This window comes from Carassius auratus, chromosome 10 (assembly GCF_003368295.1).
Source record: "Carassius auratus strain Wakin chromosome 10, ASM336829v1, whole genome shotgun sequence".
Lineage (NCBI taxonomy): Eukaryota > Metazoa > Chordata > Actinopteri > Cypriniformes > Cyprinidae > Carassius > Carassius auratus.
The window spans coordinates 18,003,784-18,071,198 of NC_039252.1; the positions used below are offsets into that span (position 1 = coordinate 18,003,784).

Consider the following 67,415-nt stretch of genomic DNA (forward strand, 5'->3'; position numbering starts at 1 on the left):
CAACACTATATTATAAGCACATTCACATATATTGCATATGTGCAGCAAGCAGATGCTAAATGCATATTAAAGATGTGACTGCAAGCTGAGAACAAACCGATCAGCGCTGAATGATTCACAATCTGGTCGTTCCACTCTTACAGCAACAGATGGCAGTCTGTCAGGCGCAGTCCAAAATAGATCCACGTCTAATCTCATCATACAGATTATATAAAGTTTTCCCAAGATCAAATATCGCCCCGAGGAAACATCATTCAAACCTGGAATATGAAATGATGGACTACAGCTGTTAGATGGTAATGTTGTTTAGTGTTTTGAATAATCAAATGGCGTGATGTTTTTTTGCATTAACACCCGTCAGGTTTCTCTGCCGATGCCCAGACCGTGTTCTCATACGATGCCAAACACATTACTCCGTGTCCCATGATCCAGATGCCCATGTTTGAGGACAATCTGTGCTCCTCAGCTACGTCTCAGCCAGAGCTCGACCTCCAGCACAACTCAGAAAAACACAAATACTATAAATAAGCGTGATTGCATTGCAGAAACTCTCATGCTTCACATCTGTACGGTGGAGAGAAGCTCGAGCCAGATCTCAAGCGTCTTTACTGAAGGATGCATCTGCTGTTGTCTCTTACATCAGAATCCAGACACAGATTAGTTTAGATCTGTTTAAACGCTGCTTGATCTGTGCAGATTTCTCTCCTGATTCAGACCAGAACACTTTTTCACTGGAGAAAGTGTTATTCTGGATTATAGACTCTATGTGTTTGAGTTAAAATCATCTTAATGCTGGATGTGTTTCAGGTTTTGTCTTCTCCAGATGTTCACTGATGGACTGGAGTGCTGTGGATTATTGGGATGTTTTTATCAGACTCTCATTCTGATGGCACCCATTCACTGTAGAGCATCCGTTGATGAGACACTGATGCAATGCTACATTTCTACAAACCTGATGAAGAAACAAACTCATCCTGAGATGGCATGGCAGATTTTTGGATGAACTTTAAAGATAAAGTCCCTTTAAAAATATTTGTGCATCTACATTTTAAATAAAGAAATATTTTTGGGGCCACTATATTTAAATAATTCATAAGCCAATAAGCAAAAAATATTGCATTAATGACATATTAAATCCATATTGATGTAAATATTTATACACGAAGCATACATTTGTAAAGTTTTATCAACTAAAATATTGATGAACATGAATTGCTTTTGAGGTTTACATACCCTCAGCTCGTTTGTGAAAACCTTTTAATTGCTGATCAAATGACAGCAGTAGTGTATTTTGTGTATTTTTGGATAAAATGTTTGACCAACTACCAAAATATCACATTTATGCCATTTATTGCTTTTTCAATTGGGTTGTGGCTAGAAGCAACACAGCTAAAACCGGAAGCCATCAATAAATATTAGATTGTGTTTTATTAACGTCTAAACCTACCCCTTACACTAATGCAAAATAGTAATTATACAGTATTAATTCATTACACACAGACTGATATATTTCAAATGTTTATTTCTTTTAATTTTGATGATTATAACTGACAACTAAGGAAAATCCCAAATCAGTATCTCAGAAAATTTGAATATTACTTAAGACCAATACAAAGAAAGGATCAGTCTGTGGCACTGCTCAGGTGTTATGAGAGACCAGGTGTCTCTGATAGTGGCCTTCAGCTCTTCTGCATTCCTGGGTCTGGCACATCACATCTTCCTCTTCACAATACACCACAGATTGTCTCTGGGGTTAAGGTCAGGTGAGTTTGCTGGTCAATTAAGAACAGGGATACCATGGTCCTTAAACCAGGTACTGGTAGCTTTGACACTGTGTGCAGGTGCAGAGTCCTGTTGGAGAATGAAATCTGCATCTCCACAAAGTTGGTCAGCAGCAGGAAGCAGGAAGTGCTTTTAAACTTCCTGGTATACGGCTGTGTTGACCTTTGACCTCAGAAAACACAGTGGACCAACACCAGCAGATGACATGGCACCCCAAACCATCACTGACTGTGGAAACTTTACACAAGACCTCAAGCAACGTAGATCGTGTGCCTCTCCTCTCTTCCTCCAGACTCTGGGACCCTGATTGACTTTCATCAGAGAACATAACTGTGGACCACTCAGCAGCAGTCCAGTCCAGCAAGAGAGACGCTTCTAAAGCTGTCTTCTAATTTTCTGAGATACTGAATTTGGGCTTTTCCTTAGTTGTCAGTTATAATCATCAAAATTAAAGGAAATAAACATTTGAAATATATCAGTCTGTGTGTAATGAATGAATATAATATACAAGTTTCACTTTTTGAATGGAAATGGTTAAATCAACTTTTGATGATATTCTAATTATATGACCAGCACCTGTAGTTGGACAGTGTGACGTGCGCAACTGCGCATGCGCAAATTAGTCCTTTCATTCATCTCAACCACACTTGCTTCAGAAAGCCCCGCCCACACGGCGTCAAGCGCCTCCTATTGGTGTATTAGCATTCTGTGTGTGAGCAGCACACGGTTGCGCGCTGAGCTTTATAGCAACCGTTGCCCTGAGCTGCAGCGCCATAGTCACCGTAGTCCTGGCGACTGTAACCCACCAACAATAACAACATCCTAACCGTCACCTTCCTCATCCTCATCTTCACACCAGTCCAGGTGAACACTTCCACAGTACCCGCTCGCTCATCAGTAAGTTCCCGCTTTAATCGCTGCTGGATGCTCAGGTGTGTTATTTCTGATGATTGGAGTCGAATCTGAAGATCTTGTGACGGTTTCATCGCCGTCGATCTTCCTCATCCTTCTCTACAGATGTTTCTCATCTCAATCGCGTCTCTTTGTTAAACCCGAATATAAAAACGACATATGTCGCGGTTTGAATGCTGTTTACGAGTAAATACGACGACAACGACACGCGTTTGCGAGACTTTGACGCAGAAAACGCGATGAAATCGGTGTTTTGTTGAAGCGCAGCATCATCTTCTCCTCACGAAGCAGGTGTTGCTAAGCGGCTAACGTTAGCATCGCGAAGCGATTCTTCATCACAGTTTGCGTTCGTATTCGAAAACACACCGTTTGTGTGATAATTTCCACGTTTCTATTTGCTGAAAACGATTTGGTTGTAATAAATCTGTATATATGTGTCTCGTTTTTGTGAGGCGTTATCCCCAGCTTCATTCTGACGCTCATTTGTGATGAAACCGAGTGAGTTTTCTCTTCTCCGAGTTGTTTGAGCAGTTGGTTTCGGCTGATGAATGTTCCTGAATGGTTTTAAGATGCGTTTTGTGGGGTATAATGCGCATATGAAGATAATGTGTCTGTCTTCTATTGTTATAAAGCAGGAGTTACTCTTGCTAAGCTATTGGCCCTCAGCCTCTGTGGCCGCGTCTCAAAACCTAGTGAGCTCCCTACATAGGGCGCACATAGTTGGGCATCCATACACTAAAACTTGTGTGCTGGATATCTAGAGCTCATTAATAGCCAAATGTCAAAGAGTAGTGGACATCTCAGCCTAAGTTAGCTGTGTAGACTCCATTATAAGCTCATTAGTATCCATTATAAGGTCACATTAGTATTGACATCACTTGTCGAATTAAACATGGCATTTTGACATTATATTTTGTAGCTGGTTGGGTTGCATTAAAGGAAGAAATGCAGGGAAGGTCATGGGATTGAAGATGTGTCCTGCTGTTGAATGTTGTCAGAATTTTCTGTATTCATAATCCTTTATTTTTCTATGAAAGGCTCAAGTATAATAATGCATCATCATCATCAGTTTTCTAGTGCTGCCAAGCGATTAATCGCATCCAAAATAATCCCAATATTATTTACATATGTGTGTGTTGTGTTTATTTATGTATTTGTATATAAATACACACACACGCATGCATTTTTATTGCATTATATGCAGTTTGCGGGCGATCCTCGCATACTCCAGACCGCAGCAGGTTCGAGTCACATCGACTAAACAAACCGCCGAGGGTTTCCTGGAGTTGCATCAGGGTCCTCTGTGAGATGAAGAGCGTCTCGCTTCCCCTGTTGTCTTCATTATAGACCGAGGAACAGGTGTGTGTCATGAAGAAGACCTGACATGTGCTCAGTGGAGAGAGGCATCATGGGATATCACTACAGCCTGCTTCACTGATAGAAATGCAACTTTTGATATTCTGGAAATGAATAGTGAATTTAGTCAAAGGAAATGTGTTGTGCTTAATGGATTAAGTGTTTTCTCTGAAAGCAAACAAAAGCAATCCAGCTAGCTAAGGTGATCTTGTTATTCCAGGTGTTTCTCTCAGGTCCGGTGTTTTTAGGTTTATCTTCTGTCGTTGTCTTCCTCCTGTCAGTCTGTTAATGGTCAAACCGAGGGGACGGAGGGATGTCAGAAAGCGCTAGTTATCAGCGAAGCCGTGCCACCTGTCCGCAGTATCCCGTTCCCTTCCCAATCTCTTTAAGAGATACTGATTGAGTAAATAATTCATATCCATTTCAGTTCTAGCTAAACGCTTTGAGGTTCATAGCTCACGAGCGTGTGGGCGGATGCTGCTCGGGAAAAGAAAAATAGTTAAGATTAATCAAGTCTCTCTCTTTTTATTTGCTTTATTTTAGTGTTTTTTTTTTTATCTTAACCACCCCTGGCATTGCTAAATATACATCAGCAACTGTAATCACTTCAGAAGTCTTTGTTTTAATGATCGTTTCTGCGTTCTGAATATTTTCGCTTCAAGCTCAATTGGCGCAGTAGATACACTCTTAAAAATAAAGGTTTCTGAAAGAGGGGTTTGCAATAAAGAACCATTTTTGGTTGCCCTTTTAGATGAACCGTTTTTAAAACGACCACTTTCATAATCTTTAATAATCTCAAGAACCTTCTTCCACTTTTTGGTCAATGCATTGTTGCATGGCCCTCTGTTGTAACCTTTGTGCATGCATGAGACTCAAACTCAGATCCTGCCTGATATATATCTATGTATGGCATCCCAAAAGCAGGTTTGACCCCTCGCTCCGTGGGCCGTGGGGGTAGAGACCGCTAGTGTCGCCCTCCTCTTGGGCCTTTGTTACCCTTCAGCTTTTGAGTGTGCAGAGCTGTGTGTTTAAGTGTCCCACAGGGAGATGAAGGTGAAGCTGGGGGGTGGAGGAGGGAGCAGACAGGTGCATGATTATACACAGACGGGGAGCAGGTGGGGTCACTTCAGACAGAGCCCTGCTTCAACATCCACACTTTTACACTGGACATCAAGTGCCAGAATGATTCATCAACAAACAAAAGTAGATATAAGTTAGGGTTAGGATGAGGGAAACATCTGTGTCTGCATCTGTCAAGCGTACGAGTAACAGATGCATGTGCGCTGAAATAATGTAGAGTTTGACTGGGCAGAATTCAAAGCTGTAACTGAAATACTTTTATAGATGTGCTTCGTTAGTTTATTTCACTATGTGCACAAATGGATATTGCAATTTATCCTTTTGCATTTACCATATTTCTGTGAATCTGATGCTGTGTAGATCACTTAATGCCACCAGGAAGTAAAAAACAAGTAACTGAAAACTAGAAACTAGTCTTTTTAACCTTAAACTGCATAAACATATTACACCAAATACATAAAATAATGTTATTTTTAGCAACGTCATATAACCCCATATGGTAATCCAAACTGGCATCAAATGTGAGAAGTGCTATCTCTGAATAGTTTAAGCGTGTTCTAGTTGGCGTGTGCATTGGAAATGGCCGTGATTATGTGTGAGTCAGGAATGCTGGGTAATCAGACGTTTAGGGCTGGGGGGGAGGTGAAGTGAACACAACAGCACCTGCACCCTTCAGGTAAATGAGGAGCAGAGGAAGAGGAGGAGGAGGAGGGAGTCTCTGGGGAGAGAAGCTCGGCTGTAGGGTAATTAACCTGCAGAGACCTGATCATGGAAACTTTTACAGCTGAGAAGCCTTGGGCTGCGTGTACGGTTGAGCGCCGCTGCTCAAACACGGCTTGTTTACCTGCCGCATTAATGCTCGCATGCACGGGAGCAAGAACAACCAATGCAATTATACATAGTTTCTTACATTAATGATTTCAGCAATACTGCATTCAAGAGGAACGTCAGCTGTTGCTTTTGAAATCTCATCGGCTTAAAGCGTGAGTATAGAGAAACCTGTCGAGGTGGTTAAATATTAACTACATTTATTGCTTTGGGTACGGGCAGATGACCTGCCCAGAACACACAGATCCCGTCCAAATCAGCACTGTGTGTTTTTCCTCAGGGACCAACCATTGGACCGATCTCATTGCTCAGAATCTGAAATGCCGTTTTTGTTATTCTAAAATGCTTGAGCAAAGTCTCATAAAAGTGGTTCGTTAGAATTAACTCCCAGAACTTTGTTCACATTCACAAATAACAGACTCCGAAAATTAGATAACACGTGTTTCGTCTGCTGGCTCTGAAGCTCGTGATTTATTGTATACAATAATTATTGAATACAGTGCCTTCTGCTGCAACAACTTGTTTCTTCGTGATTTTTAGGGCAAGTTAACTCTTTCCTCATCAGCATTTTAGCTCATTTTCACTAAAATCTCATGGCCTCCAGAATATTTTGTTGTATGAATATCTGAACATGCAATACATCAAAATAAAAATATTATTCCAGCTTCAAGCATTGTTTTTTTTATTATTATTAACACTTGAATGTAGGCAGGTTTCATAAAAAAAGCAACATTTTGAGCAAAAAGCTGAGAAAAACAAATTTTTCTAAAAACTGTACATCAGGATCATCTTCAGTAATATAATCAGAGTAAAGCTGCAGTAGATGTCTCCCATCAGAACTCCTTTAACACTTTCTGGATCCACACTTCACTCGCTAGCATCAGACTGTTCTCATTATACACTGTTAGTGTTGAGGATCGTTTCTGCGTCTTCCTGGTCTGTGTTTTTGATCAGTGACTCATTCAGGAGATGTGTAACAGCGCCCCCTAGTGTATAACAGTGAGAACACGGACACTTCTGTGTTTGTTAGAGAAAGAGTTAATCAGGAATTATTATGTGAATGATGGTGATTCTGTGTGTCCAAGGCGCCATGCAGACCCCCGAGGCCGGCGCTGACTCCACGTCCAGCGTGCCGCTCCAGACCAGCGTGCCTGTGCCGTCTGCGGTCAGTGTCCAGCAGGTGGCGTCTCAGGTCCAGCAACAGGTGAGGCAGCCCACAGCAGTCTAACAAACTATTATAACTCAGCCGAAACTGCTGAGAATGTGCTCACCCCTCAGGCCTTCCAAGATTAGGACCAGTTTGTTTCTTCATCAGATTTGGAGAAATGTAGCATTGCATCAGTCTCTTTCTGTTTGCATCTTAATGAAAGAATTGTAACTGTAATATACTGCTGTTTGCTTCACTATCATCTGAAACCACGTGTTTATATATTCTCCGTGTTTATGGAGACGTGAGTGACTCTGGGAGTAAGTGTGTGGTGTGTTTCAGGCGCAGACTGTTCAACAGGTCCAGCATGTGTATCAAACACAGGTGCAGTACGTTCAGGAGGAAAACAACTCCGGTTACACCAACGGGACCATGTGAGTGTGTTCACGAGCAATACATACATGCATGATCTCTGCAATGGATGTCAGAGCCATGGCTTTGTCATTAGCACAAATGCTGAGAAGTGCATAAGTGCACCAGTAAAATGCAGAATTAGTCTCTCATACAAATAAAACGTGGGCGATATGGGGAAACTGATTCTCTGACTTCTGATTCTCGATTTAGCATCTTGTCAAAGTGTCTATGTCTAACATTTGGTAATAATTTGGGATCGTCTGCTTTTTACAGAAGAATCTGTCTGCTCTCTCTCTATCTCTCTCTGTCTATCTCTCTCTCTCTCTCTCTCTCTCTCTGTCTATCTATCTCTCTCTCTCTCTCTCTCTCTCTGTCTATCTCTCTCTGTCTATCTCTCTCTCTCTCTCTCTCTGTCTATCTCTCTCTGTCTCTCTCTCTCTCTCTGTCTATCTCTCTCTCTCTCTCTCTCTCTCTCTCTGTCTATCTCTCTCTCTCTCTCTCTCTCTGAGTAACATTCAGATCGCTCATATTTAGAAATGCACTCAGCAAGAGGCTAAGATCTTTTAAATTGGCTATTATAAATAAAATGTCATCAGCCGAATGGAGAGAGCACATATCAGAAAGGCAATCAGAAGCAATGTTCTCTATAAAATAGTTATGCTTTGGTGATTTGTGTATCCATGGAAACCGCACTCTCACCTGAAGCTGAAAGGATGCGAACGCATCGAGACGAGACTTATTATGTTTCTCGAGTCAATTAAAGAAACCGAACCTTGTCTGAATCGCTCTTGTTTCATCGGCAGACGGACGTATTCATACTCAGAACCGCAGCTGTACAACCAGAACAGCGGCGGGAACTACTTCGACACGCAGGGCAGCTCGGCTCAGGTGAGCTCTCACAGTTTGACCAACAACGGGAACGGTGCTCTGGCCATGGGGCTGTCAGGAGGACAGATCATCAGCAGCTCAGGAGCGTATCTGATTGGAGGAAACTCCATGGATGGCTCCGCCCCTCACAGCACTGCTCAGACCACTAGAGCCTCCCCCGCCACGGTGAGCTCCAATCACAGACGCACACGACTGACCTTACTCTGATACGTGACCCTGCAGCACAGAAGCAGTCATCAGTAATACACAACAACACACTGTATGAGTCACAATTATACATTTCTCTTTTATGCCAAAAATCATGAGGATATTAAGTAAAGATCATGTTCAATGAAGATATTTAGTAAATCTCCTACCGTAAATATATAAAAACTTAATGTTTGATCAGTAATATGCATTGCTAAGAATTCATCTGAACAACTTTAAAGATGATTTTCTCAATATTTAGATGTTTTTGTCTCCCTCAGATTCCAGATTTTCTAATAGTTGTATCTCAGACAAATATTGTCTTCTCCTCACACACCACACATCACTGGAGAGATGATTAGTGTAAATCTCAATTTCACCAAATTGACTCGACTGGTTCTGTGCTCCAGGGTCACGTATGTGCTTGGAACGATTAAAGACATATTTAATCATTTTTCTATTAAGCCCATGATTTACTCACCCTCAAGGCATCCTATGTGTATATGACTTTCTTCTTTCAGACGAATCCAATCAGAGTTATATAAAAATGGATTTGCTCCTCCAAGCCTTATAGTTTTAGTGAATGTTTAGTTTTTTTGTTCAACAGTCCAGAAGTAGTCAAATAAAGCGGATCCATCCATAATAAAACATGCCTCATGTTGCAAATCAGTGTGCTTTTGTAAAATAAAATCATAAAATTAAAACATTACAAATACTTTTCTCTCACAGTAGACAATTTTTAATATAACTGATTGAATTCATCTGGAAGAAGAAAGTCATGTACACTAGAGGGTGAGTATATCATGGGCTGATTAAAATTTTTGGGAGAACTAACCTTTTAAGTGCTAATCATTTTCAGACTGGTTTTTTTACGAGAGACGTCTATAATAGCTGAAAACACACTTCAGAATCAAATGAATAGCCAATCTCAACAATTGTGAGCCGTGCTGGAAGAGCTAATTTTAAACTACATGCAAACAAAAAATTAATTTGAGGTCTGTTCCAAACTGCTTCCTGCTACTGTTCTCTTTAAAATAAATGTTCCAAAATTGGGTTTCCACATAGGACCATTTTTTTTTTCCTTGATGTGAAGAACCTTTTCCCACTGTGAAGACCATTCGTCCAAATGAAAGTTTCCATGAATCTCAAAGTTTATTCATGGAACCAATAATCTCCGTTTTTTTTTAGAGCGTTCCATTGCACAAAAGTTTATTTTAGATTACACCCCTCACACTCAGTTAACGGGGTTCCTTCGAAGCCAATAAATAACGTTAAGCAACATCTTAAAAGCACTCCATGCACACAAATTACGTTTTTTAATTCGATTGGACTGTTTACTATTCGTTGACTTTTTTAGTATTGTGTATAAATAAACACACAGTGCATTTGCAAAACAAGACAACACCGCTACCTTTTTGAGAAGCCTTTAGATCAGGTCTCAAAATATCCCCTATCTAAGCAGCTCATTAGATTTTGGAACGGAGCCAATGTGTCTACATCTGATTGGCTTTAAAAATAAAAGGTTGAGCATCATTAAAGGGCATCTTTGACAATTTTCAGCCAGTTGTGTGTTGTTGCACTCACTGTCAGTGCTAGATGTAAATGCACAAAGACGTAAAAAGCATTCTTTTGTGAATGAAAGCTAACCGAAGCTGGATGATTATGATTATATGTGCGGTGCAGGGCTGAAGTGTGTTTGGTGGCTGGGATGCTTCAGTCGGGTCTGTTTCTGCTGCTCAGCTCTCTGTCGCTACAGCCTCCGTTTGATTTACTTTCCCCCCTTTTTTGTTTTTGTTTTCCTTTATTCTTTTGCTCTTTGGTCTATCAGATTGAAATGGCGATTGAGACGCTCCAAAAGTCTGAAGGTTTGTCCAGTCAGAGAAGTTCGCTGCTCAACAGTCATGTAAGTTGTGAACATGCACCGCTTCGCTTTCTTTGCACTTCGCTTTCTCTCGCTTTCTCTCTTTCCTACACTGTGCCATTCAAAAGAGTCGTATTATAAATTCAGAACATTGCATTCCATACATTTTAAACGAAGTAAATGTTTATTTCCAGATTTTCAGTGTAGACTTTTTAAATGGCAACGTTTACTTGTATCGTTCTTCTGTGTGTATCGTTTCAGTATTTGTAATATTAACTGTTTTACTCGTCCAGACCCATTTTCATTCCAAATCTGTGGCTTCCTTCCTTCCTTCCTTCCATAGAACACAAGATGCTAATTTATGTAAAGAAATGTGCACTTTATCTGATGAATTCTTCACAGCTGCAATGGCTCCTGGATAATTACGAGACGGCGGAGGGCGTGAGTCTGCCGCGCTCCACGCTCTACAGTCACTACCTGCGCCACTGTCAGGAGCAGAAGCTGGATCCCGTCAACGCTGCGTCCTTCGGGAAGCTCATCCGCTCCATCTTCATGGGGCTGCGCACACGCCGCTTGGGCACCCGGTAAAATCAGCTAACGGATATCACACACAAGTAACGCTCATCAAGGCTGCATTTATTTAATCAAAAATACAGTAAATGTTTTTACAATATAAAATAATGGTTTCTATTTTAATATCATTTAAAATATAATTTATTTCTGTGATGCAAAGCTGATTTTCCATCATCATGACTCCAGTATAAAGTGTCACATGATCTTCAGAAATCATTCTATATACTGATTTATTATTAGAATTATCAAATCAAATATTTTTCTTTGATGAATAAAAAATTAAAAAGAATCTTTTCTAACAATTTAAATCTTTGCTATCACTTCTTATCAATTTAACACATCCACGCTGAATAAAATTTTAACATTTCTTTCAAAAAATGAATGAAATTTTACTGACGACAAACTTTTGAACGCTAGTTTATATTGTTAGAAAAGATTTATATTTTAAATAAATGCTCTTAACTCTTTTAAGATCATCGTCTCTTGATACAAACCCAGCAAGAGGAGGTTATCGCACTGAAAACTTTATTTTTCACACACTTCAATCGCTTTTATTTTCCAAATGTAATCGAATCATTTGGTTGGTAATGTGCACTGAACAGAAAGCCTGCATTTATTCACAGCAGTCTCATTTCTGGCCTTGATTTCAGAGGGAACTCTAAGTATCACTATTACGGGATCCGTGTGAAGCCGGACTCTCCTCTGAACCGGTTGCAGGAGGACATGCAGTACATGGCATTGAGACAGCAGCCCGTCCAGCAGAAGCAGAGGTACTGTAGACTGTCAAACCACAGGAAAGAGATCTGTAGCGCTCTTCTCAAGAGTATCCCGTGTGCTAGTAGTATTCCCAACAGAAGAGCATGACGCTAGCAACACCAAGGTCAAGGTTCAGTTTACAGGAAATGCATGTACTGATCAAATGTATACCTTAAATGCATGCACAAATGTGGACTGAATCATGAGAACCAATCATAAAAATGCAATTTACTATAAAACGCGGAATGGCACAGAATTTGATTATGGGGTGTAAAAAAAAAAAAAGTATAACAAATTAAATAGTGATGCTTTTGATTTATTAGTAATTAAAGAAACCATTAAAAATGAATCCGGAAAATAAATGGAAAACACAAATTTGGTCAGAAAACAATTTGAGAAAATAAAACATTTCCTAGGGTCTTAATTTTGTCGTTTAATATTGTATGTTTCATTATTTCAGTTAGGATAGTTTTTTATTTAACCATTAATACAGAATCTAGAAAAATTTAAATGGGGGCAAAAACATAATCCACATTTTTTTTTTTTTTTTTATAAAATGGAATTTGGAAAAAAAGAATTAAATTGATTTCATAGGGCCCTATAAATGTACATGTAGCGCCTGTGTAAAGTTTGTTGCTATCTTTTTGAGTTCTAAAGGGAGCTGGTTTTGTTTTGGAACAGGGCTCATCTGTTGTTGTCTCTTCTCTAGATTCAAGCCAGTACCGAAGATTGACGGTGTTTCGGGGGAGAGCTTCTCCAGCGGGGGGCACACACCCAGCGCTGCAGAGCAGACCTTCATCGCTCAAAGCCAGCATCATCAGCAGTTCCTCGGTAAACATTACGCAAAAATCACAGGAGACGGTTAGCGCACATTCGTGTTGTAGAAGAGCTTTTCTGAATTTCCCCTTGTGCCCCATTAGACGGGTCCATAGCTCTGCCAGAGTTCACTGAACTTGACCTCGGAGAGCCTGTGGAAGGCGTCGGACCAGAGGACGTCAAAGCCCTTCAGACGCTGTACAGAGAGCACTGCGAGGTCAGTCGTCACGCTCAAATAGACCTTTATCACAGTCTGCGTGTCGTCATATCCGGCTTCGATAAGTAGCTTTAAGGAAATTCCAAAATCTAATCTAAAATGTGACGATTAAAATCGGTTGAGATGCTAAACAAATGGCAATTCAGTTAGTGGCATGAGTTTATATGAATGCGTGTCTGAGGGGAACTTACTGTCTTTAGAAAAGTTAAGATGGTATTTTTTCTTTTGATCTTGCCTCTGTATAATGCATAAGTGCAGCACTGCTTTGTTTACAGGAGACGCTTTAAGCTCCACCTGCTGTCAGGGAGTGAATCTGCGTCTCGTTCATCGTCTTTGTCTGCTGTTTCGGTTTCATGCAGATATTTATGTATAGTTTCACAAAACTGAAGTCAAACCATTCCGTTTTAAATTCAGATTTCGAAATTATACAAGCATCTTTGTTTGGATCATGATTAAAATGCAATGGTTGCATCTAATTTTAAATGGAATGAGCATGCCCTTATTTTGTTTATATGAAGATATTTTTATTTTCTTGTTACTTATTTGATTTGGGGTTTGTTTTTATTTTTAAAATTATTTTTGTTACTTACACCTTTATCCAAAGCGACTTACAAATGAAGACAATCGAAGCAATCAAAACCAACAAAAGAGCAATGATATGCAAGTGGTATATTAATATATATTATTATTATTATTATTATAGTGTTATATTTCAGTTTCAGAAAGAAAAGTGCAGCATTTTGTCCAAGAAATAAAAATGGACACATTTAATTTATAATTTGTCTTAAACTCATTTTGTTAAAAAAAAAATTGAATTGAATTGAATCGTGAAATCAAAATTGTAAATCGAATCGTGAGTTGAGTGAATCATTACATCCCTACTATTATTTGAAAAGTCCACTCTTCGACCGTGGAAGTGTGATAAAGGCCTATTCTCAGATAATTTAATTCAAGTTTAAAGATGTTGTTACCATTTTCACACGTAGGCCATTTTGGACGTAGTGGTGAACCTTCAGTTCAATCTAATCGAGAACTTGTGGCAGACTTTCTGGCGCTATTCTCCATCCAGCTCTGTAGAGGGCGTCACCATCACTGAAAACAGGTGTGTTACTCCTGTTACCTACCTCTGTTTCATCAAGTTTATTAGATTAAACAAGCAATATTGGTTACACTGTATTGTTATATTCCACTTTTGACATTCTACTAACTACAAGTAACTTTGCAACTACGTCGACTGATTCATGCTCGTCTGCAGAGTAGACTGTTAGGTTTATGGTTAGTAAAATAAGTTGACAGATTCTCACAGTCAGTATGTTGCATGTTTTGGATCTATCAAAATAAAGTGTTAGCAGATATTAAGCAGACAGTCTAGTAATACTCTAATGACTGCTAGTTGACATGTAGTTGCAAAGTTACTCCCTGTTAGTAGAATATCTAAAGTGGAGGATCAAAATAATGTGTAAAGCGTAATGTTAAAATCTAATTATTTTTGATTAAGTGGTCTGAGTGAAATCGAGGGCCGCCTGCCGCGGACAGGACTGATTCTGCTCTGTGGAAACGAGGCAGTGCTAAAGTGGATGAACACCTGTGATCATCTGATGTACCAGGCCCTCGTGGAGATCCTCATCCCTGATGTTCTGAGACCCATTCCTAGTGAGTCTTTCTTCACAGTCATAGCCTCAAAAGGCCAAATGTGGATTAGCATGAAACTCTTTTCTTCCAGTGTTCTGTTCAGTTCAGAAACTAGGGTGTAAATCGGAGGGTTCGTCTTAATACAATACGACATCGATTCTCATACCCAGCAATGCATTTGCAGATAACTCAAAATACTCTACGATAAGATTTGATACTGTATATCAATCGATTTATCGATATTGTGATATTATATACCTATTTTAAACAACTTTCTAAATTTTTATTAACTCACAAATGCAACCAAATAAAATAACGTACATGAACATGACCTAAAGGCCTTCACAGCATCCTGTCAAAATAAAAGTTTGGTTTAACTTGAAGAAACTGTGACAAAAATATTACTCAATGTAAATGATCGTATTACTACTAAAAAACTATTTTTTTAAAGAATTGTTTACCAGCTAACAATTTATTTAGCAGAAATATGTAAGTACACAACACAGTTTTTCTGGGGGGAATAGAGAGGAAAAAAAATATAACATTAAATATTTATGCTTCAATAAAAATTAAAAAAAAACACAGCTTTTCAGGGTTTTCAGCTCAGTCTAAAAGATATTTCAGGTACAGAAATGTAATAAATACTGCTAAGTAACTGCATAGGCTTCAAGGTATAAATAAAATATAGATGACTCATTATTGATGTTTAAAGGGATATTTAGTCAGGAGCAGTGAGCACAACTTATTTTCTTTGACGGCATTAGGTTTATTAGTTTTCTTTCACAGAAAACAACTTCTCACACAGCGCTCCACAGCTCCGACAACAATCCTGAGCATCTTTTACGCTCACCTTTGCCTTCAGGCCGTCCTTATATTGAGTCCTGATACGTGAGTTTGAAGGAGAAAAAGAAGTCTTTTCTGCTTAACAAGCTTGCATTTATTTGATCCAATATACAGCAAAAGTGGTAATATTGGGAAATATTTGTACTATTTAAATCATCTGTTTTCTGTGTGAATCTGTGTTAAAGTGTAATGTATTTCTGTGATGCTCCGCTGTATTTTCAGCATCATCAGTCTTCAGTGTCACATGATCTTCAGAAATCAGAATAATATGATTATTTACTGCTCAAGAAACATGAAGATTATTATCAGTGTTGAACACAGTTGAGTACATTTCTTTTTCAGGATTCTTTGATGAATAGAAAGATTCAAAGATTGGCATTTATCTGAAATAAAAAGCATTTGTAACATTATACACTATAACAGGGGAATTTAATATATTTTAAAATGTATTCACATAGAAAACAGATATTTTAAATAGTGCAAATATTTCACAGTTTTACTGTTTGTGCTGTATTTTGGATCAAATAAATGCAGGCTTGTTGATCAGAAGAGACTTCTGGAAAAAAAAAAATCTTATTTTTCTTGTCTGTCCTGTATTCAGTGTAAATCTAAATCTCCATCTGTGTTCGACAGGTGCCTTGACTCAAGCCATCCGTAATTTTGCCAAAAGCCTTGAGGGCTGGCTCACCAACGCCATGAGCAGCATCCCTCAGAGGATGATCCAGACCAAGGTAAGACTGTAGAGGCTTTCCAGCTGATAATGAAAGCCTTTGTCTGCTGTAGAAATCCCAACTTCAAGAAGTCCTTCCGCTATTGCGCAGGTTTCTGCTGTTAGTGCCTTCGCTCAGACGCTGCGCAGATACACGTCTCTGAATCATCTGGCGCAGGCGGCCCGTGCAGTGCTGCAGAACACCTCCCAGATCAACCAGATGCTCAGCGACCTCAACCGGGTCGACTTTGCCAATGTTCAGGTAAGTTTTGCACTTCGTGGCATCTTGACAGAGAAAGCCAGCATTTTGTTCCATAGTTTTGAACATGCACTCTTTTGTAAAGGCTGGAATACACAACACCTGTAAAACACTAGGTACCAAACACTTGCCGACTTTGTGAATGGTAAATCCCAAGTATTGATTAACTAGTAAATAAGTAATACATTAATTTCATACTATAGTTAGTATCTATTAACATATGTGACCACGAACTACAAAACCAGTCATTAGGGTCAATTTTGCAAAAATGAGATGTATACATCATCTGGAGCTGAATAAATGATCTCTCCAGTGATGTGTGGTGTGTGAGGAGAAGACAATATTTGTCTGAGATACAACTATTAGGAAATCTGGAATCTGAGGGAGAAAAAACATCTAAATATTGAGAAAATCATCTTTAAAGTTGTTCAAATGAAGTTCTTAGCAATTCATATTACTAATCAAACATTAAGTTTTGATATATTTACAATAGGAGATTTACTAAATATCTTCATGAAACATGATCTTTACTTAATATCCTCATGATTTTTGTCATTAAAGAAAAATGTATAATTTCGACTCATTCAATGTATTGTTGTCTATTGCTACAAATACGTCTGTGCTACTGATGACTATGAAATGAAAATATAAACTAAAATTTCTTAATATCAAGCATAAAATGTTACCGATATTAAACCGATATTATTCAAACCGATATTATTCAAAGATCATACAATCTTCATTTATTTGTGACATTAAAACTAAAACTTCAAAAGCAAGATAAAATGTCCTTGCAAAGGTTTCATATTAGCAACATCCAAAATACTTCAGTTTATCTTTAGCTTCACTATTTACAAACAATTAAAGCGCGTTAAAAAATAAGTTGTTCCAAATTTAGCTAAGTTTAACTAGACAAGTTTATTATTATTATTATTATTATTATTATTATTATTATTATTATTATTATTATTAAGTACAATTTGAGGGTATTTATATTAAGTGCATGCATTTGAAGTGTGCTTGGCACAAAATGTATTAAATTTATTTTTCACTAGGGTTATTATACTTGGCCTTCACATCATTTATCAACTGAGTCTCTGCCCGTCATGCACTATGCAAATATTCAGTGAAATCTATCAACTGTGGACTACCCAAAATCTGCAGACTGGCTTTGACTTTTGGCAACTATCTGACTTTTGAATCTATGCTAAGTTCGTGTAGCCTATTCCAGCCTCACAATGTCGATTAGCCGATGCATCGCAGTGATGTTGTGATGGTTGTTGATGGCGTACAGGAGCAGGCCTCGTGGGTGTGTCAGTGTGAAGAGGGCGTAGTTCAACGCCTCGAGCAGGACTTCAAGGCCACCCTCCAGCAGCAGAGCTCTTTGGAACAGTGGGCAGCTTGGCTGGACAACGTGGTCACTCAAATACTCAAGCCGTACGAGGATAAACCATCCCTCCCCAAAGCTGCACGCCAGTTCCTGCTCAAGTGGTCCTTCTACAGGCAAGACATTTCACACTTGGTTCAGTTTGTGTAGATTGAAACCACACAATGGCAACCAAATGAAGCAAGAATCTCTCCTACACCCTTACGATCAAAGTGTTAACTGTACTTTTGCATGTTTTACTGTGCTCTCACAGCTCTATGGTCATCAGAGACCTGACCCTCCGCAGCGCGGCGAGTTTCGGCTCGTTCCACTTGATCCGGCTGCTGTACGACGAGTACATGTTCTATCTGGTGGAGCACCGCGTCGCACAGGCCACAGGAGAGACGCCCATCAGAGTTATGGGAGAGGTAAAGACCGTGTGTAGCTCAGCGTGAGCCGTAAAGAGCCACGAAGCAAGGCTTTCTCTCTAATCACCATTTCTTTGTGCTGCTCCGTCTATCACAGTTTCAGGACCTGAATAACATGTCACCTGCCAACATCGACAAAGGTAAGCTCAGACTGCAAGCTGAGACCTCATTACACCCAGAGTTACATCATTACAGTCCGGACTAACGAGCCCAGCCACTTTAGACCAGTAGAGGACGCTTTCCTCTGAGAGACAAGACCTTACTTGTGTTCCTCCATCATTACGTTTTCCTTTCTGGCTCACATCACCAATAATCCCTCTAAATTTGAGTCATTCTGACTAATACAGACCATGGTGGTGGTCCATTGGAGAATAAGTTTTCCTTTTTTATCTTTATAAATAAAATCAAGCTACATTGCCTTAAATTTTCTTTTTGTTTAAAGGGATAGTTCACCCAAAAATTAAGATTAAATCCGTTTACTTTATCATTACTCTTTTTCTGTTTAATACACTAAGCAGGGTGTCCGCGGGGTTTTAAAAAGTATTAAAAAGTGATAAATCAAAATGGTCAAATTTAAGGCCATTAAAAGTGTTAAATGTGGTCTCAGAGGTATTATTTTTTTCCAAATTAGGTATTATTTTTTCCAGACTATCAGGTGTCTTATTCTGATTGAAATTCTATCTGCGTTCGTGTTAGTTCGTTTATATGGGCTTTAGCATATCTGGGCACATAATCAAAGATCTTCCGTCTCCGTCTCATGCTGACGTCATATTCAGTGGTCGTTCGGCATCATCTCAGAACACTGCGCGCTCAACAGAAGTGGCTGGCTTACGTTTTATTTTAGACTTGCTTCAAGGCATATCTTCAATGACTGGACAACCATCGTCGTCTTCTTGGACAAATGGAGGTTTTCTAATAGCTGGGTTAACGACCGGTAGTACCGAGGTCCCGTTCAAACCCGGTTCTTGACGCATACAACGGTATGATTTCCGCGAAGCAGAAAACGAGTACGGAATCTCAAAATCCAGTCATGTAAATTAAACTTACATTTTAATATGGACAGTCATGGAATTTGTGAAAGCATAAATTAATCAAATCAAATCTCCATATGGACCAGTATCTGTAGTATTAAGCCGCAAAAGTTGTTTGAAATATGAATCCGTGTTCTGCGCGTCTCTGTGTGAATTAATGAATGACAGAGACGTGCAGGTTTATTTACTACATAGACTGAAGCGCATGACGCTTGCATTAATTTCAGCATCTGTTGTCTTCTCCTGTCAAAATAATCGAGTTAATTTAGAATTATTCATATTCACTTTCGAAAAAGCAGAAGACATACCGGTTTCTCCGGTAGTGGGCGGAGCTAATGGGCAAATAGAAATTTCAAAATGACAAATATGCATTCATTAGGCCTAAAAGAAAATTTTTACATAAGGGCATTGTGTTAGAAATATTACTATTATTTAGTAAAACGTATGTGATACTGCTACCACTGTTGCAAAAAAATAAAAAACTTTATTTAAAAAAATAATAAATCTCAATATTTCTCCCATGTTTTAATTTTAATAGCAAATCCCCTTTATTTACCAAACATAAAATGTGTTTAAATTTGATAAATTAAAAGACAAATTAAATTTGGGTGAAACTTGTTTACTGTTTTTCATTATTATATAACTTGTAGAAAAACTTTAAACACAATTCTAAATAAGTATAAAGAATGGCATTGGTTTATTTTTTTTTTATTACCAAATTTTTGTGTTTTGCTTTGTTACCGAAATTGGTACCGAGAATCGTGGATTTTCACTGGTATCGGTGCCGAATACTGAAATATTGGTACCGTGACAACACTAACAGGCAGGCTTATTGTTCGGTCTATCCATTTTCTCCATTGCACATTTTATGGTATTTGTTTTATTTTTATTTACTAAGTGAAATAAATGTGCAATATGCTGTCAACATCAGTCTCTAAATCTATTATTTTTTGTATGTTATATATGTCAAAATCTGTGTAAATAATAGAAAGGTCGCTGATTAACACTTGCAATTCAGTGTCGTGATGGTTTTAAAAAATATTCTGAAGGTAGTGAAAAAGGTATTAAAAAGTAGTAAATTTAACTTAAGGATTGCTGTATATACCCTGCTAAGCCTTTCTTTCATTTCGGACCACCGCTCTTTTGAAATATGACACTTTTGACACTTTTTATATGATACTTTTGCATCTTTTTAAAGGGATAGTTTACACAAAAATAAAACTTCTTTCATTAATTATGCAGAAACGTAGCGAGGACATTGGTTAAACAGTCCATGTGACATCAGGGGTTCAACTGTAATTTAACAAAGCTACGAGAACACTTTTTGTGCACAAAGAAAACAAGGTTGTTGAACAATTCTTCTGAACACTGATAACACACAGACTATTTTAACGATGTTCGTACAACGTTTCTGGGACTTTTTATGTAGGGTCAGAGAGCTCTCGGATTTCATCAGAAATATCTTAATTTGTGTTCTGAAGATAAAGGGTTTGAAACAACATGAGAGTGAGTAATTAATGACATAATTTACATTTCTGGGTTAACTATCCCTTTAGAAGCTTGATGTTCACCACACGCTACCATTATATCACTAGTGCACACGTGACATTATTTAAACCTTTCCTTCTGTAGTTTAAAACAAAAACACGACTTGATCTTCATGTTTGGGTGAACCAACCCTTTAAAGTCCCACTTTACACTGCATAAACATTGTATTTGTGTCTTGTTTTCTAGTATAAATATCTAAACATTCTTGAATCAAGATGCGTTCACTGTACAAGTGAAATGATTTTAAGATATGAAAATAAAAAAAATCTAAATTTGCTTAAAACAAACAAAAATATCTGCCAGTGGGTCAAGAAAAACAATCTTGTTTAGCCTTTTGAATTAAGACTATTTTTCGTATGCCATTGGCAGATATTTTTGTTTGTTTTAAGGAAAAACTTTTTTTTTTTTTAGAAAACAAAACTTAATATTTGACCCTGGAGCACAAAATTATATATTTTTCTTTTATGCCAAAAAGGATAAAGTAAAGATCATGTTCCATGAAGATATTTTCTAAATCTCCTACCATAAATACATAAAAACATCATTTTTGATTAGTAATATGCATTGCTAAGAACTTCATCTGAACAACTTTAAAGATGATTTTCTCAATATTTAGATTTTTTTGCTCCCTCAGATTCCAGATTTTCTAATATTGTCCTCCAAACAAAGCACACATCAGTGTTGAAGTGAAATGGGTTGTGAATGACCTTCTGCTTCTCTCTGACGTCTGTAGACGAGGTGAGTGAGATGGACAGTGATCTGGACGAGGAGATGGAGGAGATGGAGGAGTGTGACGAGCCTCTGGCCAAGCGGGAGAAAGCGGAGCCCGAGGTCATGCAGGTGGAGGACGGCAGCGGCGCGGTGCTGAGCGTGGTTCAGTCCAGCATGCTCAGCGCTTCACCCTCGAGCGAACACATCCTCAGCTCGAGCGGAACCAGCACCATCCGCCACTGCAGCAGTCTGGGAAACACATACGCCTCGGTCTGAGAGCCTTTCAGTGCATCTGTCTCCAACACATCTGTCCTCATCCTCAGCAGAAACACAGACTCTCGCTGAGATCCTCAAGCTCTAGCAAACCAACTCCAGCATGTGACGAGATGCTGACCGTACAGTTTAAACCCCATGTTCCCAGGTGAAGAAAAATAATGCACTCTGATTTTGTGCTTAATAAACTGAAAATGATTCTTTAGTACGTCTTTAAGATCATCTAAGAGTCTGTTTTAGGACACCAGAAACATAAACTAAAATTTACTTCTAACACACCGCAAAAAAACGATTCTCTTTTCTAGTTTAAATATCTTAAAATTTTTGAATCAAGATTTATTTACTGAACAAGTACAATGATTTGAGATACTAAGTCTTGTTTTCTAAAAACAAGCAAAAATAATCTTAATTCAGAGACTAAACAAGATTATTTTTCTTGCCGTATTTGCTGAAATTTTAGGGGAAAATATAAAAACAATTTTTTTTAAATAATTTTACTTGTACAGTAAAATAATCTCGATTCAAGAATTTTTTGATATTTAGATATAAATACCAAGAGAGTTTGTTTTTTTTGCAGTGTACTATCTCTGTATTTTACAAATGTTTTTAGTTCACACTTGTACACTCAAGCGGTGACTAAATACATTTTTAAATGCACAAATGGTGTCCCAAAATAGTGTCCCACAGTTGAGTACACACATAAGTTTAAGTACTAAAGAGTAATGTTTTGTATATTAAGAACAAAATGAATGCGGAAAACTGCACTTTTGTTTTTTAGTTAAGAGAAAACACTTGTGTCTGACCCAGATCTCCAGCCCAAGCCTCTGGCTCCAGGGAACCGTCCCATTATCACTGCTCTGCTCATAGTTCAGTCATGTTTAGATCGTGTTATCGAAGCAGGCTAGACATCTTGTACCAGACGTAATGAGCTTGCCTTCTCACCTTCTCTGCTTGTGTTTCCAATGCCTTCTGTTTGTGGATTAAGTCGTCTGCTAGCTTGAAAATGAGTTTTTTTCTTGGTCAGATATGCTGCATGTGTGAACTGCATCGTGGGTCTTTTTCTTTTTACTAATTGGACCAAAAACACAAGTGTGAGAGACAACAGGGCGGTTTTGAAGCTTGGGTGCTTCTCGTGCAGAACAGAGCGAATGTCAGGGATTCTGTGTACCTCGGGTTCATCTTAGTGCCTTAACCCAAACAACAGCTTTCCATTCGGTCTGTAGTGAAACCACACGCCAGAGAATACTCCTAGCGAGCGTCTGCGGCCCATTCATCACGTGGATGTGTTTGTGATCAGTAACTGGAGACCGCGTGGATCTGGCCGAGGTGTTTGTCGTCGTGTGTATCTTGTGGCTCTACCTCACTTAAACACATCCTGACGGGGTCGTGTCTCTTAATTGCTGACCCATGGGTCGTCATCAGCTGCCCTGTAAAAACACGACTCGTGCACCAAACGCTGATGAGTATCAGTGAAGATAAAGAGTTTATAAGTTGGGTCTCGCTCACAAACGAGCAGATTTCACTATCAAAACATTTACGTAAATTGTGCTACTGAGTAATTTGATGAATGAGTTGTATACATTTTTCTTTTGTGCGGTCAAATTAATAATTGCATCCAAAATAAGTTTTTGTTTACATAATATATGTATGTGTACGATGTATATTTTTATATAATATATGTGTGTGTGTATGTATGTGTGTATATACACATACACACCCAAATAATAATGTAATTTACAATATATTATATATAAATATTTATGTAAACATCACATTTTCTTTAAATATACACATGCATAATATATATGAAGCGTTTATTTGGAAAAATATATTTATTTTATTTTTATTGACATTCTAATTGATCTCAATCCAACTGCAGTTGGGTTAGTTTGATATAAAGTAAAAATAACAACAACAACAAAAAATACAGCTAACTTACACAATTAAAAAAAAAGTTAACATTAAAGTTAAAAAACAAATTCTGCAATTAAACTCTTTTTTATATATATATATATATATATATATATATATATATATATATATATATATATATATATATATATATATATATATATAGTATGCGCACATTTTGTAAACAAAAACGTATTTTGCATGCAATTTAACGGCGATTTAATCATTTGATAGCACTATTTTGTTTTAATCTGCATGAATAGATGATGGCGTTTTATTTAGTAATTGATCTGTTTTGTTTGTTGTTTAGTTCGTGTGAAACGTTATCACAGCATCCGTTAGTAAAGTTAAGGAAGAAGTCGTCTCTTTGGTTTCAGGAGGTACAGCTATCTTACCGATAACTTTTATACTTGACCTGTCGTAAATCGCTGTGCTATTGTGGAAAACACTGGAAAATTGTAGTCGGGAACTGGAAACTGCGTTATTTTCTTCACTACTTGACATTATTTTAAGCGAGCGACTGTGCGCAGAAGCCGTCTCATGTTGTTTTATGCATTTTTTTTTTTTAATAGCAATGTATTATGATCTTATTTTATTATTTTAAGTGGGATGATCGTTTCCGTGCGTCTGACGCGTCCAGTTTTCTGATAATCGTGATGTTGATTTATATTTACGTGTGCAATTTGTGAAAAAGTCACCTTTTTAAGCGTAACGACCAGCTACTAAAGATTTCTACAGCTGAAGAATTATTTCTGAGATTATGTGTGGTTTTTGCAAGTTGATTTGCGTTTTCGTTCCTAGAGAAGAGCGTTGGTTGGTGTTCCTTCTGTCCTCGTGCCTGGACTCTATTGGATTGATGTTGATCGTGTGCGATGACTCGACTCAAAGTGCTTTTGGTCTTGCATGCCTTTTCTCGTGCTGCTAGAATATCATGAGTTCGCTTTCGGACAGCACGTCAGAAAGTATAGAACAGTTCAATGCATTGATTTCAAACCACATGCCTGTTTCCACTTTGCCAAAACGGGGGGTTCACATACTTTTGATTCGGAAAGTCTACTCTTTGTTGCATTGTTTTTTTTTTTTTTTTTAGTTCTTTTCTGAACAAGACACTAATATTCCTCAATGGCTGTTTGCAACCTTACTCTGGATATCAATGCAAAGACGCTTCTGATATCAACATATCAAGCGCTGAGGAGCGTGAAGACAAGACTAGAGACTTCAGTGCCTTTGACTTCTCCAAGACCTCCAGAACCAGTACAAGCCAACGCACGGCTGGACGTCTCCCAAAAACACCACTCACCTTTGACACATATGCAGTTTAAAGGCACCCAAACTGATTCAACTTGTGATGAAACGATGACATGAACAGAACTCTATTGGGATTCCACCAATACGAGCACTGCACTATCAGTGTCATCACGAGGGGTTTTGCTTTTGCTTTTGGTTTCTTTCTATTGTACGTAGAGTGACATGCTTGGTTTCTACCTGGTCTTATTTTAGGGGGTTTTCAGAATATATTTAAGTGCCATTTGACTGTTTACGTAGTGAGTCGTGGCCTGCTGTAGCGCGTTCAAATGCAAGCACAAGCGTCGTGGTACTCAGAACTGAAATCCTAGATGTAAATATTCAGATAAAATGGAAGGATATTTATTTACAGTCCCTTACATCAAGCAGTTTAATAACAGATATGCTTTGAAAGTGTAAATTGTGATATTTCCCCCCATCTCTCGCTCTCTCTTTATCGTTTTGGATGATGTAACTTACATATACAGTACAATTTTTTCTTTTTTGTGTGTTGTTCCAATTTACCTCTTAGTAAATTAAATCCTTTGAGAATTGGTTAAAGCTTACTAATAAGTGTAGAGTGATTTGTATTGTGTATTTTACAAGAAGGATAACAAAACCGGGGAACTTTTATATTTATAAAATGATATATTAACATTTAGTGTGTCGATTTGAGGAATATATAGGAATTATCCAAGACACATGTAGTTTGTCTTTTCTGAATATTTCAGACTTGAGCTCAGGCTAGCTTATTAGTGTCGTTTTCTTAAATCTGTGGCTTGTCTTTCAATTAATAAACCTTTTCTTGTTGAAACGAGAACTTGTTGTGTTCACTCTCGCCAAATGACTGATCTGTTGGAGATTCTACAGAAAACAGCAGGTGAAATCTGCATTTGTTGGCTTGACTGCACTCAAGGGATTTTGCTTCTTAAACATTCTTATAATTATGCAAACTTTTAGACATCAATTTTTGCATTTTTTGCTGCTTGCTCAATTTGCTTAAATTTAAATAAGCAAATGCAAAACAATTGTTGAACATCTTATTACTATTTTCTCATAAATCTCATCTAAATGCCACCAAAAATACAATGGAATTTGAACATTACTTCCACTTTTATTTATTTATATAGCACATTTAATAGCAATGTTGTTGCTTCACAGTTATAATTAAAACATGCATATATAAAAACATTTGCCCTGCCTAGCAAAATGAAGGCATACACACAGACATACACCCTCACACAACTGTATAGTGAGATCGGTATAGATGTGAAAGAGGGGAAAAAACAAAAAATAATAATTTATTATGTCAATGACTGATTTGTTCAAAAAGTGGATTCATTCAGTTAGGAAACACCTCCTCAGTGTGCTTCTCAAAATTAGTAACAGCTGTTACTGTTGTAGCTTAGTTTTCAACTTTTTTCATTGGTGAAATAGTGCTAAAACAGGCAATATGGTGCCTAAAATGCACTTAATTAACTTCTTATTCAATTTTTATAAAAATCTAAATCACATTTGTTATGCTAATATCTGGAGAACAACTGCACTCGTAGAATGATATTCTATTAGATTAACTATATTAAATGAAATAAACCGACCAGTGGCGGCTCGTGGATTTTAAAATAGAGGAGGGGATCCTTGCCAATTCTTCTTATTATTATTTGCTTAACCATTTTAAAAATGCCTTTTTGGTAGCTTTTAGTCAGAAACCGTAAAGAAAATATATTCAATATCGATGCTCATTATAAATAAATAGTAAAGTGAAATGTTCTCATGCTAAGGATCTGACTGAAAGCCAGTGACTCCACAGTAGAGACAGGTGCGTGTTTTCAACAATGTTTCACCTGTATGAGAAAAACATACAGAGAATCACTTAAGACACTTTGCTGTAGACCCATTCCACATAATAATATTCATTAAAACTGTATGTTAACACGTAGGAGCTTGCTGCATGAATCCGTGAGTAGGCTACAGTTTACAAATCCACGGGAACGGATTGCGAAAGTGTGCGCGCAGATTATGAATTCGTGGGTACTGAGGGTACCAGTTTATAAATACCTTGATGTTGTTTGGATGCAAGAACCGCGTGTGTGTGTGTCTCCTGTCCGTCCTGCAGTGAACAGTCCACCTGGATGTTCCCGTGTTTGGCTCCTGGTAGAGGTGGGCAGATCGATACTAATATCGATAATATCGATACCAACGTTGGTATCGGTATTGATCGATACCAACGGGAAAATATCGATACTTAAGTTTCAGTTTCTCTCGTTTTGCCACCTGGCCGTGTTTGTCAAAATGCTGCTGCTGTCACAGAGCAGAGCAAGCTCTCAAGAGTGCTGCTCGTGCTCGACACTGCTCTCCGCCCCCTCTCCTGTGTTGTACCGTCACGTGACTCACCACTAGCGCTACCACCAGCAGTCAGGCGCGCGCACCGCTCAGCCGCGCATTTCTTCTAACAGCAGTCAGTCAGAGGCGGAGAGAAAGAAGAGCGTTGTATGGCTGTATTTTCAGGCCGATCTACCCTTTTTGTGTTAGCTGTGAAAGGGATACTAGTTTCTATATTTAAACTTCACCTAGATGTGCACCAGAATTAATTATTTTTTATTATTTTATCAATAACTGATTCTCCAAGAGCAGTGGATATTACAAGGCGCCTATCAGAAATGATTGTGAAGGACCTGCAGCCTCTTTCCATAGTGGAAGATGTCGGCTTCAGGAATTTTGTATAAGGAGAATTTGTTTTACAATTGTGAAGTAAAACGTTGTGACTTTAAGAAAACAATCCTGAAAAGAAGTGCACAAGAGGAGAAACATTTTTTTATTAACATGCTACTTGAAAAGAGAATTTGTTTTTACATTTTTTATATTTGTGAAGTAATCATTTTGTAACTTTGTTTATTTAAATAAATCAGAAGTAACCAAAAGTTGTTTCTGAACAAAAGCTTTCGTAGTACTGATTAATAACCCAAAATGCAAATCACAAAAACAAATTAAAAGTCATGAAAATTCATTTAGATTTAGGTTGAAGACGCATCCACCTTAATTATTAAAAAGTATCGATATTGGTATCGGTATCGGCGATACTGGCCCTGTATTTACTTGGTATCGGATCGATACCAAATCTAGCGGTATCGCACACCTCTAGCTCCTGGGATGATCTGAATCCTCTCAAAGTCCCTCCCCAGGATGATGACGTCACAGCCAGAGTAGTACGCCTGTCCCACGAGCCCCGGACAAAACAACACACACAGTCTGACACTGATAATCACAGAGAGTTCTACATATCATCTGAATCTAATGTTTTGCTACATTTTTATTTATTTTTTTAAATCGAGGAATCAGAGTTTTAAATGTTTTCATTTACGGTTAATAATCTCTGCTGCTGCTGTTACACTCACAGCCACCAACAGCTTGAATCATCTGGACTTTTTGAGTCAAATATTTTGGCAAAATTTTTTAGCATTTTTATTTTATATTAGTTCTTAACATATCAGACAGTATCTGCCTTCATTTTGCATGTATGATTCGTGAAACACGCTAATTCGGAGTCCCGATCTGAATCAAATGTTTTGCGAACTCGCTCTGAAGCCCCGATCAAATGATTCGCGAAACGCATTTCGGAGTCCCGATCTGAATCAATGTTTTGGATCCGCCTTCAAGTCGCCAAACCCGTGTGACTGTCAAATTCGTTTTGGTGCCGCCCAGAGCATCAGCTCCGCGGGTGGCGCCATCAAACAGCGGATCCTGAGCGGACCTATGGCGTGCATCAGTCGAGAATTTCTTTGCTGGGACACGGTTGCGCTGAACCCTCTTTTGAGTAAGTATTGATATATTGCGACATTCACAGCATTGGTTTTTAAATCGTATTGTATATTAATGATTGTAAGACGTTGTTTGATATTAGGACAACTTAACATGTTCACTCCTGGATAATGGTTTAGCGCTAGCTTCTAGCTAGCTGTGCATTATTAAGTTTGCATTTTTGTAATTTTGGTCTCTTGTGTGTATCTTCCTCTTTATAATAAAACTTAATCTTCAGCATTTTATTCACTGTTTGAGTTGGTTCAGACATTATGCCGCATGTTTGAATGTCAAAAAGTGCGGGCTTATCTGCTAATGTTTTTTTTTTTTTTTATCTGCTAATATTAGCTACCGTCGCTAGATCGTTAACACGTGACCAACTGAACAGAACGCAAAGAATTATGGGTATGTTTGGCCAGTTAACATGGTGTGCATAGCAGGCTAGTGTTCTGGCATGAACATAATGAAAAAATTGCGTGAATAACAGAATATAATCCTACAAAATGCAGCGGGCTAAAAAAACATTTTCGGACCATAACGCCTAAAACTAAATCCTAATGCAAAGATGAGATATGACGAGAAAATAAAGAGAATCAAAGGACTCGATATTTACGAGCAGATCGACTGGTCAAGGTAACACACTCCAGCCCAAAAGAAGGGCATGTGAAAAGGCTGTGTTGTGGTGCTTTTGCAGACAGCATCATTTCTATGGACTCTTTATAAATGTAAATGTATTCATCTAAATGTATTTACATGTTAAATATGTAAAGAAACTGAAATTAAGTTGGTTGTTACTACTATTTAAGTTATGTAATTGGGTTTGCAACCAAAGAAGACTGATTTCGCACAATTCTTCCTTAATATAGATAAAGGAGGCAGAATTTCATTCAATCTTTGTGTATTTTATTTACAGACATGGCTAAAACAATACACGTGAGAAGAGTCATTACAAAATCTTTTGTAAAAACAAAAATATGTATATATTAGATGTGAGCATGGTGTATAATTCTAACATGACGCCTTCACAACAATACTTGGACACATATTGGTCAAAGCACAGCACACAACCACAATTTTATCCAGAAAAGTCTTCAGCTCAGTCTCATGACCGGTGTGGACAGTGTCCGGTGATGGGGTGGATTCTCAGGACCTTCCATCCAAAGGCATCATGATTTTGATGTTTAAATGCTGAAACAGACTCCTGATTTAATGAATTTTTCATTACAGAAGTTACTACTATTTTTATTTTTCCAGAAATGAAAATTATTAATTTAACATTAACTTTATTTTACAATGTATTCAAATCTATAAAGTAAAAAAAAAAAAATCAATCAGCAAAATTTGCAATCCGTTATTATTACAGGATTTTCCTTTAGGCAAAAATACCCTTTAAAATCCAATATGAGTTTATATTAGTTTGATTTTGATTTTGTCAACTATCTTTGTCTGAGTTGCAAGGTGTCAGGTCCAGTGTTGGGAAGTTTACTTTGGAAATGTTATAGTTTACAGATTACAAATTACCTTATTTTAAATGTAATATGTAGTGTCACTGTTTCAAATGACTTTAAGTAATGTAACTGATTACATTTGATTACTTTCAAAATATGACTTTAGCAGCTCTTTTTACTTTGCAATCTTTTTTAGGTTAAATACAGATTTAAAATAATAAGATATAGTTTAATAGCTATTGTAGGTGCAAAGTCCTATGTTAACTTCACTGGAACAGGAAAAAAGCTTCTTACTCGTCACAGAAGGCAATCAAAAAAGTTTAATCCAAACACAAAATTACAAAACTATACAAAATCCTGATGGCTCCTGTAGCCTTTCCTATGGTTTCACCTGTTAAACCTTTAACTGCTGTTACCTTGAACGTTTAAACAAGAGTTATTTTTTAATGACAGACGAAAACGGTAAGAAAACTGTTTCTCCCTTATTTCCTATACACGAACAACTACCCAGTTCAATCTTCCGCCCAAGTGGGCGTAACCATTAAAGAAACAGAACAGAAATTAGCCTGTACATCAGAAAACATAGGAAACAGTACTGAAATATATATATAAATATATATAAAATAAATACAGGAAAAAACAGAACTACCTCAGAAAGAAAGATACAAATATGATATATTCAGTTTATGCTTGAAATCAACACTTCAAGAAACAATACCATACAAATTATTGAAACGTAAAATTGGCTCTTACACACCAGCCCCTAATTGTCTTTGTGTTCAACGAAACAATTAACAACCTATTTATACTAAAGAGCCAAACAAATTACATAAAAGAAAGATACCAAATAGTTTCAACTGAATCTCCGAATTTTTTCTCAATAAGATGCTAACCTGTATTTAGGTGATAAACCCATAACAGATAGGAGACTATAAATCTGCCTCTAAAAGTAAACAAAGCTTAGTAACAGGACGTAAAAGAATGTTTGTGCTTGTTTTCACTCGGGCCTGCCGCACAAGACCTTTGTTGTCTGTGAATGTTTGTAGCACACGTCCCATTACCCAAGAGTTTCGTGGTGCGGAATCATCAGCAACCAATACAACGTCCCCAGGCTTGAGATTTTGTACTAGGCTTTGCCACTTTTGTCTTTCTTGCAGGTCTGGTAAGTATTCTTTGATCCAGCGCTTCCAAAATATGTCAGCCATATACTGAACTTGGCGCCACCTACGTCTGGAATACAGGTCTGCTTTGTCAAAAACCCCAGGAGACATGGACGGCTTTACTTTCAACAGCAGCAAATGATTTGGAGTAAGGGCCTCCAAATCGTTTGGGTCATTGGACACCTTAGTGATGGGACGACTATTGATTATTGCTTCCACCTCACATAAGAGCGTTTGAAGACTTTCTTCATCAAGAGACTGCTGTTTTACAATGGAGTTGAGAATTTTTCTGACAGTCCGTATTTGACGTTCCCACACTCCTCCATGGTGGGATGCAGTTGGAGCATTGAAAATCCACTGTACACCTTTTGCAAGCATTGTGGTTTGAATCCTGTCATTATTTAAACTTTGTATGGCCTTTTGCAACTCCCTTTCTGCCCCAATGAAATTTGTCCCATTGTCAGACCTGATTGTTTTAACCTGACCCCTTCTAGAAACAAATCTCCTTAGTGCATGAATGCACGAGTCTGTGTCCAAAGAGCTGGCAACCTCAATGTGAACAGCTCTTAACGTCAGGCAAGTAAAGATTACCCCATATCTTTTAATCAATGTCCTCCCTCTTTTGATTTCAAATGGGCCAAAATAATCAATGCCTACATTTGTGAATGGGGGTTCATCTGGCAAAAGCCTGTCACGGGGAAGGTCAGCCATGAATTGTTTGCCTGTAGTGCCGCGCTGGCGTTTACAAATTGTGCATTGAGATAGGATTTTTCTGATGGCTGTTTGTGCTTTTGGAATCCAGTATTTTTCCCGTAACTTTGACAACATGTGATTACGGCCGCTGTGACCCACATCTGCATGAATTGATCTTAAGATCAGATGTGAAACAGGATGGTCCTTTGCTAAAATAGCAGGATGCTTGGCCTCCTCAGGCATAGATGACCTGCTTAGTCTGCCACCTACTCTTAGAATTTTGTCTTGCAAAACTGGTGACAACTTGTAGAGAGCGCTGCTGTGTTTTACAGTTTTACCTTGCTGGAGGGCTTTGATTTCCTCTGGAAACATGATTGTTTGGCTGTAGCGAATGATCTCTTCCTCAGCTTTTTCAAGGTCACTTACAGTCAATGTAATCCCTGACAGCGAAGATTTGAAGTTTTGAAGTTCAGAATTCACTGCTAGATTGTCTCTTAGACTGTGGCACAGCTCATTTCTTTTTTCCATTAGTGTCTTCAGAGTGCTTTTAAACTTGAGGAACCATGCAATGGCTCTTTTCAAACGGTACCAATCGGAGTAGTGTGAAAAGAACTGAGAAGTATAGTCAGAATTGTCTGCACTCACTGCATTTACGCAGACTTCCTTAACTTCCAAATCATTAACAGATAACTTAAGGGTGTGACTAGGCATTTTTGGCCACTCTGATTCTGGCTTTGTCAGAAAGGATGGACCTGTGAGCCATGAATTTGCTTTAAGGAAAGCATCTACAGTAAGTCCTCTTGAGGCAATGTCGGCCGGGTTGGAAGAAGAATTCACATACCTCCATTGCGACGCCTTTGAGAGCTCTCTGATTGCAGTTACCCTGTTGGCCACAAATGTACGGAACCGTGTGCTTTCGTTGTTGAGATATTTCAGGACTGAAGTACTGTCTGTCCAAAATACAGATTCCTGAAGAATCAAGTCCAATTCAGATTTCAGCAAATTGTCCATTCTAGCAGCCATTGTAGCTGCAGTAAGCTCAAGACGTGGCACGGTAACTGTTTTTACTGGAGCAACCCTTGCTTTACCCATAACAAATGCACAATGTTGGTTACCTATGTGATTCTCCATGAGCAAGTATGACACTGTGCCAAAACCCAGCTCACTGGCATCTGCAAAATGATGCAGCTGCGCTGAGGTGATTTCACCAAAGTTAAGTGGCTTCATGCATCTTTCAACCTGAAAGTCATTCAAGTTCTGAAGACTAGCCAGCCACAGATTCCACTGATGTCTGAGAGTTTCTGGAATCTTGTCATCCCAGTCATGTTTTGTTCTACAAAGCTCCTGCAGTATTTGCTTTGCAGGAAGAATAACTGGAGAAAGTATTCCAAGGGGATCATAAATGGAGCTGACCATGGACAATATTCCTCTCCTTGTAAGAGGCTTTTCCTGTAGAGTTACTTTGAACTGCAAAGTGTCTGTCTCAACACACCACTGAACCCCTAGAGCTCTTTCCAATGGTAACTTGTCTTTCTCCAGGTCCAAATCCTTAACTGTCTTAGCTTTGCTCTCCTCACTTATGGATGCAAGTACAGTGCGACTGTTGGACATCCACTTGGTCAAATTAAATCCTCCTGATGCACACATCTCCCTTAAGTCATGCATTAGAGCAATACCCTGCTGTTCAGTAGCCACAGACGTCAAACAATCATCCACATAGAAATTCCTAAGGACTGTCTGAATTACCTCTGATCTATGCTGTGCACTGTTGTCCTTTGCACACCTTTGCAAAGCGTAGATTGCACAACTTGGGGAGGATGTAGCCCCAAATAAGTGGACACTCATTCTGTATTCCTCCACTTCCTGTGCAGTGTCCCCTTTAGGCCACCAAAGGAATCTTAACAGATCTTTATCTTTAGCAGGAACTCTGACCTGATGAAACATCCCTTCTACGTCTGCTGCAAGGGCAATCGGCTTATGTCTGAATCTCGCCAGAACACCAATAAGAGAATTATTCAAGTTGGGTCCTTGCAACAGTTGCGAGTTGAGTGATTTTCCTTGGTAGGTAGCTGCGCAGTCAAACACCACTCGAAGTTTGTGTTTTTGTGGGTGATACACCCCGTGGTGTGGGATGTACCAGATTCTGCCAAGGGTTCCTTCAATTTCACTTGCAGGGATTTTCTCAGCATGACCTTTGAGTAGCATGTCCTCCATGAAACTACAATAGTCCATGTAGAAAGCTGAATTTCTTTTGAATTTTCTTTTTAGAAATTGTGAACGCAGAGAAGCTACAACATAGTTGTTGGGAAACATCACATCCTTTTTTTTCAAAGGAAGGTCAATGCAGTAATGTCCATCTACAAGCTCTATGGACTGTGATACAAACTTCATAAACTGTCTATCCTCAATGGACATTTCCAAATTTTCAGCTTGTTCACATTCAGGAAAATCATACCTCATTTGCTGTTGGATTAGGTTCTCCAAAGTTACCACTGAAATCCTGTTTGCCATCACCTGTGTCCATCCTGTGTTTCTGTTAGTTTGGATGTTCTCTCTCTCCAAAGGTCCATTTACAATCCAGCCCAGGATGGTCTTGACAGCATAAGGCCCATCTCCTCTACTGTTGATGACCTTCCATGGCTCAAGAATCTTAGGTACATTTGTTCCGATTAGTAAGCCAATACCGGCATCGATCTGAGGAAGATGCACCTCTTCAAGATATTTCCATTTCTGAACATCCTTCTGTTGCGGAATGTTTTCTCCTTTAACTGGAATCTCTTTTTGAGAGAACACCTGAGGGAGATCCACAAAATTATTCTCGTTCAGTCCACTTATTTCCAGTTCGGTGCAAACATGTGTACTAACAGACCTTTCCTGTCCCATAGTACGCAGAAGGATGTTTGTTTTCCTGCCAGTTAGCTTTAATTCCTTCATTAGCTGTTCTGTACAAAATGTCGCAGAACTTCCTGGGTCCAAGAAGGCGTAAGTCAAAACTTCCTGATTGCTTTTTTTGGACTTAACTCTAACTGGTACTATGGCTAAAGAGCACACCAAATGACCAGCCCCAGTGCAGCCACAAGTTTCGCTGATGACAGTGTCAGTGACAGTTAAGGAGCTGTCTCCATCTTGAGATTTTGGAAGCACTGGCTTCCTGTCTGGGAGATGAAGAATGGTCGGATGCTTTAATGAGCATTTTTGACAAGTTAGTCTTTGCACACAACCTTTACTCATGTGACCTGGTAATAAACAACCATAGCACAAGCCTTTAGATTTCAGAAAGTCAAGTTTTTCATTGTGTGGCTTATGCTTCAGAATGCTGCAAACGTCCAATCCATGGTTTTTATTACAGCATAAGCAGAGGGTTTCATGGCTTGCTTTTGCTAGATCTTTTTCCTTTGTTTTTTGTTTTTTGGGTTCTGGAACAGGTGTTACACTTGTTGCAAATGTGGTTTTCCTTTCTTTCACTTGCAAGTTACTTGATCTGTTTGTTTTGAATTTGAGATTGTCTTTTGCCATCGTGTTATCCTGAATATTGCCAAACAGTGGATGCGAAACAATCTTTGCCTGCTTGTCTACAAAACTAACCAAGTCACAGAATCTTGCTCTCAAGCCAGTCCTTTCTTGAAGCTCACAGGCAACTGCTCTCCATTTTTCTCTCAGTTTGAAAGGAAGCTTAGATACAATTGCACGCATGTTGCTTGGACTGTCCATTTCCTCAACATATTCCACACTGTCAATGGTGTTGCAACAACCAGTAAGGAAAAGAGCAAACTCATTTAAGGCTTTATTATCCTCAGGCCTTAAAGCTGGCCAGTTCAGTGCCTTTTCTGTATAGGCAGTGGCGATTGTGTACTCATTGCCAAAATGTTGGTAGAGTAGTCTTTTAGCCTCTTTGTAGCCCCTTTCAGAAGGCATGTGTTGACAGCTGCGTACCAGAACCTTTGGTTGCCCCTTGGTAAACTGTTCTAAGAAGTACAATCTGTCTTTGTTATTTGTTGTCTTACTCTCTACTCCATGTTCAAAGGCTCGAATAAAGAATGTGAAATCCAGCGGGTCTCCACTAAACACTGGAATATCCATAGGTGGAAGAGTAGATAAAGACTGCTGTTTTATGAAAATCTCAGCAATGTCATTTTGACGTTGCATTATGTTGAACAAGCTTCCTGTATCAACATGTGAAGGAATTCTCACATCTGACCTTGTTGGTTGTGATTTAGCAAAATCATGATGCACATCACTGTCTCTTGGAACTGCATCAGTATCAGGTGCTAGCTCACGAGAAAATGTTTTTGGCCGTACTACTTGATTAGGTGTAGCTTTAAGGGTTTCTGCAATAGTGGCAGCCCTAGCTGCATTACCAGATGCATCAGAAACACTACGAGCTGGTTCATACATGGACAAAACCTGAAGTTTGGCTTCAGCCGCAGCAATAGCAGTTTGGAGCTCTAAATTTTCCCTCTTTGCTTTGAGCTCAGTTTCCTCTCTCTCAAGCTCTTGTTTCTGTAATAACGCATTAGCTCGTGCCAACAGCTCTGCCCTTTCAGTTTCAATTTTCAGTCTAGAAGAAGCTGTAGATGAAACACCTGAAGCCACCTGACTACGAGATTTTTTTGGAAAGAGAGGCAGTTGTGAAGAAGAGATAACCATTGAGGCACTGTCATTACATTCAACATCTGCATCACATTGCTCTGACTCCTTGGATTGGAGTTTTACTTTTTCAACCCAGTCTTTAACCTTGTCTACAAAGTGCTTAACTGCTTGAGACTTCGGTTCGAACCAATGTAACTGATCTAAATATGCCTCATCATCTGACATAAATTCTCTGGTTGCATAATTAATGTCTTGGAATGCAGCAAAGGACTGTGCAAACTCACCATTTATGCAATCATACACAGTGTCAACATTACCAGAGTCCTCAAGCAAAGCTTCAATTTCTCTCATTTGCCTTGTTAAATGTCCCAGCTTGGCTCTTCTAGTTCCCAACAAGTGATGAAGCCGTTCCTCTTGTGCTTTAACAGTCATCTTCGGCACTCTTTTAGAGGCCGCGTTCAATTCCTCTGTTTCCATAGTAATCAATGTTCGTGTTCAAAGCGCGCATTGCGTTCATCACGAAAGCAGATGAGATCGCCCTCTTGCGATGCTGTGTGGAAACGCAAACATGGCGGGACCATGACGCAGCAAAGTTCAGCAATATTCAAAGTCCAATAATATCCCCAAAACTTCCGAAAAAGTTGTGAAAGCTCACTAAAGTCCGATCAGCAAAATCCGTAGTGTATGTAATCCAAATGGCATTTTCTTTGATGTTGCGTGAATCACTCGATAATCTTCTCGTTAAAAACAAAAATATTGCTCGCTTCAAACGAAAAAGAGAAGTTTTCTTACTTTAAATGTAGGTGCAAAGTCCTATGTTAACTTCACTGGAACAGGAAAAAAGCTTCTTACTCGTCACAGAAGGCAATCAAAAAAGTTTAATCCAAACACAAAATTACAAAACTATACAAAATCCTGATGGCTCCTGTAGCCTTTCCTATGGTTTCACCTGTTAAACCTTTAACTGCTGTTACCTTGAACGTTTAAACAAGAGTTATTTTTTAATGACAGACGAAAACGGTAAGAAAACTGTTTCTCCCTTATTTCCTATACACGAACAACTACCCAGTTCAATCTTCCGCCCAAGTGGGCGTAACCATTAAAGAAACAGAACAGAAATTAGCCTGTACATCAGAAAACATAGGAAACAGTACTGAAATATATATATAAATATATATAAAATAAATACAGGAAAAAACAGAACTACCTCAGAAAGAAAGATACAAATATGATATATTCAGTTTATGCTTGAAATCAACACTTCAGGAAACAATACCATACAAATTATTGAAACGTAAAATTGGCTCTTACAGCTATGATACTGCTTTTGAAATCAAATCTTCGCATAGCTACGACAGGAAACATTGTCATCTAACAATGCCTTGGAAAAAAGACAGTTAATCTAAAAATTAAATAAAATAAATAAATAATAATTTACATAAACCAAAATAGGAAATGAAACAGTTATGAAATAAGCATGTGTCATATTCTGTGTCTTCAACTCCAGAAACATTGGTGTCACATATTTTAAATATGTATATGTGTGAAAATATTTAAATGTAACTCCCTTTGTGATCATTAACAATATCATAATTAACTAATTTAATTACAGTGTACATTACATTAACATATTACAGCTACATTTATTTTGCAATTAAATTAGGACTGCCTCTGCATAGGGCCCGGGATCTTGTGCGGCCCCCTGGGGACGTCCCCTGTTTGCTGGGTACGGTGAGAGGAGGAGGCGACAATAACTGTGAGGAAAGGTACTTTAGTGTGTGCTAAGCCCTTCACGGAGGATGAGGTCCGTGTCCAACCGGAGTACGGTCGATCTCGCACCGTGGGCTGTGTCTTCCAGGTTTGCGTGGAAAAGTTGCGGAGACGTTAAATCACGCGTCAAAACGGGATGTTTGTGGTGCAGAGCAGTAAATGTGGAGATGGTACAGGAGCACGATTACAACAGCCGTCCAGTCCCAGGTGAGTGTAATGTGTTAACTAAAACAATAACTTATATTAAAAGCTTATCGGCAACTATAGACATTAATCAAATATAGTATGTTTTATTTGTATTGTTCGATGTAACTTTATATACATTTAATGTAGCACATGGTAGCAGTTATGCTAACAGTCGAGCAGGTTAGTGAAGCAGTGTTTTTATACTTTTGCCATCATCCTTTTATTCTGCTCTCTTTCTGGCTCAAGTCACACAAAATTAACAAAGACATTTAATGTTATCAATAAAATCCACAAGAATGTAGGAAATACGAGCAGTTGAACAATCATCTGTTGTACAAGCAGAATTCAAATTATTTTATAATGGTTTGTAGTTTATTTAACTTTGAATTGATGTTCTATGTAACTGGTATATTATTGCATAAATGTGATAGTAACTTTCCAAATTAATAAGTTGTTTTTATTAAAGTGTTATGTTTAACACAAAATAATACATGTATTGTTGTTTGCTTGATGTTAATTAAGTGCTCTTGCTGAGGCATGGGAAAAATAAAGGAGCTGGAAAAAACACCTGCTAGTGACATCAGCATCATCTACACACCTGATAGTGACATCATGCTTCTCTTCACCTGCTAGTAACTTGTCTGCTTTGTGATAAGCTAATTTTGTTATCTTCTAGTAAGCTTAAGCTTTTGTTACCTTCTCAGTCAGGGTTTTAACCAACATTATACATATAATCTTTCACATACTTCTCAGTGTGTTTTTTTTTTTGCTGAATTTAATGCTTAGATTTTAGGGGAAAAAATTAAGTCAGAAATATTTTATAAAAATCTAACTCTTTAGTTTTACTTGTCACAAGATCACACCAGGTTAACTAAGCCAGTAACCATCAGCTGACCGTGGAATGCCAATTGTGTGTTTCTTTCTCAGTTTTGCATGGTCCCCAATAAACTCAACGTGGGATGCCTCTCCGATTTCTTTCACATCAGGGCACTTAACCTCTACCAGGCCACAGGGAGGTTCTTCATTTGGGTCCACCACTTTGCCATCTGCACCAAGGTGTGGAGCATCAGGGTGGATGATGAGACCAGATGGAAGAACGTTAACGTCAAAGGTCTCCTCATAGCGGTGAAGAACCTCTGGCTCAAGTTTTAATCCTCTACACATCGCTCTCTAGAGACCCCGACAGATGTTTACACACACTGTTTAATGCAAGATATAAATGCATTTAACCTGCAATTACAAATACATAATGTTTTGATGTTTTAATCCCAAAATGTTGAATACTGATATATGCAATGATAAAAGAAAGAAAGTGTTTTAAGAGGTGAAATTAAAAACACCAATATCTAGATAATCATGAATTGTAACATCACTTCCTTTAATGTTTTTTTCATATACAGTTGAAATGGAATTTGTTTAAAAGTTACATTTTTGAAAAAAAAAAAAGTATTACATGTTTATATGAAATGCTTATACAAAATAAATATGTAGTTAACTTTAAAGTATAGCTACATTTTTTGCTTTCATTCATGGTCATATGAAAAATTGGCCGTACTTAAGTGGTAGATTTCTGCTATTTACTGGAAAACATTTAAAATTAAACCTCTTTTCTCTTTATTAAAACTTGATCTAGTAGCCTACATGATAAAATCATATGCTTTGCAAATCCGCTCGAAAGACCTGATCTCAAATGATTCGCGAAACGCGCTTCGGAGTCCCGATCTGAATCAAATGTTTTGTGAACTCCGAAGCCCCGATCTCAAATGATTCGCGAAACGCGATTCGGAGTCCCGATCTGAATCAAATGTTTTGCGAACTCCGATCGATACCCCGATCTCAAATGATTCGGGAAACGCACTTCGGAGTCCCGATCTGAATCAATGTTTTGGATCCGCCTTCAAGTCGCCAAACCCGCGTGACTGTCAAATTCGTTTTGGTGCCGCCCAGAAGATCAGCTCCGCGGGCGGCGCCGTCAAACAGCGGATCCTGAGCGGACCTATGGCGTGCATCAGTCGAGAATTTCTTTGCTGGGACACAGTTGCGCTGAACCCTCTTTTGAGTAAGTATTGATATATTGCGACATTCACAGCATTGGTTTTTAAATCGTCTTGTATTTTAGTGATTGTAAGACGTTGTTTGATATTAGGAAAACTTCAACATGTTCACTCCTGGATAATGGTTTAGCGCTAGCTTCTAGCTAGCTGTGCATTATTAAGTTTGCATTTTTGTAATTTTGGTCTCGTGTGTGTGTATCTTCCTCTTTATAATAAAACTAAATCTTCAGCATTTTATTCACTGTTTGAGTTGGTTCAGACATTATGCCGCCTGTTTGAATGTCAAAAAGTGCTGGCTTATCTGCTAATGTTAGCTACCTTCAATAGAGATCGCTAACATGTGACCAACTGGGTGGCTGGCAACGTCATCAGAACGCAAAGAACTATGGGTATGTTTGGCCAGATAACGTGGTCTGGCATAGCAGGCTAGTGTTTTGGCATGAAAAGAATGAAAAATTTGCCTGAAAAACACTATAATTCTACAAAATGCAGCGGGATAAAGAAAATATTGTCGGACCATAACGCCTAAAACTAAATCCTAATGCAAAGATGAGATATGATGAGAAAATTAAGAGAATCAAAGGACTCGATCCTTACGAGCAGGAGGAGCTTCCATGGCACGGTTATCATTGTCTGCTATATTTGCTTTTTATTTATTAAAATACATGCAATTGGTTGATGAAACATTTATTAAAATTAAGATAAAATTTGTTCAAAACGAAATTCGTTTTTAAGAAAGGGTTTCTACAAAGCAAAATTTAATGAAGTGGTAAATATCATGTCTGACGATTTACAAAACTTCATTAAGTGGTAAAAACCATTTCTTCCAATATATTGCGCATCTTATGATCCTATCTAAAAAATGAAAATAATTTTTGATAAAAAAATGTTTGTAAAAAATATTTTAATGACACGGTTTTGGCGGTTCTAATGACTGTGTTCAACTGTAACCGCCGGTCTCACGGTTATATACTAACCGTCACACCCCTATCTATGACTCATCACCCACAACCTACCTCATACATTTTCAGTTTCTCATCATTTCTCTGGACTCTTTATAATTGTTAATGTATTAATCTAAATGTATTTACATGTTAAATATGTAAAGAAACTGAAATAAAGTTGGTTGTTACTACTATTTAAGTTATGTAATTGGGTTTGCAACCAAAGAAGACTGATTTCGCACAATTCTTCCTTAATACAGATAAAGGAGACAGAATTTCATTCAGTCTTTGTGTATTTTATTTACAGACATGGCTAAAAAAATACATGTGAGAAGAGACATTACAAAATCTTTTGGAAAACAAAAAAAACATGTACATATTAGATGTGAGCATGGTGTACAATTCTAACATGACGCCTTCACAACAATACTTGGACACATATTGGTCAAAGCACAGCACACAATCACAATTTTATCCAGCAAAGTCTTCATCTCAGTCTCATGACCGGTGTGGACAGTGTCCGGTGATGGGGTGGATTCTCAGGACCTTCCATCCAAAGGCATCATGATTTTGATGTTTAAATGCTGAAACAGACTCCTGATTTAATGAAATTTTTCATTACAGAAGTTACTCCTATTTTTATTTTTCCAGAAATGAAAATTATTAATTTAACATTAACTTTATTTTACAATGTATTCAAATCTATAAAGTAAAAAAAAAAAAAAAACAATCAGCAAATTTTGCAATACGTTATTATTACAGGATTTTGCTTTAGCCAAAAATACCCTTTGAAATCCAATATGAGTTTATATTAGTTTGATTTTGTCGACTCTCTTTGTATGAGTTGCAAGGTGTCAGGTCCAGTGTTGGGAAGTTTACTTTGGAAATGTTATAGTTTACAGATTACAAATTACCTTATTTAAAATGTAATATGTAGTGTCACTGTTTCAAATGATTAAGTAATTTAACTGATTACAGTTACTTTTCTAAATATCTATTGTTTTCAGATTTTGATTATTTTGAATCATCTAAAGCAGGCAGGGTTAATGTTACAGTGGTACTCAACACTGATTACTCTCAGATTTCAGAATCCTTCTTCACTTGAATTAAGACTATAATTTAATTGTAACATACAACCACCTCAAAATAGGATTTTAGCAGCTCTTTTTACTTTGCAATCTTTTTTAGGTTAAATACAGATTTAAAATCATAAGATATAGTTTAATAGCTATGATGCTGCTTTTGAAATCAAATCTTCGCATAGCTATGACAGGAAACATTGTCATCTAACAATGCCTTGGAAAAAAGGCAGTTAATCTAAAAATTAAATAAAATAAATAAATAAATAAATAATAATTTACACAAACCAAAATAGGAAATAAAACAGTTATGAAATAAGCATGTGTCATATTCTGTCTCTTCAACTCCAGAAACATTGGTGTCTCATATTTTGACATCAGCATCATCTACTCACCTGCTAGTGACATCATGCTTCTCTTCACCTGCTAGTAACTTGTCTGCTTTGTGATAAACTAATGTTGCTATCTTCTAGTAAGTTTTAGCTTTTGTTACCTTCTCAGTCAGGGTTTTAACCAACATTATACATATAATCTTTCACATACTTCTCAGTGTGTTTTTTCAGGCCATTTTTTGCTGAATTTAATGCTTAGTTTTTTGGGGGAAAAAATTAAGTCAGAAATATTTTATAAAAATCTAACTCTTTAGTTTTACTTGTCACAAGATCACACCAGGTTAACTAAGCCAGTAACCATCAGCTGACCGTGGAATGCCAATTGTGTGTTTCTTTCTCAGTTTTGCATGGTCCCCAATAAACTCAACGTGGGATGCCTCTCCGATTTCTTTCACATCAGGGCACTTAACCTCTACCAGGCCACAGGGAGGTTCTTCATTTGGGTCCACCACTTTGCCATCTGCACCAAGGTGTGGAGCATCAGGGTGGATGATGAGACCAGATGGAAGAACGTTAACGTCAAAGGTCTCCTCATAGCGGTGAAGAACCTCTGGCTCAAGTTTGAATCCTCTACACATCGCTCTCTAGAGACCCCGACAGATGTTTACACACTGTTTAATGCAAGATATAAATGCATTTAACCTGCAATTACAAATGCATAATGTTTTGATGTTTTAATCCCAAAATGTTGAATACTGATATTTGCAACGATAAAAGAAAGAAAGTGCTTTAAGAAAAATTTGCCATACTTAAGTGGTAGATTTCTGCCTGTGTTTGCTGTTACAAGCTTTCGGAATCTATAATGTTTATTTCCACTAGATGGCGCTTGTGTACTTCAACACTCATTTATTTCAGTAACTTTTTGATCAGTCTAATCTGTATATTTTTATATTTTGACTCTTTTATAATGCTTATTGTGATTTATATACTCAACTGTTGTATATTTGAGGAATATTTATTCTTTCTAAGAGTTTTCTTTGGTTATATTTTATTTTGCTCCCATCGTGCCTTTGAATGTCACTTCCTGTTTTGTCACGGAGAACGAGTCAGAACTGCGATCCGAGTTTCACAGAGCAATTCTGCTGATCATATGGAATGATGTAATCATTGCAAAGTTTAAAGTATTTCTATTTAGAAGTCATCCGATAAAGAAGCTTCAAGATAACCCCCTCTCTTAGCTCATAAGCAGGCAAAAGTGGTATGTGGAAGTATTTTCTGTTTATGTACGAGTTTAAAGTCATGTGTGTTTTACATGTAACTGAATGTATGACATGTTTGTTGTATATTCACCCTTTTTTACTCAGTTCTACGGTGTTGGTGTTGGAGTCTAAGTCCAGAACACATTAAACATCAGTTAAAGAACCTCAGCCTTCGCGTCATGACTAAGGGCGGGCATAGTAGAACACTTACTGCGTCGGTGAAGGCCAACTGCATCAGATCGTAAAGCTGCACGAGGAAATCGGCCATCAAGAGGCGCCACATGTTGAATGAGGGAAGTACAACATGAAAAGATTGCAATTGACTTGACTGAAGCAAGCAAAGGCTGAACAAGCAAGCACTTTTGAAGTTAGTGACTTGGAAGCAGCGCAAGGTCTTGTGAACTGTCACTGAAGTTTCAATTGCTCTGGTATTTCCATCATTCCCATTCTAAGATAAAGTTGGACATTTTTCTATTATCGTTTGACTTATTAAGAAACTAAAAGGGACTAAACAGATAAACAATTTTGCTACTATTAAATAAGACTAAAGTTTGAATTTTCTGTTGTATTCAAGTATTTGTGTATACTTCATCATTTAAGCGTGTTGATATTCACATTTTATTTTTTTATTTTTTTACAAGTTGAATTCATAGACTACTTCTTGACAGTTCTGTAGCTTGTTATCATTTACATGATTGGATCACATAAGTGTAGCTGAGATAACCGCTTTACACTAAACTTTAGATTGCTCTTTGAATATTCACATTATAGTGCAACACAGGCTTAGCATGTCAAATACAAGTGAAAATACATTGCTGGCTACTAAAGAAGTTAGCTATACAACCCCTACTGCACAAGACGTAGACAATGCAGAGCAGGTCATTCCATCAGAGCAGGCTGATATAACTGAACAAGTTGAAGTGGCTGCACAAGTACAACAACCTCAGGTGGACATAGATAATACACAGCTCTCAGATATTAGAAGAAGCCAGCGAGCACGCACGCTTACCGAGAAGGGTAAAACGCTGCAAGACGGTAGACTAAATGATCTGAAAAGAAGCTTTGAGCAGAAGTATAGAAGGTGGAAGTATCACATCAATGGTTTGAAAAGAGCCATTAAGAACAATGATGATGCAGAATTGATTTGTGAAGTTGTGAGCACCATTAATGCCACTCAGTCTGAGGTCGACCATATTTATGATGATATAAGAAGCATCACAAGCCCTGAACCTGAAATTCGGAGGAAAAATGACACTTGCCTTGCCATTACTAGCACTGCAAATGAGAAGTCTCAAAGATTCCTCAACGGTGATCCTAAGGACATTCCCTGGCCTGATTCAGATTCAGTGTTTGAAGCCACTGTGTCCAGCATCATCTCAGCAACCTCCAGTAAGTCAAAGTCTGTTTCCAAGATGTTCAGTCAATCTTACAGTGATTCTCTGCAGAAAAGACAAGAAGCAGCGGCTGAAGTAGCGGCTACACAAGAAGTGATTAAAATAATGAAGACACAACATCAGCATGAAGAGGAAATTAGGAAACTGGAGGCAGAGGATGAAAGGTTAGCAGCAGAAAGAGAAGCTCAAGAAAGGGAAACCGAAGCGGAGAATGCAAGGAAAAGGGCTCAATTTATTTCAGAAAGCACTGTTAGAAAAATAAAGCTGGAAGAAAAGAAAAAAGAAGTGGAACGGTTGGAGGAACTAAAAAGACATAACGCAGCACAAGCAAGGCTGCAAGTTTATGCTGAAAGCATCAAAGGTGATGAGGGAGAACAGCGTTCTGCTCCTCTTCTTCAACAAAGGCAAGAACATCATGTTTTTCAACCAAGCGTTCCTTTTTCTCTCTCTCAGCCATTTACGCTCGCTCAAGACACTGCTCCTTTCAACCAACCCTCTTGTTCTTCTCAAAGGTTACCCCAAGCTCATATCTCTCAGTCACCTACATGGCCTGCTCCCAACGAAGCTTCTAATGATCTTGTGAAGGCACTGGCTGAAGCGATTACAGCCAATAGGATTCCAATTACAGAACCTGTTGTTTTTTCTGGAGATCCCCTGAAGTATAATGACTGGAAGCTGTCATTCCAGACGTTAATTGATCGCAAGAACTTGCCATCACAAGAAAAGCTATTCTTTCTACGCAAGTATGTAGGTGGTCCTGCCAAGAGAGCGATTGAAGGACATTTTGTGGCTGGAACAGAAATGGCTTACACGGCAGCCTGGAACATCCTTGATGACCGGTTCGGCAATCCGTTCGTAGTTGGCAAATCTTACCGTGACAAAATACAGTCTTGGCACAAGATTGCTGCCAAAGACAGCAAAGACCTCCAGGAATTTGTAGATTTCCTAAGCAGTGTTGAATCAGCAATGCCTTATGTACAAGGTTTACAAGCTCTGAATGACTGTGTTGAAAATCAAAGAATATTAGCCAAATTGCCAGACTGGTTGAGTTCACGTTGGAATAGAGCAGTCACCAAGTTTCAAGACGAATACAAAGGATTCCCAGATTTCAAATACTTTGTTGAATTTCTTAACAAGGAAGCTAGAATCGCATGCAATCCTATCACCTCACTGCAAGCGATAAAGCCAGCAGAGCAAGAAAGGTTCAAGCAATCAGATCAAGATCATTATAAGTTTCAGAGGAATCGCAACTCAAGTGCAAAGACATTCACCACTAGTTCCAGTGAAAGGACTAGCCTTATGTGTGTCTTTTGTAAGAGATTAGGCCACACTCTCCATAAGTGTCGCAAATTTATGGAAAGACCAATTGAGGAAAGATTGAAGTTTGTACAGTCTGAGAAGTTGTGCTTTGGCTGTCTTAAGACTGGTCATAACTCCAGAAGCTGCACCTCTAGGAGTGTGTGTGAAAAATGTGAGAAGTGTCACCCAACAAGCCTACACCAGGACCGTGTAAATAAATACCCAGGACAAAGCTCTAGAACCAGTCAAGATCAGTTCAAGGTCAATCACGGATCTGCAGATAGAACAGCCGAATCACAGAAGGTACAAGAGTCTAAGCCTGTGACTTCAAACAGAGTAGTTCAAGAAAGGAACGGCACTCATACGTCATCAATCATTCCAGTATATGTCTCAACAACAGATGAACCAAGGAAGGAGATTTTAGTGTATGCCTTGCTTGATACTCAGAGCGACACTACTTTCATTTTAAAGGACACAGCTGAGACACTTGATATCAAGAAAGAGCCTGTCAAACTCAAGATTTCCACCATAACATCCAAAACGAAGGTTGTGTCCAGTCACAAATTGAATGGTCTACAAGTAAGAGGCATTCAGTCTGAAGTTAAAATCAAACTTCCAACAACTTATACTAGAGACTACATACCTGCAAATAGATCTCATATACCCACATGTGAAACCGCAAAGAATTGGCCTCATCTAGAACATCTGGCAGATGAAATGGCTCCTGCACTTGACTGTGAAGTAGGTTTGTTAATAGGCTACAACTGCCCTCAAGCCTTACTTCCCAGGGATGTTCTCAGTGGCAATGAAGATCAGCCATTTGCACAAAGATCCGTGTTGGGTTGGAGTATCGTTGGATACAACCATGACGACAGTTATTATGAAGATGAAATCGGTGTGAGTCACAGGATTATCATGAAGCAAGTTCTACCAGCTCGTGATCCATCTCACAAACTCAAGTCTGAAGTCTGCTTTGTACAGAGGAACAAGGTTAAAGAGATGATCACTCCGGCAGAGATATTGAAGGTTTTTGAGTCAGACTTTGTAGAACGGGATAATGAGGAAGTCTCAACGTCGCAAGAAGACTTAAGGTTTTTGGCAAAATTGAATGAAGGCATTAAGCAAGTGCAAGATGGACACTATGAGATGCCATTGCCTTTTAAGGGTGAGAGGCCAGATTTGCCAAACAACAAAGCGTGTGCAGAGCATCGACTTAAATCCCTAGAGAAGCGTTTAAAGAGAGATGAACAGTACCAAAAGGACTACATGGCTTTCATGAAGGACATAATATCAAGAGGCGATGCTGAAAGGGTCCCAGAGATGGAGTTAAGTAGTCAACCAGCATGGTATATACCTCACCATGGAGTATATAACCCACAGAAGCCAGGCAAGATTCGTATCGTCTTTGATTGCTCTGCAAGATTTCAGAATACTTCTCTGAATGAGCATCTACTGACTGGGCCTGACCTCACAAATACCCTTGTTGGAGTCTTGTGTCGTTTCCGGAAAGGGCAAGTAGCCATCATGTGTGATGTGGAGCGCATGTTCCACCAGTTCCACGTTGCTCCAAAGGATCGGGACTACCTCAGGTTCCTATGGTGGGAAGATGGAAACATGGAAGCCTCACCTTCAGTTTTTCGAATGAAGGTCCATTTGTTCGGAGCGGCCTCCTCGCCTGGATGTGCAAACTTCGGCCTCAAATACCTTGCCGTACAAGGTCAAGGCAAGTTTAATCAAGCCACAGTGAAGTTCATACAACGTAATTTTTATGTTGACGATGGCTTAGCGAGTGTGGACACTGAAGCAGAGGCAATCCAGCTTGTAAAGGAAGCCAGGGGTCTCTGCAATACCGGAAAGCTTCGCTTGCATAAATTCATCACCAACAGCAAGACGGTGATTGCCACAATTCCAAAGGAGGAATGTACTGAAGGGGCAACTGACTTTGACTTGACACTAGGAGAACCTAAAGTAGAGAGGGCACTCGGCATCCAATGGTGCGTGGCTTCAGACGAGTTCCATTTCAGAGTGTTAGTAAAGGAAAATCCTTTTACTAGAAGAGGTGTGCTGTCTACAGTTGCTTCCATTTTTGATCCTCTTGGATTCGTCGCTCCCTTCATTTTAGTTGGGAAAAGGACTCTACAAAAGATGTGTCAAGACAAGTTAGGCTGGGACGAACCACTTCCTGATGACCTCAAGCCGCATTGGGAAGCTTGGTTGCGAGACCTCCATAACCTGTCTTTGGTGAAGATACCACGTTGTTATGTGCCATCAACATTCAAGGATGTTCAACAATATGAGCTACACCATTTCTCAGACGCCAGTGTGTCAGGCTATGGAGTATGTTCATACCTCAGAGCTGTAACCAAGTCTGGAGAAGTCTACTGCACTCTTGTTATGAGTAAAGCTAGGGTTGCTCCAACAAAGGTAACAACAATTTCCAGACTGGAGCTCTCAGCTGCAGTGGTTGCCACAAGAACTGGTGATCTGCTCAAAAGAGAACTAGAATTGGATGGCATTCGTGAATACTACTGGACCGACTCCAAAGTTGTCCTTGGCTATATTAACAACGATGCACGACGTTTCCATGTATTTGTAGCCAACCGAGTTCAGCAGATCAGAACAAGCACTGAGACTAGTCAATGGAGATATGTGGCTTCAGAACAAAATCCAGCTGACCATGCCTCTCGTGGGCTCACCGTAAAAGAACTCATGGGATCGAACTGGTTTACTGGTCCAAGTTTCCTATGGCAAAGAGAACTCCCTAAGGATGACATTAAGGTGGGAGAAGTTAATGATGGAGACCCGGAACTCAAAAGAGCACAGGTTCTAATGACCAAGGCAAGGGAAGAGTGGTGTCTGTCAGATCGCTTGCAAAGGTTTTCAGATTGGAAGAGGGCAGTGAAAGCCATAGCAAGGCTCAAACGTTGTGCAAGGAGTGCGAAAGGTTTGGTAGAAAGATCCAACAATTCCACAACACTTGAAGAAAGGAAGGATGCTGAACAATTCATAATTCACATCGTTCAAGAAGAAGTGTTCAGTGACGAGATCAAGCATCTAAGACAAGGCAAGGAAGTTAATTCAAGTCTTTTCAACAAGCTGTACAAGTTAAGTCCGTTTATCGATGACCATGATGTCTTACGAGTGGGAGGACGATTGACACAGGCAGAGCTTCACTCTCATGTCAAGCATCCAGCCATTCTTCCTAAAGGACATCATATATCTCGTTTACTCATAAAACACTTCCATGAAAAGGTGCAACATCAAGGTCGTGGCATGACCATCAATGAAATCCGCTCCAATGGTATTTGGATTCTGGGATGCAGTAGCGAAGTTTCATCTCTCATCTACAAATGCATTAAGTGTAGGAAGCTGAGGAAATGCAATCAGGAGCAAAGGATGGCTGACCTGCCACCAGAAAGGATGGAAGCTACCCCTCCGTTCACCTATAGTGGCATGGACTGCTTCGGTCCGTTCTATGTTAAAGAGGGAAGGAAAGAGTTGAAGAGATACGGACTACTTTTCACCTGCATGTGTTCGCGAGCTGTTCATCTTGAGGTGCTGGATGATCTTAGTACTGACGCCTTTCTTAATGCACTGCGTTGTCTTATTGCTATACGTGGCAATGTAAGTCAGCTTTATAGTGATCAAGGTACCAACTTCGTGGGTGCAAAGGGAGAGTTCCTGAAGTTGATGAAGGGAATGGATCAAGAACGTGTGAAAGAGTTAGGCTGTACCTTTATCATGAACCCGCCTGCTTCCAGTCACATGGGTGGTGTCTGGGAGAGACAGATCCGGACTGTAAGGAGTGTACTAACGTCCATCCTAGACAAGTCTGCAGCAAGACTGGACAGTTCTTCCTTAAGAACATTCATGTATGAAGTAATGGCGATCGTAAATAGTCGACCATTGACCTCAGAGCACCTCAATGATCCTGTGGGACCAGAACCATTGACGCCGAATCATATACTAACAATGAAGTCCACCATCATTGCACCACCTCCTGGAGAGTTTGTGAGGGAAGATCTTTATCTTCAGAAAAGATGGAAAAGAGTTCAGTTTCTGGCAAATGAGTTTTGGACCAGGTGGAGGAAGGAATATCTGTTGAATCTGCAGCAGAGAAGTAAGTGGAATAAGAGCAGGAGAAACACCAAAATAAATGATATCGTTCTGCTTCAAGATGATTTGGCATCACGAAATCAGTGGAAGCTAGCTAAAGTGGTAGAAGTTTTCCCAGGATCTGATGGAATGGTGAGAAGACTTAAACTTCTTGTTAGTGATGCAACACTAGATAGCAAGGGTGCACGCACAAATAAGTCAGTCTACTTAGAAAGACCCATACACAAAACAGTGTTACTACTTGAAGCTGATTAAAAGGGTTAAGTTTGAAAAGTGTTTAACTGTGTATGTTAAACGTGTACAAATACTTATCCACTGAATGTTTATTAGTTCATGTTGAGTTACTGAGTATTTACAAAGTAAATTCTTTTAAGAATCACACATTGTGTGATGGTGGGAGTGTGTTTGCTGTTACAAGCTTTCGGAATCTATAATGTTTATTTCCACTAGATGGCGCTTGTGTACTTCAACACTCATTTATTTCAGTAACTTTTTGATCAGTCTAATCTGTATATTTTTATATTTTGACTCTTTTATAATGCTTATTGTGATTTATATACTCAACTGTTGTATATTTGAGGAATATTTATTCTTTCTAAGAGTTTTCTTTGGTTATATTTTATTTTGCTCCCATCGTGCCTTTGAATGTCACTTCCTGTTTTGTCACGGAGAACGAGTCAGAACTGCGATCCGAGTTTCACAGAGCAATTCTGCTGATCATATGGAATGATGTAATCATTGCAAAGTTTAAAGTATTTCTATTTAGAAGTCATCCGATAAAGAAGCTTCAAGATAACCCCCTCTCTTAGCTCATAAGCAGGCAAAAGTGGTATGTGGAAGTATTTTCTGTTTATGTACGAGTTTAAAGTCATGTGTGTTTTACATGTAACTGAATGTATGACATGTTTGTTGTATATTCACCCTTTTTTACTCAGTTCTACGGTGTTGGTGTTGGAGTCTAAGTCCAGAACACATTAAACATCAGTTAAAGAACCTCAGCCTTCGCGTCATGACTAAGGGCGGGCATACTGCCATTTACTGGAAAACATTTAAAATTACAATTTTAAACAGAAGCACTATATGAACAAAGTCATTAAGTGTCATGTCATTTAGATGAATTAGAATTTAATTTGGGGTCCTGAAATACCCTGAACACTGCACAGAGGTTAAGATGATCATTGCTACATAAATAAAAATTGAAACTCATCCTATTTTGTTTTAATTTTCCCTTACTAAATTATACAATACAATACAATACAATGTTATTTGTTAAGCACATTTAAAACAACCGAGGTTAGCCAAAGTGCTGGACACTGACATAATTAAGTCTTGTTCTAGGAACAGATAAGAGTAGTTGGTCAGCAGACCTCAATGACCTGAGAGGAGCATGCATCATCAGTAGATCATCTATGTAAGCTGGGGCTTGACCATGAAGAGATTTAAAAACAAACAATAAAATCTTAATCTGTATTCTAAAACAAACAGGTAGCCAATGAAGAGAAGCAAGAACAGGCATAATGTGCTCTCGTTTACTGGTTCCCGTAAGGAGTCGAGCGACAGGATTCTGAACTGTTTGCAATATAGAAAGAGAGGCCTGGTTAACTCCTATAAAGCATTATAATAATCCAGGCTAGTGGTGATAAAAGCATGTATAACCCTCTCCAAATCTTTGAAAGATAGAAATGGCTTCAATTTGGTAAGTAGCCTAAGTTGAAAGAAACTAGCTTTTACAACAGAGTTTATCTGTATAGTTACTGTTATACAGTTACTGATGCTATGGACTGTAGGATTACTAACAAAAATTTGTCTCTATACCTCTTTTCTCTTTATTAAAACTTGATCTAGTAGCCTATGATAGAATCGAATGTTTTGCGATCTCCGATGCCTCGAACAAATGATTCGCGAAACGCGATTAGGAGTCGCGATCTGAATCAAAAGTTTTGCGATCTCCGATGCCCCGATCAAATGATTCGCGAAACGCGATTCGGAGTCGCGATCTGAATCAAATGTTTTGGGAACTCCGATGCCTCGAACAAATGATTCGCGAAACGCGATTAGGAGTCGCGATCTGAATCAAAAGTTTTGCGATCTCCGATGCCCCGATCAAATGATTCGCGAAACGCGATTCGGAGTCGCGATCTGAATCAAAAGTTTTGCGATCTCCGATGCCCCGATCAAATGATTCGCGAAACGCGATTCGGAGTCGCGATCTGAATCAAATGTTTTGGGAACTCCGATGCCTCGAACAAATGATTCGCGAAACGCGATTCGGAGTCGCGATCTGAATCAAATGTTTTGGGAACTCCGATGCCTTGAACAAATGATTCGCGAAACGCGATTCGGAGTCCCGATCTGAATCAAATGTTTTGCGATCTCCGATGCCCCGATCAAATGATTCGCGAAACGCGATTCGGAGTCCCGATCTGAATCAAATGTTTTGCGAACTCCGATCGATCAAATGATTCGCGAAACGCGATTCGGAGTCGCGATCTGAATCAAATGTTTTGTGATCTCCGATGCCCCGATCAAATGATTCGCGAAACGCGATTCGGAGTCGCGATCTGAATCAAATGTTTTGCGAACTCCGATCGATCAAATGATTCGCCAAACGCGATTCGGAGTCGCGATCTGAATCAAATGTTTTGCGATCTCCGATGCCCCGATCAAATGATTCGCGAAACGCGATTCGGAGTCCCGATCTGAATCAGTACCATCGAAAAGGAAGCTCTCGCCTTGTTGTTGGCACTGCAAAATGTTGAGGTCTACGTGGGTAACGGTAATATGGGCCCTATTATTGTATACACTGACCACAACCCTCTCCTCTTCCTGTCTCGGATGGCAAACTCAAACCAGAGATTAATGAGATGTTCTCTTATGCTGCAAGAGTATGTTCTTGATATAAAGTATAAAAAAGGAGTGGAGAATGTAGTAGCAGATGCTTTATCAAAAGATCATATGGATGACTGAACCGCTCATAAAATGTGTGGTTTGTTTTGTTTCTCTCTTTTACAAACTAAAAGAAATTATAGTTTGTAACTACGGGTGGGGGTGTTACGTCCGGAGACGAAGTCTTCATTGATTTATATTTTCCTTTAATGTGTGTTTCTTCTTTCCGTGTTTTTTCATGATTTCTCCTCAAACTGCCTGGCAGGTAGTTGATTGCTTCCAGCTGTACCTGCTTACCAATCAAGAGAGAGTCCGAATAAAAGCAGAGCTCCAGCTACCAGAGAGGAGAGAACGTTTCTCCAAGAGCTTTCTCCAGAGTGTTGCCTGTGTTCTGCGCGGCCTGTTGTTTCAGCTGGTGGTTGTTGAGCTGCTTAGTGTTCTGCTTTGGGTATTGTAGTACTTTTGTTTCTTTATTCATTGTGATATTCTTCAATACTTAACTTTTGTTATTTTAGTTAGTTTGTAGCTGCTTTTATTAACATCTTTTAGCGGCGACTTTAATGTTTGCCTACTTGTGTTGTGTTTTTGTTTTGGGCTAGGAAGGGAGCTAGGGTATAAAACCGTTATTGGTTTTCTTTTTCTTTTGTTAGTATAGCTACAGGGAATTAACTTCAGTTAGCTTGTTTTGACCTTATCCTCTCCTGAAGTTTTTTTTTTTTTTCTTTTCTTTTTTTGTACGTGTTCCACGAGCTGTAAAATAAAATATTTTTCTGGACAACTGTGGCAGGACTCAGAGAGGACTTACAATATTTTACTCTGGTTGCTTCCACATTTACCCCTAGACATATGATGCACATTTAAGTGTTTCTATCGTCGTTTATGTGCATCTTTTCTTCCCAGATAAGAAATGTATCCTACTGTGTTGAATGCTTTTTTTTTTTTTTTTTTTTTTTTTTTTTATGATGCACATTTTTATAATTTGTATTAGTTTCCATCAGGTGTTTTTTTTTTTTATCTGATATCCCAAAGTGGGCATAAAAATTGGTGGATGGAAACATAGTAAGACCGCAAACAATCCTCTTACTAAGTGTTTGTGTCTTGTGTTCTAGTATAAATATCTGAATATTCCTGAATCAAGATGCATTTACTGTACAAGTAACATTTAATTTTAAAATTTTTAATGATCAAAATGTTGTTAGTTTTGGCTTAAAACTTGCAGAAATATCTGCCAATGGGGGAAGAAAAAGAATCTTGTTTAGCCTTTGAATTCAGATTATTTTTCTTACATCATTGGTAAATATTTTTGCATGTTTTAAGCAAAAACGTACACAATATGGGGTTGTTGTTGTTGGTTTCGAAGTCATTTTACTTGTACAGTAAATTCATCCTGATTCAAGAATGTTTAGATATTTATATTAATGCTGTCAAACGGTTAATCACGTTCAAAATAAGTTTTTGTTTACATATGTGCGTGTACCGTGTATATTTATTATGCATATATAAATACACACACCGGCATGTATATATCTAAGAATTTTATGTTTATATACTATTTATAAATGATAAGAATATATGCATGTAACTATTTTAAAATATATATACAGGCATGTGTGTCTTTATTAATGCATAATAAATATACACGGTACACAAATAAACAAACTTTTATTTTGGAAGCATTAATAGGAAGAAAATCTCTGCATTAATCACTTAATCGTTTGATTCTGATTCATTCAGACATTTCTAATAATGTTGATACAAATGCTAATACTGCACTGATGTTTATAATAAAAGATGACATAATCATTCATAAAAAAAAAAAAAAAAACTTTTAAACCCAGCAAAGAAATAATGGGTGTTGCATTAAGTAATTTATTTTATCATTACATACAGTAAAGTATATTACAGATCTCTTCATACTCTATATAATATTAGATTCATTGGCATATATATTCAGATTTGAGAGGTTAAAGGGCAGAGAGCATGATCACTATACAGCGGATTCCTCACTGCTTCACATCAGCAATAATCTGGGGAAGAAAAAATTATTACGCTCTGTATTCCAGTGCTAATATATGAACATCATGAAACCAAGACATTTGCAGGAGATGTATAATGACCACAGATATTAATTTTTATTATCTACTCAATATGTCTATTTTAGATTTGTATGGGTTAATGCTTAAAATGGGGGGAAAAAATTCTGCCAAAGGTGAAAACTGTTGTTTTTCTGAGCCGCTGACAGATATTTGTTCTTGTTTTAAACATGAACTCATTTATATTTCAGTAAATGCTTCTCGATTTAAGGATGTTCAGATGTTTGAGCTGGAAAACAAGAGGAAGAGCATCATTCTCTGCGGTGAAGAAGAACACCATGACCTTCATCAAATTAAAATCTCTCCTGTTTGTGTCTGAGTCGAACGGTGGCAGGTAAAAGAAAAGAGTAAAAAATAAACCCTGGACAATCTTCCTAAAACATACGTCTGCAGGAGCCTTGATGATTATAAATATGCTTTACCTTTATCACAGTATCATTTCATCAAGCCTTGTGTTCAACTCCATATTTATACTGAAAATAAAAGTAGCTGTGATCATATTCTAGTTAGCCGCTCTGAAATCGAGTGACAGCTGATTGGTTGATTCACAAATGTCTTCACACACAAAGTGCTTCATATTCAAACACAGTTTAGATCAGGGGTCATCAACAATATTTGTTAAAGGGCCAGAATTTTTCTCTGCAGACACTGTAAGGGCCAGATACTAATAATATAAAATACAATTCGAATTGTATCCTAATATGTTATTATTTGATATATTAATTCTAATTCCAAATTTGTTATATTTTTACATATTACCTGTACTGCAGCGAGCCACCAGGGGGCGATAGCGAAATTTTAGGCTTCATATTTGTGAGGCTGCCAAGCTGTCCATCACTGTCACATGCAGGTCATAGTTTGTGGAGAACACTAGAAGAAATGCCTTCTGAATATATTTAAATTGAAAAAAATGGCACTCTCAAAGAGCCTTAAGTGAAAAGTTGATTCAGAGAACCATAGTTTTAATGAAGAATGGACGTATTCATAGTGCCTACTGTTAGAAATACCTGTGTGCCTCATTAGCTTTTTTTTCTCGTTAGATTTAAAAATAAATATGGAACTGACCCGAATATTCGTTCGGTGGGTTGGTATTCGATTTGAAAATTTGACATTCGAATATTATTTTATTTTTTTGCACATCTGGGAACCCCGCGAAACGGTTCTCATTCTCCCTTAAATAGGGCCGGCGTCTCAGCTGCGTGGCGTGTCCGTTTTTTATTTCGGCTCCCATTTAACAGGTTGGAGTTTGCACACTGAGCCACGCGGAAAACGCGTGCATGCTAGAAATAGAAACGACGCGTGTTCCAGCAAGGGAGTGTTCTCTGGCTAGAGCAGCAGAACAGCTGAGTTTGTATGGACCGAAGTGCATGTCTGAGCTTGTGTTTTGTTGCTTTGACATTGTGGAAAATAGAATAATATAAACAAAATGTATTCGCATTTTTACCCATTATTATTAATCTAAATTAATCTCGTTTTAAATTTAACTTAATTTCGTTTTTTCTTTATTTCAATTTCGTTTTTCTTTATTTCAATTTCGTTTATCTTTATTTAAATTTCGTTTTTTTTATTTAATTCTACCCTTACTATGCCAATTTGTTAGTCAGAAAAATATAAGACTACCTTAAAAGTATTGCTTAATTTAATAGACCTGTGTGTGTGCGTTTTATATCATTAGTGCAGTGCCCGTTCTTTTTCAAATGACTTAAAACAGCCACACACTTCATTCATTTTACATCGCAATATATTGTTGAACACATTCAAAGAAGGAATTCTGTCTAGTTGAGCAATCGTTTGAAATTCATTCCACTGCCAAGGAGCAGAGTAGGAGAAAGCTGATTTTCCATTCTGAGTGTATCCTAGGTACTTCTAATTTAATGCCAATCGATGATCTAGTGTTAAAGTTCTTTTTATACAGGCATAGTAATGTAATTTGGCAGCATACCCAGCAATGCCTTTACAGTAAATACTAATATATGTGATTTCCTTCTTTGATGTAAGGACGTCCAGCCTACACGATTATATAACAAACAATGATGTGTAGCCTACGTGAACAAGCATTTGTTATAAAACGCAACGCAGCATGATAAATACAATCTAATCTTTTTAATAAATATATAGAAGCATGCATATAAATAATATCTCCATAATCAAAAATGGGTAAAAAAGTACTATGAATAATTTTCTTTCTAGCTCCAAAGGAAAAACATTTTTTTTTGCCGAAAAAGAAGGCCCAATCTTGGTTTTAATCTTTTTACTATTAATCAATATGAACATCAAATGCCGACTTCTCGTCTATCCATATTCCCAGATATTTGTATGTTGTTACTCTCTCTATATGCACGTCATCAACAGTAAGAATAGACGGGGCAGTGGTCATGGAACGACTACTTGAAAAACAATGTACTTAGTTTTTTACGCTGCAAAGTAAGAGAATCCTGTAAAATTTCAATAGCTTGTGAGAGAGAGGCTGCTGCTGAATAAATTATTGTATCGTCAGCATAAAAATTTAACTTTTTTATTCCCTGCCCTAATTCATTTATAAAAATAGCAAAAACAGTGGTGCCAGTAAAGAACCTTGCTGGACACCCTTCTCAACTGTTAATACTGATGAATCATAATTAGCCTATCTATAGCAACACATTGCATACGATCAAATAAATAATTTTGAAACCAACTCAAGGCCGAGTTACAGAGGCCTATACTTTTAAGCCTCTGCAACAGTAAGCCATGATCCACTAAATCAACAAACAAAGCCGCACAATGCTGTCCCTCATCGAGAGCGGTGATTAAATCATTAATAACAAGTGTAGTAGCTGTTATCGTACTATGGCCCGCTCTAAATCCTGACTGAAATGCGTTCAAAATATTTCGACTAGCAAGGTTTCATTTGATCATTTACTATAGATTCAAAAACCGGTAATTTAGAAATAGGGCGATAATTATTCAAATCAGAAGGATCTCCTCCTTTTAATAATGGCATAACCATAGCTGATTTCCAAGATGTTGGAATTTCATTAGTGGATAGACTTAAATTAAAAATTGATGCAATAGGTTCAGCAATAATATCCGCAGAAACTTAAAAAAAAAACTTATTCAATTTTATCAAATCCACCTGATTTCTTACAGTCTAAATTTGAAAGTAATTTATTAACTAAGGTGGGCAATATAGGAATAAAAGAAAATAAATCTGATTCATTATAATTTGTCGTCTCATCAATTTCCTGTTCATCAGTGATCAACGAATTGTTTGTACCGGTTATCAAACTTGCTGAAACAAAATGATTATTACAAATATTAACAATATCAGCCTTGTTTGTAATTAATCTCCGGTCCACTTTTAAAACTTTTGGAAAGTCAGCAGATTTATTTGTCCCTACAAGAGATTTTGTTAATTTCCAAAATTTAGAAGGATCGTTCATGTTATTATTAATTAGAACTTTTTATCAATTTTTAACTAATATACCTCATGTTTTTGTTGCGATAGAAGTTTTTTGTAATGAGTTGGTGAACTTATCAATTGTTCCAAACACAAGGAGTTACATATGTCCTTAAATGAATCCGATGACTGAGTCAACCAGTCCAGTTTAAATCTCCCATTAAAACTAAATCAAAGTTAGACCAACTGTGCAACATATCTGTAAGCAATGACATTGCCTCACTTGAAGCTGAAGGCGGGCGGTAACAACCGACCACCATCATGTCGGACCCATTAGGTAAAAAAAAAATTAATAGCTAAATGTTCAAAACATTTTTAAATACTAACTGAATCGGTACAAATACAATTCATATTTATTTTAGTATAAATTGCAACCCTTCCTCCTTTTTTGCTACGATCTGCTCTAAAAATATTATAACCATTAATATGCACCATATTATCTGTAATTTATTTTTTCAGCCAAATCTCTGTGAGAATTATGATATCAGCATCGGTCGATTCTGCCCAGATCCGAACTGCGTCCAACTTATTTACCAAGCTTCTCACATTAAGATGAAAAATCGTAAACCATTACTTGATTTTAGTTCCTCTGGTGTTTGAAGCTGAGCCAACTCTGGGCCTGGGTTGGGATGAATGTTACCTGAAAGCAGCAGCAAAAGCACAAACCACTTTCTCTTCCCCGCTGCAGATAGATGTAGCATAATGGGTCAGTTGTCCATTTCCTCTGACCAACAGGCAGAACAACCTTTGTGGTGGATCACCAATCCAAACGGGCCATAAAGAGGAAAGTTCAAAGCTTCTCAGCGACACAGCCAAATCTCTGGTTCGTTCTCCAGCGGTCTCAGCACTTGATACCCACAGACACAGCCCAGGTATGTGACCCTCGTGACCAACAGACGACATTTCATCCACACCAACCATGAACGGCTCCCCGATCCGCTCCGTAGTGGCTTTTTTACGCGAAACCCATAGACATGGCGCAGGTCTCCCGTTCAACAGCGAAAGGCCATGCATTCTCCATATCATGGAGCAAAGTAGGCATATCGGTATAAAAGTCCACATTTTTTCAAACATGGGATGTTTCCAGTCTCCAATTAATTTATAGAAATAAAATTAAGTGGCATAAACAAAACACTAGTAATTAGTAATCTTCAAAACGATTTAAAAGACTAACAAACTAACACAAAACCTACACATGTGGCCATCTTGGAAAGTGTTGTATTAATGAGCTGATTGTAGTTTACTAAAAGTTAATTAATTCTCGCGTGTCCATCTATATTGCACCAAATGCGACACTGCACTCCCTTGTGAAGCAGATTGGATGAACGGTTCTCGAAATAAATAAAAAAATGCAAACGGACATACAGAAACAGATTCCTGCCTTTATTAGAGAGAAAGATATGTTAATTACTACCGAAGCTTCGAAGCTCAAAAAATGGTATTCGGGCCAGCCCTAAACTTTTTCCTCTTACAAGGCTATTCCTGAATTCAGTATTATTCTGGGGGCAGGATGGAAATCTCTGTCGGGCCGGATTTGACGTTGCATGGTTTAGATTAACACTCATATAACTGTATTGTCTGTGTGAGAGGAATCAAACAATCAAATCCTGCGATCGTTTACTCTTCATCAGCCTGAACAAGTGTTTTTTTTTCTGCTGAACACTAAAGAAGATGTTTTTTTGAGAGCGAACAGTTGACGGCACCCATTGACCTCTATCCTACAGGAAGAAATACTATGGAAGTGAATGGGTACCATCAACCGTTTGGTGTTTAAAGCATCATCTTTTTTAGCATTCAGCAGAAGACAGAAACTCGTACTTGTAGAAACTGATTTTTTTGTAAAGTTGCTTTCCAATGATTTGTAAAGTAAAAAGCACTATAAATTAAATGAAAACTGTACTAAAATTAAAGTAGTAACTTTTTACAGAAAAGTTGAAATGCTAAAATTATTAAAACTGACATAAACATAAAGGCTAAAAAAAAAATTAATTAAACGAATTCCTAAACCTCAAACTGCAACCATGAGGCTAAAAGCTATGCTATGTGTCACTCTGAGTAAGTGCTGTAACAGTTTATAAAGACCTTGATGTTGTTTGGACGCCAAAACCGTGTGTGTGTGTGTGTCTCCTGTCCGTCCTGCAGTGAACACCTGGATGTTCCCGTGTTTGGCTCCTGGGATGATCTGAATCCTCTCAAAGTCCCTCCCCAGGATGATGACGTCACAGTCAGAGTAGTACGCCTGTCCCACGAGCCCCGGACAAAACAACACACACAGTCTGACACTGATAATCACAGAGAGTTCTACATATCATCTGAATCTAATGTTTTGCTACATTTTTTTTTTTTTTTTTTTTAAATCGAGGAATCAGAGTTTTAGATGTTTTCATTTACGGTTAATAATCTCTGCTGCTGCTGTTACACTCACAGTCACGAACAGCTTGAATCACCTGGGCCCGTATTCATAAAGAATCTTAATGCAAAAAGTAGCTCCTAGTGACAAAATACTAAGAAAATTCTTAGAAATATGGGCGTTTACTCTTAAAATAAATAAATAAAATCCTAGTAAAGAAAAAAGTAATTCAGAAAGCATCTTAACCCTTAAAAGACGTCTTAAGGTCAAACTTGTTAGGAGCAAAGACAAGGACTTTTAAGAGGCTTAAGAGTTTCTTTAGAAGAGGAGAAAATGACAGAAAGACGAAGAGGCAGAAGAAATGTGTTGCAGACATTGGATGACAGTGAGTTGATAAGACGCTATAGATTATATAATAATTTATAATTTAATATATAAATTAAAGTAATCACTACATTACAATATTTGGCAACTGGGAAAATGCCACAATGTAATAGTGATGATTTGGGTCTGTCACAACCTTCTGTAAGCAGAGTGATCACACAAACAATTACAGCACTTTCAGAACATCTTATTGTGTCGAAGTTCATTTCGTTTCCACTGGACATTCCCACCTTGCAGGCTCAAAAAACTGCATTTATGAATATAGCAGGCTTATAGGTGCGCACAAGCAGGGGGGTGAACCGTTAATAGTTTGTGCTATACGCTCCCATGTCTGCTTCTTGACCCTTGCTGTGACACCCGGCCCGAATTATCCTTTAAGAATGGCCTTGTGTTCATCCACTAACTGGGCTAACAGTAAACACTGTTCCTCTGTCCAGTTTGGCTTTCTCACCCTTCTTGGTTTTGATTCCATGTTTGATACATTAAAACCAACATTCAAACCGCCACTTAAATAGGACAGCAATCACTGTAACTGGAAAGAGTGGAACAATTTTTTTTCATTCTAGGCCAATCAAATACCTTATAGGAAATTACAAGCATGGTAAATAAAAAAATGATTTATATACACACATATAATGTGTGTGTGTGTGTGTGTGTGTGTGTGTGTGAGAGAGAACGGTCAAATAGAATAAATTACACATGTAAATTCAAAGTGAGAATTAGAATAGACCCTATACTTAAAATCACTATTTTTTTTTCCTTCTTGGACAACCAACCAATCACAGTCTTCAAAAGATTGTGTCATACATAGCAATGGGGTCAACCCCGCCTCCTCACTAAGGTGAAAGTTTTTGTCTTTTCATTATTCAGAGTTTCTCTCAGATCGGTCCCGAATCGCTCTTAAGCTAAGACTCCTACGTAAAAGTTTTTAAGCTAAATTAAGAGTTTTCTGAGAGGATTCTTAGAATCTTTATGAATACGGGCCCTGGACTTTTTGAGTCAAATATTTTAGTAAAAAATTTTTACCATTCTTATTTTATATTATTTCTTAACATATCAGACAGTATCTGCCTTCATTTTGCATGCATCTTGTTCTTTTCTCGCTTATAAACTTTTTGTTGCTCTTTTTGTTGTGTTGTTTTTTATCCTCATTTGTAAGTCGCTTTGGATAAAAGCTTCTGCTAAATGAATGAATGTAAATGTAAACTTATCAAATCATGGCTTCGTTTCCTTACATGAATATCGAAATATTCAACTCAAATAAACGCTTGTATGATGCAGTATTAGAATTAAAATTTTATTTGGGGTCCTGAAATAACCTGAACACTGCACAGAGGTTAAGATGACCATTGCTACAAAAATAAAATAACAAATGAAACTCATCCTATTTAGTTCCCTTAATAAATTATACAGTTACTGATGCTATGGACTGTGGGATTACTAACAGGCTATTAACAAAAATCTCTAAACCTCTTTTCTCTTTATTAAAAGTTGATCTAGACAAGTACATGATAGAATCAAATGTTTTTAATCAAATCCGCTCGAAAGACCTGATCTCAAATGATTCGCGAAACGCGCTTTGGAGTCCCGATCTGAATCAAATGTTTTGCAAACTCCGAAGCCCCGATCAAATGATTCGCGAAACGCGATTCGGAGTCCCGATCTGAATCAAATGTTCTGGATCCACCTTCAAGTCGCCAAACCCACGTGACTGTCAAATTCAGAGGATCAGCTCCGCCTCATTGCGGCGCCGTCAAACAGCGGATCCTGAGCGGACCTATGGCGTGCATCAGTCGAGAATTTCTTTGCTGGGACACGGTTGCGCTGAATCCTCTTTTGTTTTGAGTAAGTATTGATATATTATTGCGACATTCACAGCATTGGTTTTTAAATCATCTTATAATGATTGTAAGGCGTTGTTTGATATTAGGACAATTTTAACATGTTCACTCGTGGATAATGGTTTAGCGCTAGCTTCTAGCTAGCTGTGCATTATTAAGTTTGCATTTTTGTAATTTTGGTCTCGTTTGTGTGTATCTTCCTCTTTATAATAAAACTTAAGCTTCAGCAATTTAATCACTGTTTGAGTTGGTTCAGACATTATGCCGCCTGTTTGAATGTCAAAAAGTGCGGGCTTATATGCTAATGTTAGCCACCGTCAAGATCGCTAACACGTGACCAACTGGGTGGCAACGTCATCAGAACGCAAAGAACTATGGGTATGTTTGGCCAGTTAACATTAGGCTTGTTCGACTTCATGCAGTTTTGCGCAAACCGATCGTCGGCTGACTTGAAGCAGTGCATGCCGGTTAGAAATTTTGTCCGACTTGATACAGCGCTGACGCCACGTGACTGTGACGTGTGCCGTCAAAGTACCACGAGAGCGATTCGAGAGTAGCCGGAGAACTCAGCCAGCGCAGCTTCTGAAGAGCGGCTGCACAGATTCTGATGACGACACAACTGATCCACGATTGGCTGGATTCACTGATGACACAGATGACGTGCGTTTCAAGTTTATTGCGAGTCGGCTTCAGTTTCAGAAATTCTCATATGGACTTTTAAAACAGTTCAATACGTTTTTATGTCGTCTTCATCTTATAAATCATATTTATTAAATATTGTTTTACTGTATTTACTTTATTGTTAATATAAAGTTTGTGTATGTTTATTTTGCATGACTTTCTTTTTTATACAGACCTTTTACAGTATTCAGCAGCATAACCTATTCAAATGAGCATTTTTAAGAACTAAAATGTTAATCTTAAAAGCATACAATCTAATGTGGTCATAAATGTATGCTCCTATACAAATGATACATAATACATTATGTTCCTCCATTTGTTTGGTGTCTTCATATTCTTTAGTTTATTTTGCTGTGTTTATACTTCACCTGCATGTGGTTAGCAAACTGCTAACAACTTGCTGTAACTTCAACTTAACAACATTCAAGACCCTTCCAAAACACCACTTATACACACATTAAACGCGATCAAGTAAGCAATCGCCACGTGATCTGCCATGACTGACGTAATTGCAGCAAACTACGGGAGCCACAACGTGTCCGGCTTCATATCTCCGCTTGCAGCTCCTCCCCACCTGCACGCGGCTATTCTCGCCGATCGGTTGCATCCAGCCACAGTCGATGTCGAACACACCTATTGTCTGGCATAGCAGGCTAGTGTTCTGGCATGAATATAATGAATCATTTGCGTGAAAAATAGAATATAATCTTAAAAAATGCAGCTGGCTAAAGAACGTTTAACATTGTCGGACCATAACGCCTAAAACTAAATCCTAATGCAAAGATGAGATATGACGACAAAATAAATAGAATCAAAGGACTCCATATTTACGAGCAGATCGACTGGTCAAGGTAACACCCTCCAGCCCAAAAGAAGGGCATGTGAAAAGGCTGTGTTGTGGTGCTTTTTCAGACAGCCTGAAGAGCTTGATGACATGCTTGCTTGCGATAATCAGAACTGTCCTATACAGTGTTTCATTTAGACTGCGTGGGACTCAGCAGCGCACCAGCCAAAGAAGAGTCATGTGTCTGTGACTTATCACCCACAACCTACCTCATACATTTTCAGTTTCTCATCATTTCTATGTACTCTTTATAAATCTAAATGTATTCATCTAAATGTATTTACATGTTAAATATGTAAAGAAACTGAAATTAAGTTGGTTGTTACTACTATTTAAGTTATGTAATTGGGTTTGCAACCAAAGAAGACTGATTTCGCCCAATTCTTCCTTAATACGGATAAAGGAGGCAGAATTTCTTTCAATCTTTGTGTATTTTATTTACAGACATGGCTAAAAAAATACACATGAGAAGAGACATTACAAAATCTTTTGGAAAACAAACAAAAAAAAAACATGTACATATTAGATGTGAGCATGGTGTATAATTCTAACATGACGCCTTCACAACAATACTTGGACACATATTGGTCAAAGCACAGCACACAACCACAATTTTATCCAGCAAAGTCTTCATCTCAGTCTCATGACCGGTGTTCTGTCGATTTGTCCTACGGTAGCGCAAAATTTGAGATATATCCTACCTCATTGAAAAATCCTACTGCTTCGCTCCTGTGACTATACGTAAAGTAACTTTATCGAAGATTCTTATTAGGCAATGGTATAGGCTATTTACAGTGCCAAGAACATCATCAGATTGTCCTACCACTATAAAATAAACATGTAGGATGATTTTACAGCGCAAAATACCTCATTAACCACCATTTTTTTCAACCACTTACCAATCGTTTGTTGGACTACTGGAGTCCATGCTTTGTCTGCTACTACCAACCTACTTACCTGCCTGCTGCCCGCCTTGCTCTGCTTACCTGCCCTGTTTATCTATCGGCTGGAATCCCGTCTCATCCACCTCAAAACAGGTACAATTTAAGTTTCTCTGTGTTGGATAGCTTGTCAAAGAAGCTAAGCAATACGTCCCAGCTAAGAGTGGTCCGCCAATACAGTAGATGATGCTGATGTCACTAGCAGGTGAAGAGAAGCATGATGTCACTAGCTGGTGAGTAGATGATGCTGATGTCACTAGCAGGTGTGTAGATGATGCTGATGTCACTAACAAGTGTGTAGATGATGCTGATGTCACTAGCAGGTGTGTAGATGGTGATGATATCACTAACAAGTGTGTAGATGATGCTGATGTCACTAGTAGGTGTTTACTCCTGCTCACTCACGACAAAGAACTCCCCGCTCAAGCTCGCCGTCTCTTTAAGATTAACGATGGCAGTTTGCACTGTTAATAACCCTGATCTGTGCTTCAGGTGCGTTTCGTGAAGCCGGTGTATCCGGGACAGTCTCTGCAGACGGAGATGTGGAAGGAAGGGAACAGGATTCACATCCAGTGCAAGATGACGAAGCGTTCGGTGTGTGTGTGTTCAGCGCTGATCTGTTCTGGCTCTAGGTGAAGGAGAGCAGAGACGTGCTGCTGACTGGAGTGTATATAGATCCGCAGACGGATGTGTGTGTCAGCGCCGGGTCTCCGCAGGTCTGCACACACACACACACACACATCTGAGACCAGACTCCGAGCACAGCGTGATGATGTGGTTCGTTCACAGAGCCTCGGCCTGCAGAGCGACCTGATGTTCTCTGAGATCGCACGCAGGATCAGAGACGGCGGTCAGGAGCTGGTGAAGAAGGTCAACGCTGTGTTCGGATGGAGATCAGCAAAAACGACAGAACCATCCGAGAGTGGAGTGAACCAGAATATCATTCATTTCTCTTAACACAAGCCAAAGATATCTGCCAAGGGGCGAGGAATATAATTAACTATTAAGAGAATATATTTTTCTTAC

General features: G+C 38.3%; 2 protein-coding genes and 2 long non-coding RNA genes across 10 annotated transcripts; all 4 read left to right on the forward strand.

Annotated features, from left to right (window-relative positions):
* The first annotated feature begins 2,483 nt into the window (after window positions 1-2,483).
* Window positions 2,484-25,627, forward strand: LOC113110143 (transcription factor RFX3-like). Of its 7 annotated transcripts, XR_003293080.1 has the most exons (18): window positions 2,489-2,679; window positions 7,044-7,162; window positions 7,448-7,539; window positions 8,323-8,572; window positions 10,422-10,496; window positions 10,857-11,038; window positions 11,678-11,797; window positions 12,493-12,614; window positions 12,704-12,816; window positions 13,803-13,918; window positions 14,315-14,469; window positions 15,925-16,022; window positions 16,113-16,262; window positions 17,554-17,762; window positions 17,900-18,053; window positions 18,151-18,193; window positions 21,366-21,764; window positions 24,618-25,627. XR_003293080.1 is itself a non-coding variant. In XM_026274164.1 (17 exons), the coding sequence occupies exons 2-17, from the start codon at window positions 7,049-7,051 to the stop codon at window positions 21,617-21,619; spliced, it is 2,247 nt and encodes a 748-aa protein (XP_026129949.1). In that variant the 5' UTR covers window positions 2,489-2,714; window positions 7,044-7,048; the 3' UTR covers window positions 21,620-21,818. The 7 variants fall into 7 exon arrangements, 5 of the variants coding, with proteins under 5 accessions (XP_026129949.1, XP_026129948.1, XP_026129952.1 ...); XM_026274164.1 differs by lacking the exon at window positions 24,618-25,627 and having other exon boundaries at window positions 2,489-2,714; window positions 21,366-21,818; XM_026274163.1 differs by lacking the exon at window positions 24,618-25,627 and having other exon boundaries at window positions 21,366-21,818.
* Window positions 25,628-28,513: 2,886 nt separating this feature from the next.
* Window positions 28,514-38,477, forward strand: LOC113110145 (uncharacterized). Its single transcript, XR_003293083.1, has 3 exons — window positions 28,514-28,625; window positions 38,164-38,266; window positions 38,422-38,477. It is a non-coding gene; the product is annotated as an uncharacterized LOC113110145 (long non-coding RNA).
* A 5,205-nt stretch (window positions 38,478-43,682) lies between these two features.
* LOC113110146 (uncharacterized) lies at window positions 43,683-51,963 on the forward strand. The gene is made up of 3 exons (XM_026274168.1): window positions 43,683-44,123; window positions 44,230-51,762; window positions 51,869-51,963. The coding sequence occupies exon 2, from the start codon at window positions 44,913-44,915 to the stop codon at window positions 51,186-51,188; it is 6,276 nt and encodes a 2,091-aa protein (XP_026129953.1). The 5' UTR covers window positions 43,683-44,123; window positions 44,230-44,912; the 3' UTR covers window positions 51,189-51,762; window positions 51,869-51,963.
* An 11,896-nt stretch (window positions 51,964-63,859) lies between these two features.
* Window positions 63,860-67,351, forward strand: LOC113110489 (uncharacterized). The gene is made up of 3 exons (XR_003293159.1): window positions 63,860-63,927; window positions 66,372-66,485; window positions 67,179-67,351. It is a non-coding gene; the product is annotated as an uncharacterized LOC113110489 (long non-coding RNA).
* Window positions 67,352-67,415: the final 64 nt, after the last annotated feature.

Coding starts and splice junctions, on each gene's coding strand:
- LOC113110143 (XM_026274164.1), top strand. CDS start 7,049: ATGCAGACCCCCGAGGCCGGCGCTGACTCCACGTCCAGCGTGCCGCTC. Junction 7,163..7,447: donor CGTCTCAGGTCCAGCAACAG/GTGAGGCAGCCC, acceptor GGTGTGTTTCAG/GCGCAGACTGTTCAACAGGT. Junction 16,023..16,112: donor AGAGGATGATCCAGACCAAG/GTAAGACTGTAG, acceptor GCTATTGCGCAG/GTTTCTGCTGTTAGTGCCTT.
- LOC113110146 (XM_026274168.1), top strand. CDS start 44,913: ATGTCAAATACAAGTGAAAATACATTGCTGGCTACTAAAGAAGTTAGC.